The sequence below is a fragment of the Rosa chinensis genome, chromosome 4, assembly GCF_002994745.2.
Source record: "Rosa chinensis cultivar Old Blush chromosome 4, RchiOBHm-V2, whole genome shotgun sequence".
In the NCBI taxonomy this organism is placed as follows: domain Eukaryota; kingdom Viridiplantae; phylum Streptophyta; class Magnoliopsida; order Rosales; family Rosaceae; genus Rosa; species Rosa chinensis.
This window is the reverse complement of record NC_037091.1, coordinates 43,357,548-43,429,636: the sequence shown is the minus strand read 5'-3', so window position 1 is coordinate 43,429,636 and position 72,089 is coordinate 43,357,548. Positions and strand designations below refer to the sequence as shown.

The following is a 72,089-nucleotide window of genomic DNA, read 5'->3' as shown; positions in this document are numbered from 1 at the left end:
CGATGCATTTTTACTTTATTACACAGGCTTAGCGCCCAATAACGATACACCAATCTTTACCTTATACAAATGCGATATACACCATAAAAATGCTACATCTTAATACAAATACGATGCAGCACACGAGTGCGACGCATATGTAACTATCATCGCCTACACTCCCAAGCGCTATACAGGCCAAAGCTCCAACCAAGTCTGATTCTTTGGAATATGAGGAGCCCCAGAAGGAGATCGCTGAACTGGAGGATTGACGGGCTGGTCAAGCTCCGGTGGGAAAGACTGGGGGGCAGTACCAATTTCTACCACTCTCCGCCCTATCGCCACCCGATCTCCACCATTTTAGCCCCACCGCACCACCAGCAGTCGGTTTCCTTGGATTTCTCACTTAGACGGGGCCTCAGTACCTCAGGAGCACAAATTGCTCAATCCCCTAACGGGTGATGAAGCTGAGCACGTGTGAGATTAGGTTATAAAGCCTATAACCCAAGCATGAGATTAAGCTATGAAGCCTAGAATTCTAGAAAAACACACCACCAGATGGAAGACAGGATTTTAGGAGCAGAAGTACAATGAAAAACAGGGAGAACGCCAAGTTGAAAATATGATCAACTCACCTCCCACACTCTGCCTATTTATAGAAGAAGGTCACTGCCACTAACCATCCCCAGACGACTAATCGTCGCACTGCTTTAATGACATACAATAATGATAAGGCACCAAATCGACAAAGCAATAAATATATTCAACGCATGGGGGACTATCACCCAAAAAATGTTTGCTCCCCATAAATTTTCCATATTCCCACGTAAAACGGAAATTCCAAAAAGCAGACCAACCTGTCCATGTCTCGACAAAATCTAAAACATTTACAAGTCAAGCAAGCCTATGGCTCGCACAAAAAACAGCAAAAACAAAAACCATACTAAGTCTCGCCCTTTGCACTGCGCCCCTGCTCCCCTACTCGGTCTCGCCCCTCCATTCCATTTTTCTCCCCAAAATTTTCACCCTGCAGCTCGCCCTCAGTTTCCATAAGAGTCTCCCCTTGCTCGCCAGTAACACCCTCCGCCCTCTATCGCCAGCCTGGCTCGAGACATGCTTTGTTACAGTAGCTGGCTCACGAATCACAATCCCAGTGCTTCAACTACCTCTATCGGCACTAGCTTGCCATCAAGCTTCTTTCTTCGCCTGCATATCACAGACCATCCTCTCTCGATTAATCCAGCCAGCGGCGATACAGTCAAGGATCGAGTGCAAGGCTCCATCCGAGAAGGCCTTATTCATCTTCTCTTGAAAGGGCATTGACTGGAGATAGAGATCCACCACCTTGTCTGCACCTTCACGCTTGGCCTTCTTCAGCTTATCACAGTGGGTATCAGCTGCAGCATGCAGTCGAAAACACTCCTCAGCGAACTCACTAGCCTGAGTCTGCTGCTCACTTGACTCCTTGCTCAATTGCTCCACCTTAGCCTCCCTCTTGCCAGCTTGGAGTTCAACGACTCGCAAAGGATCAACTTCTCCTTGTAGCGTATCAACTTGTCCCTCCAATTCCACCACACGATCAGAGTATGGAGCCAAACTCTCCAGGGCAGCACCATGCAGCTCCAACTCTGCATCGCGCTCCCGAACCTGCCTCCCCAACTATCGCAAACTCTCCTCGGCAACTTCGACTTGAGCCCTGACCTCCTCCAAGGCCTTCAAACCAACCTCGACACGTTGCAACTTGCCGGTCAGGTCCAAATTTGACTCCCTCAAAGGGACAATAGTGTCCTCGGCCTCCCGACGACGAGCTACCTCCATTACGAGTGCTCACTCCAATTCCAGCCTTCTCGCGTGCTTTCTCTCTCTCTTAGCATTCAACTCGCATGCTCTATATCCTGATCAAAATGCGGCAGCAGCTCGGCAGAGGCTTGATAATTCATGTTCACAGCCTACATCGCACTCCACCCAATTAGAGCATTCACAACTAATAAAAGGCAATGAAAACATACAAATGGATCGCGGTACATACCTTCATCAACCTCTCCTGCACTTCTCGATACCCAAGACAAGGATCCTCAACATCCACACGACTGTGATCACGATGGCAATTTCACAAGTCGGCGACCATGTGTAGAATGGCACCATTTGTGATCCCAATCTCGCCAAGAGTGCGAGCGAGACCCCCAGCAACCACATCATGAGAGCCCCGAGAGCCCCCACTTGTGGATCTAGAACGCGCCACTCCACCAACATGAGACCTTTTGCCCTCGTAAGTGTCAATACTAACACTCACTGGGGGACTCCCAAGGTGAAGCTGCGATGTAGTCCTCTTCCTCGACCCAGCTTTGTCAATGCGGGGGCAGGTATCTAACACTCGGGTTCCATCCATCTCGCCAGCCTAGACGTGGGTCTCCATCTCGGCAACCTGGGTACCTCCAATCTCACCTTCTCTAGACTCAGGTTGCGCCCCTGGATCCTCAACAGCAGGAACTACAACACCAATAGCTTGGCTAGTCACTTCCGCTTCCCCGCTGTCAACAGTGTTAACCTATCGCGATACCGAATTGCCGATATCATCACCAAAGACAGCGTCTAGCTGCTCTGACACAGCATCCTGCACCAGGCGAGCCTTGGCACTAGTATCGCTTTGGCGCTACTCAACTTCCTCAAACAACTCCTCTTCGGAGATCTCCACTTCGCCCACCAACTCGGAGGCTGGTCCATGAAGTCTTGCTCCACCCCTCCCATCGAGACTTGGGGGGACTGCCTTATCCCTTCATGAACCTTTGGGGACTGGCGCTCCTCATCGAGTACTTGGGAATGTTGACCAGCCTCCCTTGCCTACCCTGAGACTGAATAAATTCCCCAACACCTGGCTCTGGGTGGCCCTGAACTACCTGCCCCTCAACACTCGCCTATTCCTTGGCTTATTGGTTGAGATACTCAAACACAGTATCGGGAAACCTCAGGTACATCTCATCGGGCAACAGCATGTTCACCTGATGGTCAGTCACACGTACCTTTTTATCAAGAAGTTCAACGTAAACTAGCCTTGCCGTCTCCGATTCTCGCAACAACTCCCTGATGATAACATCAATATCCACCTCCACGTATAGGGCATCAATCTTGCTAGCAGTCTTGCTAGGCATATCCACTACAATGCAAGAAAACAATGTCAGAAGGATCGTAAGTAGAAAAAACGGTTAGACGTAAAAAATAAATAGCCCCTCACCCGGATGCCTCCCCAGCTCAAACCTCTCATATATCGGGAGCCTACACATGAGATAGAACGCCTCATCCCCCTGGGAAACACGTCCAACACCCTCGCCACACGCTTACGCTATAGCATGGTCAGGACAGCCTGCTGCCTCACTACGATATAAAGACACGTTGTTAGCACACACCAATGACAAAATCCACCGAAAATGCAATCACGATACTCATAGATAGGCTAGAAACGAGTCGGAGTCCGATGCACCATGTCTGGATTCTGACAGCGGCCCCCAACCAGGCAAGGCCTGCCCCTCCAGCGAGCATAAATGTTTGACGGAAGATCCTCGATAATCGTGCAGCCATGTGCCCTAAAATTAACACACCTACTATCGCCAGCCTTCGTAGAGTATTGCATTTTGAACAAGGAGTTAAACTCGCCAATGCTGGGACATAGCAGTCTGCTGAGCTTCCACAACAGCAATACTCCCATCAGTTGCCTCAGTGCATTTGGTGATAGCTGCCCCAACGATACATTCACGCACGACAACAGATACTGCAGTTCCTCCGGTATCAGGAATGTCAACCCACAGTTAAACTGATACTCATAAAAGCACGCCCACCTCACCTCGGGGTGGCTAAAACATTCACCATCCCTAAAGGGGCATAACAATACATTGCCCAGAATGCCCCAAGTCACCCTCATTTCGGCAATCTGTTCCTCCGTCATACTCGGACCTGGCTGATCAATGGGCATCTAGCCAAGGAGCAACCACCCATGTGGCAAGTAAGGAATCTCCAACACCTCAACATTCTCCACCTCAGGAACTTTGGAACCCGCAATGTGCTCAACTCTACTCGGAGCTCCACGAGACGTACCCCCGCCACCTCCTCGGGACACACCCTAACCACCATCTCGGGAAGTGCCCATGGCACCCCTATGAGGAGCACTCTCACCACCTTCTCGGGAAACACCCTCACCACCACCATGGGAAGTGCCCATGGCACCCCACGAGGAGCAATCACCACGCTCGTGGAGACCACCCTTAACACTGCCACGGGAAACACTATCACCACATCCGCGAGACGGACCCTCTCGCCTACCGCAACTACGATGCTCCCGTGCCATACTGCGAGCGACACCCAAAGTTAGCCAATCGCTTCCTGACTATCGCCTTCCTAGACCCGCCCCACGAATTTCAAAATCTAATAACCCCTCCCGGAGCCACAATGACAAATCTAGCCAAACCTAAAATCCACCTTCCCTAAAGATCAACCGTCTCCACGACGACCCAACACCTACCAGAAAACCCCAGTTCAGGCAAACTATCCCCTTAACAAAACCACGCACACAAATGCTCTTAGACAAACCCAGGAAGGTTAAGAGACAGCGTACCTGTTCACTCCTCCAACCAGAAAACAGAGACAACGACACAAGCAACCTAAAATTCCGACCACCAAATGAAAGATTCAAGCTCCCGGAACGCTAAAGGTTCTACCTTTAATCAATTCTTATCCCAATCCCCATCCCCCTCCTCTGTCCATATATAGGGCCCTCGAGAATACAGGGACCATTGGACGTGCAAGGACGACGACACCAGATCTCACCACGTGTCTAACATCTCTGAACATTACAGAGGTCATGCGCGTCGCCTTGACTCCTCACCACTACGCCATTATTACATGTTACTGACTCTAGTACACCGGACTTCCAGCACACGAAAAACAAATTACAACAACACACGTGTTACCAGGGCATAGTGTATGCGCCAAAAGATGCGTGAAACCCTACCACAGATTCACTATAATGACACAAGAACGATCGCGAGAACGATCTCCTCACCCCATCCAAGACTCCTCTTAAGTAGGGACTTGGGGAACTAGGGGTAACTGGCTGTACAAAAGCCATGTGGCATGAACTCTCCTTGCACTTCTGATACTTTTACCAAAGATAAACTCTCCACCCAAGAGAACTCTTGACCCAGGACTTGGGGGACTTATTGGTATACATATACCCCCTAGGCATAAGTATCGGAAGCACAAGACTCATATAACCAATATAGAAGTAAGGAAAGCTCCCAGCTGAGGCTTCTGATACCCCTCTATGCGATATCGGGAACCACGATCGTCCCACACCGAAAGAAACGGAACCAAGCTTCCACAAATCTGCTACATTAAGGTCATCTCCAACAACCCATTATCATTATCTTATAATGATACTGACTTAGGCATCGGAGAGTCTAAAGCCGGCACACCCGGTCTTCCCTCTGACCTTTGTTTGTTATATAGATAAGCGAGACCGATAGTCTTCCCTCTGACATTTGTTTGTTTTATAGATAAGTGAGACCGATAGAGATAGTAGCAGACCAAAACATCTAGTGATTTATCTGGACCGAACCCCTTCAGAGACAGCTGAAACACCAGAGCAAGTCGATGGATGCAACCAATGACGTAGATCTCGGTCGTGATCCAAGTAGGGTTCTCAGCTTCAAAAAATTAAAGTATAAAATCACTATCAACGGCAGTCGGAGGTAGCGGTTCATCTCTGTTGCGGCACCAAATCCATGTTTGAAAGACGCAAAATTATTTGTAGTACTTTTATAAAGACCCAAACTTTGACTAGATGAGCTATTCTGAGAAGAACAAACATCCCGGTAATTTGAATTATTACTGGAAGAGGAATTTGGACGACATCATGAACGGAACTCGTTGTTTCAAATTTTTTTTTTGGTGGTGTCCATGTTATCTTTTGGGTTTGTGTTGAAGAGGGAACCCATTAGGTGTGTTCGATTAGCATTGGAATCTATATATTTTTTTCTTTTTCAAGTTAATGAAATTTCATTAGGAAGAAACCCTAATTGGGTGGATTACAATTATAGTTGTAGGCATCCAGTATACACTCTGGTACCTCATTAAACCAAAATAATCTAGAGCTAGTTTCATAGCCAATGCTTGCTAGTCTATGTGCCACCCTATTACATGATCTGGAGGTATGGTAGATGTTGACATTATGTAAGTTCTCCAAAATAAGTTTCATATCATCCACCAGGTTACCTTAAGCCAAAGCTGCATGTTGGGGATTGGCAATATCCTGCTTCACTTGCAAGCAATTAGTTTCGACAACCACGTTACCCACACTCAAAATCTGTAGCAACTGGACTCCCTGCTTAATGACCTCCAACTCTACTTGTTTGGGAGTCGCCACATTTAAAACTGGGACAGCAAAAGTAGCTTGAAATTGTCCCTGATCATTTCGCAGCATACCGCCTAACTCCCCTTTACAGTTGTTTGGCAAGAAACTACAGTCGACATTTAACTTCCAGCAACCATGCTCAGCCGGTTTTCATACTTCCCTAGTTTTTTACTTGGGACACCGCTCAATGTTTCTAACACTGTGAAACTCTTCGACCCATGCCATAGAACTAACTAGGATTTGTTCAGCAGTGTGCAACTTGTTCTGCACAAGTAGGTATTCATATTTTTCCATATTGCCCACAAGACCATTAACAGCTACTCAAAAACTTCACTTTTCATGTGTTCAATTAGCATTGGAATCTATATTTTCCTTATTAAATATTTTATTATTCTTATTTATAAGGACTAAATTCAGTTTGGCCCCTCAAACTTTAGGGCAAACATCAGTTTGGTCACTGACCCTTTTTTTTTAATCATGATGGTCCTTACACTTCTATTTTTCATCACGCACGTCCAAAATTCAAATTAGTCTCCAAACATGACATCAGATGCTGAGCTGGACCCAACAGCATGGCCCACTTTTCAAACTTCGAAGGGCATAAAGGACATTTAAACCCAATAATCTCAAAAAATAAAATTAATGAAAAATAAACCCATAATTCTTTTTTTTTTTTTTTTTTAAAACCATAATATATGGGGCTTGGCTCAGATTGATGTTTTCTGTCCTTGGATCAAATCCAGTTCCTCTATCCCCGCTTCTCTTCTCCCCGCTGACGACACCTCTTCTCTTCTCTCCTACACTTGAAAATTCCAGAAATCTTGTTCTCTTATCCGAAAGAAGGACTGTCCAATCTGGGTGGTTGGAGTCACTGTCGATAGGGACGACGCGGCGGAGCTAGGTTATGGCGAGTTAGGCCTAGGCCAAGCCCTGTTTAGTGAGTGGAATTTTGTTGTTCGGGGTGGTGGTGTAGGCGGCCATGGCTATAAAGAACAAGAAGACGAAGATGAAGAATATGAAGGTCTCCCACCTCCCATGCATCTTTCTAATCTAATCGGGTTCCTCACTTTCTTGAATTTCACCTATAAGTGTGCAAATGTGAAATGTGTAGTAGTGGTGCTCTGTTTGTTTTCGTCTCATATCCATCCTCATCTTCCTCCCGCCAATCTTGTCGACTTCTTCATCCTCAAAAAACCCAAATTCGAGCAACTCCAATTGACATTTTCTGGTTTTTTTTTTTTTTTTTTTTTGGTGCAGGTTAGCTAAGATAGGGAATCTGGGTTCTAAACCTTTGTGGATTTTGCCAGTGGCTGAGTTAACTTGCCAGCGTGTTTCTTCTTGGAGGTAGAGGAGAAATCTGGTTTTAATGGTCAAGGCGAATTGAATTTTGGGTTTGATGATTTGGGTAGTGCAGGTGAAGTGAAATTTGGTTTTGATGGTTTGGATGGTGGTGGGGATGTATCTAGAGAGTACAGAGAGAGTGGGTTTGGGGAGATGAGGAGATGAGGGAGAGAAGAGAGTGTGTAGTTGGAGACTAGTTTTGATGGTGAAGAGGATTGAGAGTGGGAAGTGAAGTACGAGGGAGGATTGGGTTGCACTCATGGTGGGTGTTGGGCGGAGCTGTTAAGGATTAGAGAGAGGGTTGTGGGATTTAGGAGAGGAGGAGAGATGAGAAGAGGTTAGTTTGGACATTTCATCTAAAATTAGGGGACAAGTCCGAAAAGTGGGCCATGTTGTCGGGTCCAGCTCAGCATTTGATGTCATATTTGGAGACTAATTTGAATTTTGGACGTACGTGATGAAAAATAGAAGTGTACGGAACATCATGATTGAAAAAAAAGGTCAGGGACCAAACTGATGTTTGCCCCAAAGTTTGAGGGGGCAAACTGAATTTAGTCTTATTTATAAATTATAATAAGTCTTTACATATATCCTTTAAGTCTATATATACTCTTATTTAAATATTTACATCAACACCCATCCGGTAGCAGACCACATAGTGTCAGCTAGATCAGAGGCTAGCCCAAACATCAGGGCACCGCTGGACGAGAGCGATCTCACTGAATCTGAAAATCGGCCTTACAGTCATGTAGCAATGTGTAGGGTTTAGGGTGCGAAGCTTTTGTATTTTGTTATTCTACCTGATTAATCTTGTAGGGCTGACTTTATGTTATTCACTTTGCGCTTAATCTAACCTTCTTTTCTTTTTTGGCAAGAAAAATTTATTAAACGAAAAAGAGAATAATCCCCAAAACCGCTCAAAGAAAAGAAAAAGAAAAATTCGTAAGTCAATCCAAAACATATGTAAGATCAGCACTAGCCCGATAAATCAAAGATTGAGACACAAGTAGGTGTTCGAGTTCAAGTAGGGTGCCGCGACCTCGTTTGGCCGTCTTGGGTAGTTTTCAATTTCTTATGATGAACTTTTGGGAGAGTACGAAGAAAATTCTCATCGTCCAAAGTTGCTGTCTTTTCATCAAGCCAAGAATTATCAAAATTGAATTCTGATCTAGTACAGCAGCCACCCAAGGGATTCTTCATTTTCCAAATTACCCCAAAAAAATTTGGTTTGAGCTTGAGGTACCGCCTAAGTAGATTCTATATAATTATTAGCAATCAAAATGTCAGTGGGCTCAAAATTATTATCTGCTACAACAACACTGTTTACATTTGAAACATTTTCCATAACCCCACATGCATTCTCTAAAGGAATCATTATTGGCTTCGTGAGCACATGATTATGGTCTCCTAAGACAAGCTCACCGGGCTCATCAGCTAATATAGCAAACCTGTTTTCTATTTCTAGAGAATGGGAAACAAAAGGGTTAACAGAAGGAGTGTTGAGTCCATGTTGTTTGGTGACTAGGACATTCTCCTCAAGTTGCTGCTCAATAGTAACATGTGCATTCTCCACTCTGCTAGGAACAAGATCCATGCCTACTTGAATAGTCATCTGATTAGTGGTGACTGGTGAATTTTGAACAAAGGAAGGGCCCTTACCATAATCCATTATAGGAGGAGGTGTAGGAGTAGCAATCGCAGCCTTGTCTTGAGGTTTCTTAGGTACATAAACCTGAGATATAACCCTCCTCTCATTGTTGTTATGTTGCTTACGTGATCAACCTCTATCACGTTTTGACTGCTCCATGATTGAATTGTGAGTTGCATATGATAACGAAGCTCTGTGAGGATTGCATCAGTGATTAACCGACATGTAATCTGGTGGACATTTCTTATGCTTGATTAACATAGTTAAATGAGAAACTTAATTATTGAAATGTTTAATAACTGGTCTGACAGATGTGCTTATGATGATGCTAATTAAGTCATTAACCAATTTTAACTTAAATGATGACCTTCACATATTACTATGAGAGCATCTCAATGTGGATCACAATATATATATATATATATTTATTATATACATACATCTAAAGCTCGTGGACTGTTTCTCAGCACTGTTTATTCAATTGTTCATGAATCAGTGAAGTGATGTTTTTGCCCCCGAGGTTTATGTAGAGAGAAAATAATCAAGTGTTTTTATGGCATGTTTACTTACTTGGAATGGGAGGGAATGATTATAGGGTAAAACTATTCCTATGTATACTAACACATGAAGGAATCGGAACGATTCCGGGTAAAACTATTCCTGCGTTTGGTAACACATGAAGGAATCGGAATGTGTGTATGTCTCACCTCCTTATAAGGAATCGATTCCTGAATACTCAGGAATTTGATTACGAAGGGGGGGGGGGGGGGGAGATGGGTTTAGGAATCAACTCCTCCGGAATCCATACCGATTCCTTTCTTCTCCCATTCCAGTTGTCTCTGATTCATGATTATTTTCCATTCCAAGTAAGTAAATGTGCCATTACTGTGTTTGGGAACCCTTCATCGAGTCCACTTTTAGTGTGTCTGGGAAACCTCCATTGAGCGCAGTCATCAAGGTCTCAAATTGTTTTCTTAACTCAGAGAGAAAGAGAGAGAGCGAAGAATCAAATTGAAGCTTTCAGACAAACTTTTCACTTTTAATTTCGTAACTCAGGCGAGCAGAAAAAAGAAGAACAAGAATGAATGAGCTTGAAAAAATGCTTCACTGATTGGTAAGGTTATTAATTCAATTCCATTTGTTTCCCATAATTGAAAGAGCTAGAGTGATCTGATTGGCAATATATGTAATTAATAGGGGGAGAAGATAGATAACTCGAAGAAAAGGAAGCCGGGACGGGAAGCTGTCACGGTGTCGTTTTGATTATGTGATGTCTTTCTTTCTTTACTCCGCTGAAAGAAAGAGAGACAGAGAGAAAGCTGTTTTCAGTCCTGGAACAACAAGTATTCCTTTTGCTCATGTACTGTACATATATATATATATATATATATATTATTTTTAGACAGTTTCTTCAGACTCATTCAAAATCTTTGCATGTCACTGATTTTGGATTTCGGTCATGCAGGGGAGGATGAGTGCAGTATCAAAACAAATTGATTGAGCTATGTAGAGCCAATAATTCTCCTTAATCTATTTCAATTTTGTTAAATTCTGGGTTAGAGAATCATTGACTGAGATTGTCAACTCCTTAATCTCTATTTGTTAATGTCTATGATTTAACGGTAGCGAAATCTTGGTTAACGCTGGTCTGATGGGCGGACCACTACTTAGGTGCTTCGAGGACCTCCATTATCTGTCAAATGAAATACAGAAGGCGTCAGAGGGAGACCGCGCTAGGCGGTATTCTCTTCTCCGATGCCTAAGTTAGTCAATGTATTATGTTGACAGCATAACAGTAGGTAAGTAGTAAAATGCGTAATTAATGAGGAGAGAGGAGTGGACTTTTTATAGTTGGGGAAGAGACTGATCTCTTCCTTATTTTCGATGTGGGACTGATATGCTTCAGTTCCCAGATTCTGATGTTTCAGTAAGGCTGTCTTGGCTCGGCGTGTGGCTGCGCGTCGGTAGTGATCTGGGGGTGAGCCAGAGCTCAGGCGGTGTTTCCATAGGTCACACAGTTGGTGGTCATTGGTACCGCTGGCCGTAGTATGAGCGTGGCTCATTATAGCTAATTATGCTTGGCAAATGCTCATGTAAGTACAAGTCCCCCAAGCCCCCAGTCAAGGAGGGCAATCTTCGTTGGGGAGTTGCCTAGCGGTTTTGAAGCGTTACTTTAGCTAGACTTGCAAAAGCATAATTATGAGCAAATGCTTTATACCCCTTCGGGTGGGCCCCTGCTAGGCCCCCCAGGGAGTCCCCCACTCCCCAGCTAAGATAGGCCTCTATTTGTCAGGCGTATTGTTTGATGATAGGGATCTGTGCTAAGCAGAGGGTGCTGGGTAGCGAGCCCAATCTTTGATACCTGAGTGGCGGGGGTCAACTTACCTGATCAGGGCCATCTAAGACTATGTTGACGTGTCCCCTTATCCTGGAGGATCGTAGCTTGACTGCAACGCCGTGTGGCGGTCGTCTTCAGAATGAGGCGTTGCCTCGGGAATCGCCTTTGGCTGAAGTCCCTCCACTAATAGAGAGCGGTAAGAAGCGTCGCGGGGACCTTCTTGCGTAAAGCTCTGCGAGCGGTGTTGCGCTTAGCCGAGACCGTCTCTCTTGCAAGATGGAAATGGACAAGTTCCGCTGGCGGTGTTGCGCTCAGCGGAGACCGTCTCGCTTGCAAGATAAAAGGGAGAAGTTCCGTTGGCGGTGTTGCGCAATTTTCGGAGTCAGTCTCGCTTGCAAGATGATAGGGAGAAGTTTCCCTCGTGGTGTTGCCCTCAGCGGAGACAGTCTCGTATGCAAGATGAAAGGGAGAAGTTCCGCTCGCTATGTTGCGCTCAGGGGAGACAGTCTCACTTGCAAAATGGAAAGGGAGAAGTTTCGCTTGCGGTGTTGCTTTTAGCGGAGACCATCTCGCTTGCAAGATGGAAAGGAGAAGTTCCGCTAGCGGTGTTGCACTCAGCGGAGACTGTCTCGCTCTCAAGATGAAAGGGAGAAGTTCCGCTGGCGGTGTTGCGCTCAGCGGAGACTGTCTCGACGATTGGTATACTTGCATTTTTTACGGTCGCTTAGATAGACGCTTCGTCTGACACCTCCCGAAGCTGGCCACCATGCATTGGGTTGGCCTGCGGGTGTATGCTGCCCCAACACTCCAGTCTCTTCGCCATTAATTTGAGTAATTATCGATTTTGTTGCCTTGTGTTAATGCTTTAGATTTGGGCAGTAGCCCAAGTCTTTGGTTAACGCTGAACTGATGGGCGGACTGCTACTTGCAATGTTCTCAGAGCTTCCGCTACCTGTCAAGTGAAATACAAAGCGGCGTCAGAGGGAGATAGCGTTGGGCGGTCTTCTCTTCTCTGATGCCTAAGTTAGTCAATGTATTTATATTGACAGGGTAACAATAGGTGAGTAGTAAATGCGTAATTAATGAGGAGAGAGGAGAGAACCTTTTATAGGTGGGGAAGCGACGCGTCAGCGGTGCTCTGGGGGTGAGCCGGGGCTCAGGTGGTAACCTGTTTGGCTGTGTTTCCGTAGGTCATACAGTTGGCGGTAGTTGGTACCGCTGGATGTATCATGAGCGTGGCTCATTATAGCTAATTATGCTTTGCAAATGCTCATGTAAGTACACCTTGGTTAATCCAGAAATTGACTACAATCGTGGGGCACGTGGATGGATCTTGTTTGATGTCATTTTTCAGTGGACGACCTGGATTTGTTTGATGTTGACATAAAAGAGAGGGAAACCAAAAGGGGTTTTGACATTTTCTGGACTTCAAAACCTAGCATATCGACTTCAATCCTTGTTCTTCGAGAGCGGAGGAGTGCCTTATGTGAATCGAGTGAGAGCGTTGTTTTGTGAAGGAAAGAGATTCTTGGAAGTGAAGACACATATCCCAAGCGCACCAGATCTCCCGTATTGTAGGTTGGTGATCCGAGTTTCTGTTTATTTGGTTGCTTCTTTTCTTCTGTCAGTTGGTCTTTGTGCTGTTTCGAGTATTCGTTGTTGTGTTACGATGTGTGAGGGTGTAGAATGGTTTTGGGGGTGTGTGGTAGAGGGTTTAGGGTTGTGGTTTTTCTAGATGATCGAATATGGGTTTTGGGTGTATACATGTGTTCTTGTTTTAGTTGTTTCTGGGTTTTCTGGGTATGCTTGTTCTTGATGTTCTTGGCAAAAAATCTAACATAGGTATAGTTTAGATCATTTTGGAACTGACTAACTTGGTTTTTAGGGTGTTTGGCATGACTAGCGTCATAGAGATCTCGAGCAGTAAGGATTCCGGGTTTGACATGTCGCTCAGCGGTTTAGATAGGATATTTATTGACTCGTTGCAGGAACCCCACTATCCGAACCGCTAAACATCGAGCCACTACATACCATACCCTGGGAAGTAGCGATGGGTCATATTGAGCATCCAGAGAGATCTAGGGCAAAGGGAGGAAACTGCTACCCTCAAGTGACGTGAGGAGAGGCTACCTAGTAATAGTGTCGCTAGTTGTTTTGCTGATGGGGAAGAGGCTGGCGGGGAAAAGATAGAGTTAGCCTGGGTCCTTCATGACGGTACTCTAGTTGACGAGGCGAGAGTGGCGATGACTGTGCCTGCCGTTAACCGTATGAAGCAGGTGTTTCACCTCCCTGGAGGGGTGAAGTTGCTCCTGCCGACAACTGATGAGAAGGCTTCCATTCTTCTAGCAGGGTATGTCGCTGTTCACGAGGCCATCTTCGGCCAAGGTGTCACCTTTCCGCTACTGCCCAACCTTCAGATCATGATATGCGAGTTTGACCTCGCCTTCAGGTAAATTTGCTCCAACATGTGGAGGTTGTTGATGACACTCAACTCGCTCTGGCGCTTGTCTGGTTGCGAAGGTCCGACTATGGGGGATGTGTTACACTTATAGGAACTGGTTTACGTGAGACGCCAGGGCTGAGCGGACAGGTGAACCTCAGTCGCTGCCAGGGGGCACCCAAGTTGATAGAAAATTTGAAAGATTCGATGTCTCCCTGGCGAACGACCTTATGTGTTGCGACCTCAGGGTACGTGGGAGTATAACGCGGGGGAGAACGAAGGGGCGCCGACATATAGGATTAAGTCGAAGTTCCAACCAATCTGAGGTTGTTGCTAGTCTCTGCAGACCAACTTTGGCGGTTTTGTTTGTATGCTGCCCCTGTTAGTTTTTTTTGTTTTTCTAACCATTGCTTTTGTTTGTGTAGTGGGCCTGCATTTCGATTTGACGCGCGAGGAATAGTGCTGCGTAAAGGGGATAAAAAGGTGTTCGCAGAACCGCAACCTGCTTGACCTTCGCCTGCTTACCGTTGGGAGTTGTTGGTCGATCTGCAGTTGACACGCGCTGTTGGTAAGTATCTCTCACCAACTTGTGCCTTTATTAATTTGTCCCGTGCTGACTAGCGGTGTGCCTGTTCAGATTCACCGCCAGGTAACAAAGCTAGTCGCGAGGCATTTGACAAGGCTATGGATTGTGCAGAAATACAGAATTTCCTAGAGGGCATGTATGTCGCTGGGCTGGCTGCTCAGCAGATTATCGTCGATCCACAGACCATGTCAGAGAATCAGTCAGAGACTCCGGTGGTGACGCCAATGCCTCATCACTCACACCTTGCTCCCTCTGGCTAGACGGTGACGTCTGTCGAGGGTTGCTCCGAGCAAGGGGCTACTGGCAGGAGCCATGTCACTGCTGCCCCTGCGAAGACCAAGGAAGGGGTTCCCGCCCAGTGGCGAGGGCCTCAGATGGAGAAAACGGTGCCGAGGGAAGAGCTCATTACCATTGCGGGGCTAGAGACCTGTCGTCGCGGGTGCCACTCATGGTGGTCTTCGGAAGAGGAGTCAAAATGACGTCGATGAAAGTGAAAAGGTCGCCGATGCCGTACCGATTGGGGCACGCCATCAGAGGGAGCAGAAGAAGGCCAAGCAGACTCTGCGACCAATGACTGTTGCTGCTTCCGGGGATGGGCCAAGTAGGGGTTGGACTCTTTCGCCGCCAATGCGGAGTTCTTGACTGATCCAGAGAGGGAGTTCCTCTTCCATCTCTGCGAGTGGCTCGGGTTTGGCGGGCTGGATGGGACCTTTCGCTCGACGGCCGTTTAGCCATCGCCGTTCAGTTCGGTGTTTGGGCACCTATCCGTTGGGCTGCACGAGCTGTTTCTGGGGGCGTCGAAGCAGCCTCATGTTGAGCGGCAGCTGAGGGAGGAGATTGAAGGTCTCCAAAAGGAGTTGGGGGAGACACAAGGCAAGCTGGTGGAGATCGAACGGCGCCTGAGCAAGGTAGAGTGTGACGCGGCGGATGCTCGCGGCGAGTTGAACGTCTCCATTAAGCGGGACCTGGAGCAGAATGACCACTTATCCAGGCTGGAGCAGGATATAGCTCTGTTGAAGGACCAGCTGGTGGCAAAGGGTAAGCAGGCTGAGATCCTCCAACGGGAGTCTTCCGCCAAGGCTGCGGAGCTAAAAAGGTTGGAGGGCGAGGTTGCCCGAATGGGAGCTGAGAGGAGTCGCATCAAGGCCACTGCCTTGGAATCATACAAGCAGTCCGCGGCGTACAAGCAAGCCCTGACAGAGGCGGCGAAGGCTGGAGCTGCCGCCAACTTAGACTTGCTGAACAGGAAGAGCGCCATTGACTGGGCTAAAGCGTCTCAGCTTGCCAGTAAGTCGAGCTAGCCACCAGTGCTGGCACGAGAGCCTGCCTCTGATCAAAGGGGTGGTGTGCGCTCTGGTAGTGGAGAGAGCGATCATGGTCCGACGGATGATTCTCAGCGGACTCTAGTGCCTACCCAGTCTGAAGTCTCCCGGGCCAACGTCCTAGCGGTCCATACTCGAGTGGATGGCACTATTTTGTTGATGAGCCCTACCACGCATGGCTCCGATCAGACTAGCCGCCAGTCGCCGGTGAAGATGTTGCTGGCTTGCTGCTGCTCCCGACCAACCTTGAAGACTGTGCTGGCCTTGTAGTTTTTTTTTTTTTTTGCTGCCGCTGAGGCGTATTGTAATTTGACAATATTTTTGGGCGGGGAATCCCGACCCTAAATATATGAAGTATTGTTCTCTGAAATTTCCAAGTGTGCGATTGTTTTTGATAACATGAATGTTCTTTTACCGCTAGAGTTTTGACTTGTGCCTTTTGTTAATCAATGAAACATTAAAGGAATTAAAATTGTTCCAAGTGCACAATGTAGCGGACGTGGTCCGCTGAATGTTGTTGGCGTTGCCAGTTAACTTTTGTGCTAGACTTGGTAATTTGATGCCTAAAATGCAACTTACGTGCAACAAGGACACGGTCGTCAAAGAATTGAGAAATATTTAAACCCGGAAAGATCATACCTTGGGGATCTTGAGCTAACTCAAATCCGATGGTTTATGGGTCACAAAAGTCACTTACTAAACTAAAAGAAAAAAATCGTAAAATGAATAAGTGAGACACCAAGTCTCACACATGCATGGCTTAGGTTTCCCGAAGCCAAAAGGTAGCCAAGAACTCACCAAAATAAATTGGTAGGCCCAAGGCCTTATGGTACTTGCAATGAAAAATGTGATAAAATATTTGGGGGAATTGATTTTTGGTTTTGTAAATTATAAACTAGGAAATTAAAATTTGCAAAAAAAAAAAGTGCTAGAAATTTAAAGGTTTGGAAAACAATGGACAAAATTTTGGGTACTAAGCCATCCACTCTAGCAATCATTTACCGTAACAACACAATTTTGGCACACAACAAAAGGGAAATGGCACAATCCCTAACTCTAAGCCGGACTAGGGCCTTAGAGTGATAATGTAAATCCGGACTAGGGCATTCACATTCTTATAGTCAAAAATAATGTAAATCCGGGTTAGGACATTCACATTCTCATATCACACACATTAAGACCAGACTACACTATGCCAAAAAAGCTATCAGACGACACATATCAGACGACAGAAGGGTGATTTCCTGTCCTCTGATTTTTTCAGACGATAGATATACTAAATGTGTTGTTTGAATACATAGAAAAACCATACTTGTTTCATTTTGAAGATATGGTTAGATTCAGACGATAGTAAAAGATTGAAATTTTCTATATTGAACCCTAGCATAAATTTTCGAATTCCCTCCAACAAGTTTTAGTCTTTTCCCTCTCAAATGCTCAAACCCTATAGCTGACTAGTCAATGGAATTTTATTCAAACAACACAATTTCTTTATTGTGTTGTCTGAACAAGGTGAGCTTGACTGATTTTTTTTCAAAGTCTCTTTTGGCATAACACTCGTTCACCATTTCCCATCTGTGCTCACTCGCTCTCCCTCTCTCCTTTTCACCTTCAGTGACATAATCCCATTTAATCCTTATGATCAATTTCTCTCAGTCCTTGTTCAAATCCGATCACAATCAATGGAGCCAACGTCGTCCTTCTACTTGCTTTCCATCTTCGAGAAGAAGACCACGCAAATCGATCTCTACCGCCATCTCCTGAATACTCTCTCTCTCTCTCTCAAACCCTATTTCTATCTTAACCTAAATTCCCCGATTCTCTCTCTCTCTCTCTGCCTTAGCTGTGCCTCAAACCCATATCTCATCTCTCAAAGGATTAATTGTAATTGGAAGGACCAAAGGATGTAGAAAGGGGATCTCGCTCTGTTCCTAGCATCTGTCAATCCCGACTGTCAGTTCGCTATCTCCGGCTCCAACGATGGTGAGCTCCGTCTCCGGAAGATGGAAGCCATCACCGAATCTTAGGTTTCTTCTTCAATCCAAGAGAAACCCAAAGGAGGAGAAATTATGCAATTCCGCAGCTCTCCTGGTACTGCCAAACCTAAAGATGACGAGGTTGCTTGAGATGGAGACGAGCCCAGTTGCTGGAAGCATGTGGACGTGGCCGAGGTACCGAATAATTGAATCAATGCTTGATTCGATTTGATTTGAGGTTGTAATTTTGTGAAATAGTTTATACATTTTTGTTAAATTGTACTTGGTTTGCTCTATGGTGTGTTTTCAGGTTTGGTGTTTGATGTTGTTTCTGTTATAGAATACGGAACAGGAACTAAGTGTGAGGTGCAAGGTAGAGAGGACGACACAAGCATGTATAGTGGTTCACCTTGCTCTTGAGGCAAGGCTACGTCCACTGAGATATTTTACTATGAGTGAGGTCAAGTGACCTTTGTAGTGATACAAGTTGGGGATCATGGATCCATCTCTAAGAAGGGGAGGACTTCCCTTTATAGCTAAAGGAAGCCCCACTCTATTCTATATTTCCAATGTGGGATACAACATATATATTGCTTCTCTTGAAGCCACTTGGAGAGAATGGGAGGGTGGCCTCCCTACGAAGCATCTGCCGACCTCCACCATAACGAGGTAGCTCAGGTGTCGGACTACCGAATGCATGTCGTACGAGGGACTAGCCATGTCGCGGGGTCCACCTAAGAGGTTGCTGCTTATGCTTGGCGGTATATGATATAGGTTGTATGTACAAGTCCCCCAAGTCCCTGAGTAAGAGGCGCTTCTTGGTTGGGGAGTTTAAATGTGATGCCGCCAAGTATGAGTGATGACCTCGTTGAACGCCATACCCATACTAGTCCCCCAACTCCATAAGTAAGAAGGGACTCTATGGGTATGTTGGTGGCCCGGGGCCTTCATCAAGCTAGTACCTGCAAAGAAGATGAGAGTGCACAAAAGCATATTGATTGCGCTAGGGCAATCGAAGTGACATTTGAGTTAAATGCATCAAGGTGTATGAACGTGTATGAGATGCATGATGCAAAGATGTGTGATGAACACGGTAAGACATAAAATATGTAAATGTTGTATGCACGTGATGCACATGTGTTAGGATCGGGAGTGTTATTACTCGCCAAGTCCCTCAAGTCACATAGTTAGTAAAACAGGAATTCGGACTTAGATATCGTTCGACGATGTTGGTGAGGCTAAGAATGGACCTCCGGTATTGAAGTTATGTGTCATACTAGCGAGATTATGGCAAGACCATGATAGTCCCCCGAGTATGAGCGTGTAAGAATTGCACTCGCTCGAATTGAGCGAGCAGTGGGTTGTGTGAGTTTTGTCGTAAGGTTTTATTAATGGGATGAAAAAGAAATTTAATTGTTGCGATCAACAATAGGTGAAAAATTTCAATATTTCCATTAATAGACCATAGCACGAAAAGTATGAGCGTGAAGCCCGATGATAGTCCCGGTCAGGTACTATCTCCACTTGTGATAAGTGGTATGAATAAGTCCCCCAAGTGTACAGAACGCTCGGGAGGTGAGATGACTCAAAAGCAAGGGACTGGACCTTGGCTTACCCCGCCTTCGGTACCAAGTGGGGTTTTATGAGGGCTTGAGCCTATGGTACCCAATGGGGTAGAATGAGGATTCGGGTCCCTGATACCCGGAAGGGTAAATGAGGACTTGAGCCTCTGATTCCTGGAAGGGTATATTGAGGACTTGGGGGTACCTCGCCCGGGGCAAGGATTTGGATGCAAGGGACTGGACCTTGGCTTTTGTAAGAAAGCTACCCTTTAGTGATCCCGTTGGGATACCTCGCTCGAGTAGAGTATTTATGAGGGCCTGTAGGCCTCATGTGCCCGGTGGGGTAGATAGGCTTGAGCCTTAGCACCCTGTGGAGTAGATAGGCTTCGAGCCTCGTGTACCCGGTGGAGTGAATGAGGGTTTGAACCTCGTGACCCGGTGGGGTCATGTGAGGGCATGAGCCTCCTTGACCCAATGGGGTTGAATGAAGGCTGGTAGGCCTCCTTTACCCGGTGGCGTGGCCCCGGGTAGTATGATGTAACCTCGTTGGGGTAACCGGTGGCTTTGGCGTCCGGTACCCGGTGGCTTGGCCCCAGGTAGAATGAGGACTTGTGCCTCTTAACCCCGTTGGGGTACCTCACCGATTGGAGAGGATTTATGTAAGGATATGACCTTAGCTTACCTCTTGGGAGTACCGTGCTCGAAGCGAGTATTTCAAGTGCCGCACATTGGTTAGTGTTACATGCACACATGTAGTAAGTTTAGTTGACGGGCAATTAAATAAAGCATGACATAAGTATGTAGGCATAACGAATATGCTAGTTAAATTATCCAATGTCGTAGGCATGCTTAGATTTATAGAAATCGTTTTTTTTTTTTTTTTTTTTTGAAGCATGTAAAGTAGGACATGAGCTATAATTGAAAAGAGTAAATGGAAACTTATCTAGAGCCGTTCGCAAGTGGCGAAGATATTGTTGAAAGATTGGAGTTGCCGATATATAAGACATGTTGCCTAGCGAGTACAGATTGTACGTTTGCTTGAGCTTTCTCATAGAAGAAGTTGTCCGATTGGGTGAGTATACCTCTCAAAAATACATAAGTGAGTAGTAGCTTTGTCAAAATAATTGACTATTTTAGATATGAGATGCTCATATGGCTTTTGCTACCGTGTTTGAATAATTATTGTGTGCACCAATCAAAAGCATGGAAGCATAAGTGGTATTATCAGCATATAATGTACGTTGGTGGCCATGACTTTGTGGTATGACGAGTTTATATGAGCAATTAATTATCAAAGAGCAATAGAGCAAACTCATAAATATCAATGTATGTGTAGGCATTAGAGCCCATATGGATGATTTTAGGGGATAGGCATTGTGACTACCCCATCATGAATTGTCCATTTTTGATGGAAAAGTTGGGCGTATATTTAATTGTCATCAGTACCGCATGCATGGTAAGATGCAGCCAAAGATTAATATAGTAGAAATAATTGCGAGTATGTATGACAAGGCTGTAGCATTAAATATGATGCAGAAATAAACTTTGGCCCGAAAAGAATATCATATGCTCATGCTTGTACGTGTGAGTAAGCAAGGTATGCATGTGTCAATTAAATATTAATCAATGGAGTCATGCTTGTGTGTCGAAATTGTATTGAGAGTACGTCAGAACACAATTTACTCTTCATCACATCAAGTACAGCTTAGCACGATGCAGTTTTTTGAGTTTCCCACTTTCCCATAGCAGGAGCAAATCAGTGGAGGTTCTGGACCTCATATATATATATATATGTGTAGATACCTCTACTAGCATGACTAGTTTGCTATCTCATCAAGCATAAGTAACACCCTCTTTGGGACACCCACAAGCCATGGTGAGGCCAAACTGCTACTTGCAGCTTGTAGCCCTATGTTCAAGCTACGCTACGGTATCCGGAAGTCACAAATCTGTCGACGGGAAGCCACCTTTCCGGCCTTGCCAAGTTGCCTCCACAATATGCTTTTCTAGACTAGAATAGTAACTTTGAGTCCCACATCTAAGAAAATGTAAATGAGGGAGCCTCCTTCCCCTATAAAAGGAGACTCCTTCCCACTTACTCAAGATCACATTACATCTCTTGTAATCTCCTTGGGCCGCAAGGCTCAACACACTAGTATAGCATTCAAGTGGACGTAGTTTCCCGCTAAGGCGGGAGACGAACCACTATACATCTTGTGTCACTCTCTCTCTCTCTCTAAGGCTAACTAGAGATCCCACGGATCACTAACGTTAACATTGGTGCCGTCTGTGGGAAGCCAACACATTGGCTTCGTCACCTTCCATGAGCTAAGTCTGCTTAGCAGAGCTTGAAGAAATTTCTTCCTTCTTTGAGTTTATGTTTGAATTAATGCTTCTTGGCGGCAACTTTTGCCAAAACATGATCAACATTACTTCAGCGATAAAACCAGAGTAGAAATTTGCATCTTAAAGGGCTAGTCAACACTGGTCAACTCAACGCTGGCAGGAGCTGATCAAAGCACCAACATATGGGACGGTCAAGGCTTGGTCAACGCCCATTGAGGCTGATCAATGGTAATCAACGTGCGGTCAACGCCAGACAAGCAAAAGTCAACGCAAAAAAAAAAAAAATTTGGTTCTGATTTACTCTAGACACCCAGAAAACTTCTCTGGGCACCCAGGCACCAAACTGCAATCATCAGCGGCTCCGCTCCGCCAGCCCAGCCTAGAGCCGGCATGCCAGCGCCCATTGCTAGCACGCCAGCGGTAAGTGCCAGCATTGGAGCCACCACAGCGTAAGCTCTGCACCGCCAGCAACCCCTACCGCTAGTGTTCAAATTGCAGGGTCAGACTTCAAACATTGGCGTTAATATAACAAGCAGGCCCAGCGGTTCGCTCGTCACCCAGCACCTGTCGCTCATCACCCAACGGTCCTTGACTCGCCTGTCGCCGACAAACGTCAAGCATCAGTTCCAGCACCGACAGCCCAGCCCTAGCAGCTAACGCTCTGCCAAGCTTGTCCAGAGGTCCAGGTCTGGCCAAGTGCTCCGCCAAGCACCATGCTCTGCTCCGCCGGACAACCCGCTAGCCAACTCCGCCGAGCACCATGCTCCGCTCCGCTGGACTGTTCACCGCCGGCATCTTCCGCCAAGCTCTGTCAGGTTGCAAGACCACGAGCAAGGATCCGCTCCGCCAACCAGCTACCATCGCTAGCTATCCTCCGCCAAACTCCGAGCCTCCGCCGAGCTCAAAGTCACGGCCACCTCAGCTGAGCTCTAGGCCTCCGCCGAGCCTCCGCTAATAGGACAAGCCTCCGCTGAGTACCGGGACAACCTCTATGCCAAGGTCCCTCCGTCGACCGTCATCCACTCCGCCGTCCAAGAGCTCCGCTGGCAGACATCCGATAACCACGCTCCGCTCCACCAGCCTCATCACCGCCGAGCAGCACCGCTGGAAGTTCACCGCCGAACTTCGAACTTCACCGCCGAGCGGCACCGCTGGAAGTTCACTACCGACCTTCGAACTTCACCGCCGAGCGGCACCGCTGGAAGTTCACCGCCGAACTTCGAACTTCACCGCTGAGATTCTCCTTCGCCGAGCTTCACCTCTGTCCGAACCAAACTCTGCCAATCTCACTACCGCTGGGTAGCCTACCACCACCGAGCAGCCACAAAGCTCAGTGCTCCAGGGAGCTGAGTGGCAAACGTCGAACATCAATAACCAAACCTCACCGCTCACACCTGTACACCGCCAACAACAAACCATCAGCGGCCACCTTTGTTGACACCCAGCAGCTCGCTGCCCGCTGCATCACGCCGTTTTCAATTTTCATCATGCCTTACGGCCCTGCGCATTGAGCTTCTGTCATCGGTCAAAATGATCAATAAGCTAAGTCTTTCTTATTTGATTCGTATATACAAGCACCACATGCTTCTGCTTTTTGGATAAGTTGGGAAACACATGCCTGCACGTACACTTCACAGTGCATATATTTGTATATCTTTATGTATGGGCCACTTGTGCAATTCCCTTCACTTGTGGACACGTACAAGTCCTGTTAAGATAGTTGTCAAAGGAACAATTATGTGTTTAATTTCTTTGTCAGTTACCTCCAAACACAAGTGTGGACCATTCATATATGCCACTAAGCATTCTCCACTTCAATTCAAACACACATGCATATAATCATATATGCAGACACTTTTCTTTCTTGATATATATGTGTCTATATATGCATGACCTACAGCATGGTCAAACGCAAAACACATAATTATTTATGCATGGTCAATTCATGTCCCTTCATAAATACTCTTTTGTATATATGGCCTCAGGTATCTACTATCTGATGGGCCAGAACGTGTACACACACATATATAGGCTGCTGCATGCATGTATCAAAGTGATTATCTCACTTGTGCCATCTGACTAGTGCATTTACATATAATTTGCACATCACGGCTATGCTCCATCATTGCACATAACGACTTTTGTTCCCCGCAAATTGGACATTCAAAATGGACGTATATACATGTTATTTGTCATCAACCACCACACTTGCTTATATACTTTGCTTACAATTTTCTCAAAGTCCATATGCAAATCATTGTTGTTGATTTTACAAATCTACATATTAATCATCTATTTTGTTTCAAGGAAATTCAACTATTTCTATCGAGCATTAAACCTCAACTACGAGTTGACGGACATTATCGGCGTACTTTATCCGCCACAAGCAATGGACCGCCATGCTCGGCCAACTCCGCCAGCCTCCAAATCGGCATAAGATAAGTCACTATCTTTCTTTTGCGCTCTCACAATTAGAGCCGTTACATGCTTTCACTACTTTTAAGCATGCTTGTAGAATATCACACTTGATATATCTTCACATGCTTCCATAACTTTTAAGCATGCCTACAACATTTCGTAGATTTGGCAACACTTTCTAGATCTCACATATGCCATGCTTCTTATATCGATCTCAAACGATCTCTAAGCATATCTACAAAATGTAAAAATGATATTAGCATCCACATTACAAGTACATGCTATACACATATGCCATGCTTCTATTTTAATTGCAACTCAATTAGATAAACATGGGACACTCAAACAAAATTTTATTACTTGCTCTATTTGTTTGTCATGTTTCATACAAGTACAAACTTTGCGAGTCTGTGGTCACCGCCAGGCGGTAAGGCAACGACTCATAATGACAATGACCGCTACGCGGCACTGCAGTCAAGTTTCTTCTCCGAGAAATAGTAAAGGGACTAGTTAACACAGCCCACGGCAGCCCTTGATCCGGCAGTTAACCCCGACGCTTGGGTACCAAAGATTGGGCTCGCTACCCAACACCCTCTGCTCCGTGCAGCTCCCCCTCAACAAACAATTTACCGACCATCCGGAGCTCCGTCGTGGCTGGGGAGTGGGGGACTCTCTAGCGGGCCTAGCAGGGGCCCACCCGAAAGGGCAAAAGCGTTCGCTCCAACCAATTCTAGATGGACGATGCACTCGCACTAATTATGCTTGACATACGGCACAAAGCTACGCTTTGGTATCAACCCGCAAGAACACCCTCCTTGACTGGGGACTTCGGGGACTTGTACATACAGCCCAGCATAATTAGCAACGGTCACGCTCACGCCTCAGGGCATCACCTTCGAGCTACCCGTTAAAGCCTCAGCGGCATCCTTGAGCTCTCACGCTCTCGCCGCAGCTGCACCGCCGAGCTGTCGTACTCTCGGCTCAGTGGCATCCACGAGCTCTCACGCTCTCGCCGCAGCAGTACCGCCGAGCTGTCGTACTCTCGCCCCGGCGGCATCCCCCGAGCTTCTGCTCACGAGCTTACCGCTCACGCCTTCGCGGCACCCACGAGCTTCCGCTCACGAGCTTACCACTCATGAGCTTACCGCTCACGCCTTCGCGGCATCCCCGAGCTTACCGCTCATGCCTTCCCGGCAACCCACGAGCTTCCGCTCATGCCTTCCCAGCACCCCCAAGCTTACCGCTCATGCCTTCCCGGCAACCCACAAGCTTCCGCTCATGCCTTCCCGGCACCCCCGAGCTTACCGCTCATGCCTTCCCGGCACCCCTGAGCTTCCGCTCATGCCTTCCCGGCACCCCCGAGGTTCCCGCTCATGCCTTCCCGGCAACCCACGAGCTTCAGCTCATGCCTTCCCGGCACCCCCGAGCTTACCCCTCATGCCTTCCCGGCAACCCACGAGCTTCCGCTCATGCCTTCCCGGCACCCCCGAGCTTACCTCTCATGCCTTCCCGGCAACCCACGAGCTTCCGTTCATGCCTTCCCAGCACCCCCGAGCTTACCGCTCATGCCTTCCAGGCAACCCCAAGCTTCCGCTCATGCCTTCCCGGCACCCCCGAGCTTACCGCTCATGCCTTCCCGGCAACCCTCGAGCTTCTGCTCATGAGCTCCCACTCATGCCTTCCCGGCAATCCTCGAGCTTTACACTTATGTCTACTCGACACACGACACGTTTATGGAACATTGAATTCTTCTACAATTTTTCGCTTGCGACAAATTGAATTCTTTTCGCATTCCATTAATACGAGTGACGACCAAACAAACACAAGCGTTCACGTATTCATCATTCACGAATTACAAACGCTTACCTTCGCAGCGCTCATACAACTTACATTTATCATATGCAATCCATATGCTCACACGACCATACGCGCTCTCGAATTTGTACGTCATAAGCGATCGTACTCGGCGCCATTCACGTGTATACATCATGTATCGCGCACCTCGTACGTTCATATATGCCAACACATATAGGTGCAACTCACATTTGTTGCCCAATGCAACGAGCATCCTACATATGCCTGTTTTTTGTCTTTATTTTGCAGGTTAACGAGTCCCTTCTTGCTTACGGAGTTCGAGGACTTGTAGGGGCTCCGTGCCGCCCGGTTACTTATGCTTGATGACTTCATGATTATAACTCCCCAACCAAGAAGCTCCTCTTACTTGGGGACTTCGGGGACTTGTAGATACCTTTACTAGCATGACTAGTTTGCTATCTCACCAAGCATAAGTAACACCCTCTTTGGGACACTCACAAGCCATGGTGAGGCCCAACCGCTACTTGCATCTTGTAGCCCTATGTTCAAGCTACGCTACGGTATCCGGAAGTCACAAATCCGTCTCCGGGAAGCCACCTTTCCGGCCTTGCCAAGTTGCCTCCACAATATGCTTTTCTAGACTAGAATAGTAACTTTGAGTCCCACATCTAAGAAAATGTAAATGAGGGAGCCTCCTTCCCCTATAAAAGGAGACTCCTTCCCACTTACTCAAGATCACATTACATCTCTTGTAATCCCCTTGGGCCGCAAGGCTCAACACACTAGTATAGCATTCAAGTGGACGTAGTTTCCCGCTAAGGCGGGAGACGAACCACTATACATCTTGTGTCACTCTCTCTCTCTCTCTCTCTAAGGCTAACTAGAGATCCCACGGATCACTATCGTTAACAATATGTATATATATAATTTGTAAATTAGAATTATAGACCACCTTGCTACCTAATATGATGTGTGTGAAGATGGAGTGGGTACAGATAAGATTTAAGAGAAGGCCGAAGCAGCCAAATTAGATGGGCCCGACAATGACTGGCAAGTCTCGGCAGATATATATATATATATATGTGTGTGTGTGTGTGTGTGTTGCTTATGTTCAACAAGGTAAGAGTAGGAAACACGTATCTTTTGAAGTGGCTATTTGCGGTATCGAGACATGCACAGATTGCTCAGTACTTCAGTAGGTCCATATGAGACATAGATGGAACAAGTGGGGTGTCTTGTTGAAGACACCTTGCATGCATGTGTTATAAAGTTGTAGGGCACCTCTGCAACCATGCAAGGAGCCGTAGTTTGAAGATCAGACTTGCTGTAAGGGATTTGCAGGTACCCAGAGAGGACGAGACCAGAGTAATTGGCAGCAACTGAGGCAACCATATACGCTGATTTCATGAAGAGTTGCAGGTGCCCGGAGAGGACGAGACCAGGGAAATCTAGCAGTTGCTGCGGTGGGGTGTACAGAGAAGATCGATGATATGGGTGTACATATTGAAGGAAAGAATCTCACTTAGATAGGAGTTTGATGTAATTGATATTCTACAATATCGTAGATTAGCTGTGTGAGTTGTATTACCATACCTAGTCCTGGAATCATGGATCCAGTTTGTAAACGGAATGCATATAAGCTGTATATCAAACCACAATTGTAATCAAGTGAAATATTTTTCTCCTCAAGTCGTTCCTCTTTATGGTATCAGAGCAACGACTCTGAGACATAACTTGAGAGAAAGAAACTTCAAACAAATCCTCCATGGCAGGAGATGAAGAAACCAAAAGCAAGGCCTCGCCTTCACAGAGAACCCCAGAACCTTGGGAAAACTCTAACCATCCACTTTTTCTCCATCATTTAGATCAACCCGACGCAGTCCTGGTGTCGCAACCATTGATGGAAGATAACTACACAACTTGGGTCCAATCTATGGGAATGGCCCTCACCATCAAGAACAAGAAGGGGTTCATTGATGGAACCATCAAGAGACCGACTGACAATCATGATGAGCAGCAACAATGGGATCGTTGTAATACACTCGTCAAGACTTGGCTATTGGGAGCCATGTCAAAGGAGATTTCCGGCAGCGTCATTCATTGCAAGGACGCAAGAAGTATGTGGCTCGAACTGCAAGAGAGATTTTCCCACACCAACACCGTTCAATTGTTCCACACAGAAAATACGATTCATGACTGTCAGACTGTGAACAGGGTGCAAACTCAGTCATATCATTCTTCACAAAACTGAAAAGCCTCTGGGATGAAAAAGATGCATTGTGTGCGTTTCCTCCTTGCAATTGTGAGACAGCCACTGAAGTCAAGGCCTATTTGGAGACACAAAAGACCATGAAGTTTCTGATGGGGCTTAGTGACAACTACGCAACGATCTGGAGTAACGTAATTGGCATGGATCCTCTTCCAAGCGTGAACAAGGCGTATGCCATGGCGCTGCGGCATGAGAAACAAGCAGAGGTCTCTAGTAGAAAGGCAATAGCTACACCTGAAGCATCTGCCTTCTCAGTGAAGAAGGTGAATCGTGGTTTCAATCCTATAGAAAGGGAAGTCAAGTGTGAAAAGTGCAATATGACCAATCACAATACAAAGAACTGCAGAGCACACCTCAAGTGCACCTATTGCAATGGAAAAGGGCACACTTATGAGTATTGCCGAAGAAGGAAGAATGCAATGGAGGGTGGACAAGCACCACCAAAGGCTAACCATGTGACCTCTCCAAGTGATAACAAGGAAGCCATGACTGATTTTTGGTTTTCACGAGAAGAATGTCACCAGCTCCTCGGCCAGCTTTTAACCAAAACCAAGCCCGCTGCAGCTAACTTGGCTAGTAATATTCCAAACTATGAGGAACTTTCAAGTAAAGCGTTTGCCCTTGCACAAAATAGCAATGAGACAGTATGGATATTGGATAGTGGGGCTAGTGATCACATAGTTTGTAATCCTACTTTGCTTACTTCATTAAAGCCTGCTCATAATCGTTTGGTTAAATTACCTGATGGAACCTCCGCACATGTTACTCATATTGGGACAGTAGTTTTCTCTTCACATTTCATGCTTCACAATGTTCTTTGCGTCCCATTGTTCTACCTAAACTTGATCTCTGTGAGCAAACTAGCATTTGATTCATTCTATATTACCATTTTTCTGAGACAAGTTTGTGTCATACAGGACCTACGATCGGGGAAGATGATTGGGACGGGAACTGAGAGCGAGGGACTCTACTGCCTCAATCATTCGAAGAAAGGAACATGCAATGTGGTGCGCACCAAACCACACAACCTGTGGCACCAAAGACTCGGACATCCTTCTAGCAAAGTATCTTCATTATTTCCCTTTCTCGCAAATAAAGCTTGTGATGTAAGCAATTGTTCCATCTGTCCTTTAGCCAAACACACTAGACAGCCTTTTCCATTAAGTACTACTTCTAGTGAATCTTGTTTCGATTTGATACACGTTGACATATGGGGTGGTTACCATGTTTCCTCTATTTCTGGTGTAAAATATTTCTTAACCATAGTTGATGATCATTCCAGAAGCACATGGGTTTATCTAATGCACCACAAGTCTGAAACACGAACTTTACTTGTTCATTTTATTCACTTAGTTGAGACTCAATTTGGCAAGAGAGTCAAAGTAATACAGAGTGATAATGGCCCGGAATTTAAAATCACACACTTTTATTCATCCAGAGGTATCCTTCACCAAACAAGTTGCGTCAACACACCACAACAAAATGGTGTCATTGAGCGTAAACATAGACATTTGCTTAATGTTGCTCGGGCTCTTCTTTTCCAAGCTAATTTGCCTAAACCTTTTTGGGGGGACGCCATACTCACTGCGGCCTATCTCATAAACAGAACGCCAATACCACTTCTCCATGGTAAAACACCTTTTGAGATACTCTTCCACAAAGAGCCAACTTATGCTCACTTAAGGGTTTTTGGTTGTCGTTGCTTTGTGTCTACACACCCAGTCCCCCTAGCAAGTTTGATCCTCGCTCTATTGAATGCATTTTCCTTGGTTATCCTCATGGGCAAAAGGGTACAGGGTATATGACTTGGCAGCCAAGAAAACCCTAGTGTCACGAGATGTGTTATTCTTTGAAGATATGTTTCCTTTCCAAGTCAACCCGGATGTTATTTCTTCATCAAACACGGATTTGTTTCCTAGTTTAACTCAATCAACATATTCTGACCTTGATTTGGTCCCCACAAATCACTCAAACCCTATTATCTCTCCACATGATTCCACACCTTCCGCTGATACCCGATCTCCACAATTTATCCAATCTCCACAAATCACTCCATCTCCTTCTACTCTATCTCCTCCAAACATACCCCCTGATCACGTCTCTTGATAGGAGCATTTTAATGTGGTATTTTAATAGTTAATTCCTCACATTTTGCTTAGTTAATTCCTTAACGAATCGATTTTTAACTCAATTTCTATTTTTTTAGGTACATTGGAGTAGATGATGATGAAATGAGCTGTTTGGCCCCAAAATGAGCATTTTGGCCTGACAAAGCATGTCTTGGAGAAATTGAGCCAATGAGAAAGCGAGCTAGACAAGAAATGAGGAGTGGCAGACTAACCATCCGAACTCCAAATGAGTTGAAACTTTCCAGATTAATTCTAGAAAGTCCAAGGATCATTTCTTATGAAGAGTGCCAGAGCAAACTATGAGTAGAAGGCCTTCAAATAATCAGCCCAATTTTCTACAGAAGCAAAACTGGAAAACTGGACCTGTAAGAGGTCCAGCAGTATTTTCGGCCCAACCGCATGGAATAAAAATCTGAAAATTTGTCAGGATGATCTACACTCATAGTGGAACATTTCATATGAAGAAGTCGAAGGCATATAATGAATTCTTGTTGGAGAAATAATTGAAGGAATAAAGGGGCAGAAACTGACCTAAAAACAGCTCAATATTCACATGTTCATGTTTCCTACCCACATGAAGAAAGCTAGATGCTTTTCTCTTTTTCCTTGGATATATTTTTCTTCTACAATCTCTTTAATAGATCATCATCACTTCCATGTTGCTGCACCTTCATGCTTTGCTTTCATTTCATCATTTCTCTATCTTTTCCATATTTTACAAGTGAACTTAGATCCACTTTCATTATTTTTCTTCCACTCATCATTTCACTCTTCTTTTTCTTCCCTATATAAACACCTTCTCCTCTCATTCTAAAACACATTCCTTCATCCATTCCATCTTCTTTGTCTCTCCATTTTCTTTCCATTTTCCTACACACATTCCTTCATCCATTCCATCTTCTTTGTCTCTCCATTTCCTTTCCATCCTCTAGTTTCAAGTTTCTGCATTTCCAAGCAAAGAGAAGAAGAGAAGAACAAGCCATGAAGCCTCCTAGCCGTCATCATCCACCTTGTGCCGTGATAGTGAAGTCTTGCTTTCAAGATTCAAGATCAACGTCTCAAGCTTTTCATCATCCACTCCCTTCATGGTGTAATTCTATCTTTTTCCTTGTAATTTCTTTTGGTTTTATTTTTTTTTGGATTTCCAAACTATGAGTGAGTAATTTTCTTGTTGAGAACTAGTATGAAATCCTAGTTATGTGATGGATATTTAGCTTTTGAATCTCTTTTTCGATTACAAGGTTTTGTGAATGCTTTGTTTGGTTTTGTTTTATAAAATCTTTTATATGTTTATGTCTTAGATTGATCACCTAAAATATGAGCATGTAATTGGAGCTAGTTTTCAGGTGCAGTGCGTTCACGGTCTTAAAACACTAAAGTAGTAATGCCTACATGTTAGGTAAAATCAAACAAATAGAATACATGCTAGGATGGCGTTCCTCACTAGTTTTGTACTCTAAAATCAATCTTTCCAAAGAGCTTAATGTGTTTATGTGTGCTTAATGAGTTAATTTGATAGGGTAGCGTTCTACACCTTGATTGCATATAAGCAAGCGTAGGATGCAGTGCGTTCACGGTTCTAAGTAATTTTGGGAAAAATAAGGCTTTAGCGGCGATCCTAAAGTTCTTGATTGGTTTCATTCACATGCCTTAGTAATTGAAGATTAGGTTAAATTGTCTTTCTCTTATCTTAGCTAGTGGTGGATTACGAAGTTCTCAACGTCCATACATCTGATTTGGAATCCCTAAAAATTGAAACATTTTCTTTCTTTTATTATTGTTTGCGTTTTGAAAACTGCAATCCCCCTTTTTACATTAACTTGTATATATTTCTATTCTTTGTTTTATTTTGTACATAATACTTTTTACTTTATTATTTTAATTCTTTATTTTTTATTTTTGTACATAATACTTTTTACTTTTATTAATTTATTTTTGCAATTACAGGTGTACCCTCAATCCCCGGACTGAACGATCCCTGCTTATCCTATACTAACAATTGTCTTTTGCAGGGTAATTTTGTGCGCTTAATTCAGGCGTACCATCTCTCACCAAATCCCATCTTCTCCCACCGATAACACACTTGCGTCATCCTCAGATAACGCACCTCCCACATCCAACAATCACACTTTCGTACCATCACCACCTTCACACTCCTCCCAACCTACACCACCACAACCACGCAGGTCTTCTCGGCTCACCAAGGTACCAACCACACTGCAGGACTTTCATATTGAAGCAGCTCTCCCCTCACGTTCAGGCCCTTCCTCTTCTTCGAGCGAGGTCGTCCCTTCAGGTACTGCCCACTGTCTTTCCAATGTTTTGTCATATGATAACCTTTCTTCTCCTCATAGAGTCTTCACTGCTAACATCACTATCCAGAGAGAACCTACCTCTTTTTCCCAAGCAGTTCAGGACTCGAAATGGCGAGAAGCAATGAAGCAAGAGGTTCAAGCACTTCAAGCAAATAAAACGTGGAATTTGGTTTCACTGCCGGCTCATAAGCGACCTATTGGTTGCAAATGGGTCTACAAAATTAAGTACAACCCTGATGGCACAGTTGAGCGGTACAAGGCCAGGTTAGTGGCCAAGGGGTATAGTCAAGTTGAAGGGATCGATTACAGGGAAACATTTGCCCCAGTGGCTAAGTTAACTACCGTTCGTGTTCTCCTCAGTCTTGCGGCTTTGCAGAACTGGCATATTCATCAATTGGACGTAAATAATGCCTTTCTCAATGATGATCTTCATGAGGATGTTTACATGCACTTGCCTCCTGGATTCAGACGAAAGGGGAGACTCGAGTTTGTAAATTACACAAATCTTTATATGGATTGAAGCAAGCCTCAAGGCAATGGTTCCTAAAGCTTACTGCAGCTCTCAAATCTGCAGGCTTCAAGCAGTCTTGGTCTGATTACTCTTTATTCATCCGAAATCAACAAGGTCGATTTACAGCTCTGTTGGTGTATGTAGATGACGTTATTTTAGCAGGGAACGGCCTGAAAGAGATCACCGAAACCAAGCAGTTCCTTGCACATCATTTCAAGCTCAAAGACATGGGATAATTAAGGTACTTTCTTGGCATAGAAGTAGCTACGTCCAAACATGGAATTGCTTTGTGTCAAAGAAAGTATGCATTAGAGATCCTTGAAGATACAGGGTTTCTTGGAGCCAAACCTTCACGGTTTCCAGTTGAGCAAAACATGACACTAACACAAGGAGATGGAAGTTTACTGAAAGATGCGTCTCAATACCGAAGATTAGTGGGACAACTTATATATTTGACCATCACAAGGCCGGACCTTGTCTACGCTGTGCACATAGTGAGTCAATTCATGGAAAAACCAAGGCAGCCATACCTTGAAGCAGCGCATAAAGTATTGAGGTACATCAAGCAAACACCTGGTCAGGGAATACTCTTGCCTTCCAAATGGCCATTGGAATTGAGAGCATATTGCGGCGCGGACTGGGCTCGTTGTAAAGACACTAGAAGATCAACAACTGGCTATTGCATCTTTCTTGGACATGCACCCATCTCATGGAAGACGAAGAAGCAAAGTACGGTGTCACGTTCGAGCGCAGAAGCTGAGTACCGTTCCATGGCCACCACATGTTGTGAGATAACATGGTTGCAGTATATACTGAGGGATTTGAATGTTGGACATGGACAACCACTCAGATTATACTGTGACAATCAAGCGGCTATACACATAGCCTCAAACCCTGTGTTCCATGAATGAACGAAGCACATAGAAATAGATTGTCATGTTGTACGAGAAAAGGTGCAAAGTGGGCTAATTAGAACTGAGCACATTCTGACCAAAGAACAACCAGTAGACCTGTTTACAAAGCCGCTAAGTTTGAATCAGTTCTCTACGTTACTAAACAAGTTGGGTGTAATTAACATACACTCCACTTTAGGGGGAGTATTGAAGGAAAGAATCTCACTTAGATAGGAGTTTGATGTAATTGATATTCTACAATATCGTAGATTAGTTGTGTGAGTTGTATTACCATACTTAGTCCTGGAATCATGGATCCAGTTTGTAAACGGAATGCATATAAGCTGTATCAAACCACAATTGTAATCAAGTGAAATATTTTTCTCCTCAAGTCGTTCCTCTTTAGTACAGGAATGATGTTCCTGGGACTTTAGCCAAAGAGGTCCCGGACGGTGATGATCCCGGTGGGGAAGAAGTCAAAGTACTCGAAGTATCGGAAAGGTGGCCAATATAGGTCGGGGTTGTATTCGAAACTGATCTGCAAACTGCTCATTCAGTGTAGGATTGGCCTGCGAACGGATCTCCTACCAGAGTAGGATGAGCATCGGGCCTCCGTGTTGCTGGATTGGCCCACCTACGAGATTTTAGATGGTGCTCGTGAGGCATGGGTGATGCGTCACCGGTAGGTGCTGCTGTGATGGGCCTCTGATAGTTGTCACGCTGAGTCACCGGGGTGGGTTAGGTGTCTAGAGCAGATCCATGCCCTTTTGTTTTTTTTTTTTTTTGAATCCTGGAGGAGTGTGATACATTCCCGGAGAGTAAGAGTTGGAGAGGGTCAGCAGGTTCTAGAAGCAAGTTCCGGGTTGGGTTACCGAGGGGTGAAGGCTACTGGGTTCTGGGTTTTGTCACCGAGATATGATGAAGAGATTACCGGTGAGGTCACCAAGATGAGCTTCCGGGGAGCCAAGTTGCTGCTGCGGGAGCTGTCGGTGAAGATGATCTGGGATTCCTGGGTGCCCAGAGAAGTTCGTTTCTTTTTTGTGAACGGTACTTGGCAGAATTGAATTTTGGCCTTGACCCGGGAAGGCCCAGTGGGTACCGAAGAGTGCTGAATTGTTAGGTTCTCAGAGATCATCCTGCTTTGTTTGTTTTGTTTTGTTTTTTTTTTTTTTTTGCACGGGAGCACTGAGATAGTTCTGGGTACCGAGATGGATTAGGGATCAGGGCTGATTGAGCATGATCCTGGCGAAGCCCAGAGATGTGTCACCTATACTTTAGTTGTCAGGTAGGTCACTGGGATGCTGGGAGCTGCCGGTGTTGTCAGATCATACGAGACCAAGTGATCGCTAGGCCACTACAAACGAGCTTGGGGCGGGGTTGCGTGGAAGCTTGCCTTGATCGCTTATGATGGGTGGTGCCGGATGAAGTCACTGGAAAGAGCTGAGATGATTAACTTGTTAATACAGCGAGACCAAACTCCTGGCGGTATCCAAAAGAGATCCTAGTAGCTTATCTCCTCCCTTCAAGCCCGGACGATTGTATATGTTCCCGGAGAGTAGAGTTGGTAGAGGACTAGCAGGCGCCGAAACTTGTGGATTCGCTAGCTGGTACTGATGATGGTTGTCATGGCAGAGTACCGATGGAGGCATGGGGTACAAGTAGGAAGCATGCTTCGGGTATGCGGAGCTAAGAACTTCTCAAGTGTTGGTGAGCCACCAAGATGTCGGGCTGAGATGAGTACCGGCCGAGATGAGCCTCCACTGGGCCGAAGCCGGACTTGGAGTGGTGACCTGAGGTCAGCGGTACTGAGCAGGTGTCGAAAGCAAATTTCCCCCTTTTCTTTTTTTGAACCCGGACGAGTTTCTCTGAGCCTCCCTGATGGCCTGATCTCCTAGTCGATACCCGGATAGAGATTGTTGGGTGGGCTGAGATGCAGAGATTGCCGGATAGTAGCTGCTCATGTGCCGGAGAGACAAAGTGACCTCGGTCTCAGTGAGATTACCTGGTGCCCAAATCGATTTGTTGCTGGTGAAGCTGCAGATTTTGAGGAAAGTTCACAGGGATATCACATCGATGCCGAGTTGTGAGCAAGTGATAGTGACTGGTGGTGATCACCGGGAGGTGAGGATACCATGGGAGAGGCTTAGTCCCTAGATCAATTTTTGAAGTACCGGGCGGGTTGTGCAATGGTACCCGTACGTGATTTTTGTTAAAAGATCCAAGGTAAATGCCACCGAGACTAGAGTTGCCGAGAAGCTGCTGACTCATGAGGGTCCCGGAGAGGAGTGGAGCTTGGGAGTGGGGTTGAGTGTACGGGGATGCGCGTACCCGCTGATTCATGTACCCGCTGGCTCATGAAAGTCCCGGATGACTCATAGTACCCGATGACTCATGAAAGTCCTGGATGAAAGTCCCGGATGACTCAAGTACCCGGAAGCTAAGCTGATGTACCCGGAAGCTTATAGCACCCGTTGGCTCAAAGGCTTGGGTGAGGTTGAGGGTGGGTGTCCTGGATGTACCCATGTACCCGGAAGCTTATGTACCCGTACATAACTCTTACTGAAGGTCGGAGGTTCACACCCAAACCTAGGGGCCCTCTTCTAGCGCCAATGTTTCTGTTATAGAATACGGAACGAGAACTATAAGTATGAGGTGCAAGGTAGAGAGGACGACACAAGCATGTATAGTGGTTCACCTTGCTCTTGAGGCAGGGCTACGTCCACTTAGATATTTTACTATGAGTAAGGTCAAGTGACCTTTGTAGTGATACAAGTTGGGGATCATGGATCCATCTCTAAGAAGGGGAGGACTTCCCTTTATAGCTAAAGGAAGCCCCACTCTATTCTATATTTCCAATGTGGGATACAATATACATATTGCTTCTCTTGAAGCCTCTTGGATAGAATGGGAGGGTGGCCTCCCTAAGAAGTATCGGCCGACCTCCACCATAACGAGGTAGCTCGGGTGTCGGACTTCCGAATGCATGTCATAGGTGGGACTAGCCATGTCGCGGGGCCCACCTAAGAGGTTGTTGCTTATGCTTGGCAGTATGTGATATAGGTTGTATGTACAGATGTTCTTCATTTAATTTTTTTCCATTGTTTCTTGCTTTCAAGTCAAACTAATTTTCTTTGTTCTAGGTGATTAAGGCTTTGTTATTTTCATTTATTTTGTGCTGCTATATCTTTGTCTGGTTTCGGATTCAATGTTCTACGAATTTTCGGTTGTGAACTTAGATGGTGATTTCTGATTATTTCTACATCTCTAGTTTCCCACATGTTTTTTTCAGACTAGTAAGGGTAAGTAATTGCTCGGTAAAGTTTGTTCTGTTTCCTTCTGACACTTTGGTGTTAGAAATTGGGTGTTTTTGGTTCTACGATGCCTATCAAATGTATTAATGTATTAATCCTCTATTTTCTTTTGTACTTGGAACTGATGTGAACTGTTTTGGTTTTAGTTTTGGATATTATACTTGTTAGAATTATATTAACAAGCTTATTGCAATTTTAGATGGCTTATGTTCAAAAAGGTGTTTGGCAGCAGCTATGTGGGATTTATGAAGGATGGAGCCAAGTGGTTGGTGAAGAACACTGAAATCCTTCTTTGTATGCAGCTATCTCAAGTAAGTTCAAATTTCCTATCTTTTCAAGTAAGTTCGTTCTGTTTCAATCTTTCCAAGAGTTTGGGTGTGATTTGTTGTAAATGTGGTATAGGTAGCTGGATTTGTAAAATACAATGTGGGTGTTAGGAATTGGTATTTTACTTTGTGTAGCAATTGATTGGCTGTATTAGCTGCTGAAAGCTAAGACTTGAGGTAGGGAAAGCAAACTTTTCTCTATAGCTTTGATTATGATTTGGTATGTAATTGGTGTGATTGTGTTGGAACATTTTCCTCTGCGATTTTTTAGTGCAATTTGACAAGCAGAGAGTCACACCCCATGTGATGACCTGGATTTCTGTTATTTAATTTTGGTAATTAATAATGGACCAGTTGTACGAAAAATTGTTATTATGCTTTATTCGTAGGTTGTATGCGAAGTGTTTTGGTTTTCGTACGTGTAATTATTCGAATTTCACAGTTTAGGGGGTCGTGTGATGTTTGACTTTTTATACGTTGGGATTCTCGTAAAACTTCCTTCACGAAAGTTGTGGAGTGCGTTGATACGAGTTCGTGGCCATGTCGAACACGGGAATTGGAGTTCGTAAAGTTATGGCTATCGGAAGAAGTTTCCATTTTAGTATAAATAGAGAAAAATCTGAAAAGGAATTCATTATTTTCATTTCCTTTTCCGGAAACCATCTTTCCTCTCTCTTCTCTCTTGGTCGACTCCTTCAGAGACGAAATCTTTCGTCTGACCCGACCCGAACCCGGCGATCTGAGTCGGCCGGAACTCGCAGCTCCTGTGGTCTCTGGCCGTGAAACTTGGTCAGCTGGTTCGTCTCCTCCTTCTAGTCATCTCTGTGGCATCCTCTAGCAACAATATCCATCGTGTAAGGCGCAGCAAGGCGACGCAGTTGGTGTTTTCAGACCCGGCCGGAAAACACAGCTCCGATGACTTCGTGGCTTCATGCTTCCTTGGTTGAGTTCAGAGAAGGCTCCCTGATCGATCGATGGTGTTTGTTTTGATCGATTTACGTGGAAATCGGTTCAACTCAGTTTGAGCAAAAATCCAAAGCTTGTGAGGTAGTTTTCGACCATTTATGCTTGTTTTCTGAGTTCGAGCTAGTTATGAAAATTCACAAGCATGCTTAGATGAATAGCTTTGATGTTAGAAGTTTTGTGAAATAGTGAGTTTTGGCCGACGGCGGTGCACCACCTTCTGTGGCAGCGTTCTGGTGGTTTTCCGGCCATGTAGGGAACTTTTTTGGTATTATATTTGTTCTACTTGTTGATACGAGTATTTCGATATATAATATGCAAATTTTGGAGTTCGTATGAAATTGTTATGATTTTTACAGTTTCATACCGATCGATTTATTCGATCCGTGAGGATTCGAGGTTCCGATCAACTTGTGGTTTGGACATATCGATCGTGGAAGTATTCTGGAGACTTTGGGAGGTCTCGGATATGGTTTTGCCTCGATTGGCGCCACTTCGGGGATTTTAGTTCAAAACAGGGGTTTCGAACTTAAATCAAATGTGAATCGTTACTAAGTTGGAACCGTATGTAATTAGGTACGTACTTGACGAAGTACTTTGGACGGTTATTTTGTGGATTGGCGGCTTTGTGCTTTATTGAAGACGCAGCGGGAGTTCGAGGTGAGTAATCTCACAAGGTTCATTATGAACGGAATTACCATTATTGTTTTGGCGTTAATCATTTAACTGCAAACTATAGTTGGTATTAGTAGTCATTCCTGACCAAATGACTACGTGTATATATATATATATATATATATTTACGTGAAATATATATATCCTTGTGAGTGTTTGTGATGAATAATAGGCATGATGGTATTCATATTATTGTTGAATGTGACTTTTTAGGAAACAATATTGTGGAAAAAGATGTTTTCTATTGTTTGAAAAGTATTGAGCTTGATGTTACATTTTTGAGTCAAGAGTGACTCATTTTAGATGTATTGGTCTTTGTACCAAGGGTCACAGATGGTGAGCAGGGATTAGGAAAGCCGAAACTAGTTGTTTGTAACGTTTTTAGGTCGGGTGCGACTTACTTAACGTTTGACTTTAAGACCAGACAGGGTCTAAAAAGATTATATGTCACAGATTGTGATAGGAGTGACCTTGATGTTTGATTTAATGACCAGACGGGATCTGAAGATCATGTGTCACAGATGGTGACAGGGCACAGATGGTGACAGGTCACAGATGGTGACAGGTCGCAGATGGTGACCTTAATGTTGATTATGAGACCAGACAGGGTCTGAAAACCACATGTCACAGATGGTGACAGGTCGCAGATGGTGACCAAGGTAGGAAATAGGTAATCACGTCCGTGGCCGGACAAGTGGTTATGATTTCAATAGAGCTATAGTCTATCTGCCATTATAGATTATGGGGGTAACGGTCGAGGTTGCTGGAGACTCATAAGTATGTAGTTAAGGAGAATTCCTAGAGTATTCTTCTTTTATTGTCTAGATGAGACTTGAATTGCTTCTTGATGGTTAAGTTAGCAAATAGAACATTGTCACAGCAGTGATTTATGTTGTCTTTCGATGGAAAGGTTATGGAGTGTTAGAAGGAATCATGGTTGCATGGTTTCCTTTAGCTGATGTGTGTGAGTTGTTGATTGATGTTCGTGAGTTACTCATACGAGCTTTCATAAGCTTACCGGGTTTTGTTGTGTGGAAACTCGGTGCACCATTCTTTTGGTGTAGGGGTTAATCCTCCAGGTCAGGGTAATCATGGCTGAAGCTGAGGTAGCTTGTTGGCAGCTGAACGTGTAGGAAGCAAATTTTGTTGGCTTTGCCATTGTTATGACTTCCCCTATGTAGTAAGCTCTGAGGAGCATTTACGTTTTATTTTGTGGTGACAATTTAATTCGTAAGTTTTGTAATACATGACTCTGTGGAGCGGGTCAATATTTGAAATTGTGGGTTCAGGGCATCAATATGTACTTGCTGTAAAGGGAATATGTCTCCATGTATTTTGTATCGATGGCTGAACGATTGCGCATGTATAATTATGGGATTATATATCAATTTTTATTTGTGTTAAAAATCAGAGGCGTGACAGATTGGTATCAGAGCATAAGGTACATATTTGGTGACAATCAATACTCCTTGAGTGATGGCCCGTCTGCAGCGGATCCCCATCAGATACTCTTCGGTATTGATATAGTCATTGGGTATGTAGTGAGCGGTAGGATGTGAGTCCTCAGGGTAGTGTCGGCTCAGGGGATGAAGTGTAGGAGCTAGATGTAACTTCTATGAGTTAAAGACTTTTGAGGAATGATGACCTTTAGTTTTAACTCAAGATTGACGTAGGGGATGGAGTTGTATCGTCTGACGTAGTGTTGTGGTTGATCGAGTCATAGCTTTGACTTATACTTGTGTTTGAGAGTTATACAGGTATTAAACACATGTTGTTATGCTCCTTAGGTGATGGATTCTCAAGGAGGCAGAGCTAGGGGTCGAGGTAGACCCAGAGGCAGGGGTAGAGCCCGAGGTAGGGGCAGGATTCCTCATCCTATTGAGGAGATGTTTGAGATGTGGAGGCATCAAATGTTGAGCTGCTTGTTCCACCTGTTGTGGAGGTTGCAAATGTTGTAGATCCCACTCGTTTGTCAAAGTTAGCAAAGGAGATTTCGAGATTGGGAGGAGTCCCATATCATGGAGGTACAGATCACATGTTGGCAGATCAGTGGATCGAGAACATGAAGACCTACTTCGAGATGGTCGTTTGCGACGACATTGAGAATCGGAAGATTGCCACATTTATGCTCCAAGGCGATGCACGGGTGTGGTGGAATGGCACACAGAGAGTGATGGATATGTCCACCATGACCTGGGACGGTTTTGTGGAACTGTTCAAGAAGAAGTACTTTCCGTCTTCTGTGAGGGAGCAATTGGAAAGGGAATTTGTCTCGTTAGTCCAAGGGACTAAGAGTGTGAAGGAGTATGAGGCTGAGTTCTCAAGGTTGTATCACTTTGTGAGGCAGATGGATGCTGAGAGCCTAACTATGAAGTTTCAGTGGGGACTAAATGCTTCGATTAGGAGCGATGTCGCTGTTCTGGAACTGAAGACAGTGGAGCTCATTTTCGTTAAGGCTATGGCCATTGAGCAGGAGAACTTGACTTTCCAGGAACTGGAATCGGCTGAGAGGGATTTCCAAAGAAAGCGAAAGGCAATTGCGGGGAGCAGTAAAGCATTTGGGAATCGAGGTGGATTCTGAAAGAGACAGAGGACTAATCAGTAGATGCCAGCTAGGGCTACAGCTGCACCTGCTAGGGTTGCACCTGATAGGCAGGTGGCAAACCCAAAGTGTTTCAATTGCAATGAGATGGGCCATGTTGCTCGAGCTTGCACGAAACCGAAGAACTTGGCATGCTTCACATGTGGCCAGACGGGGCACTTCTCAAGGGATTATACCCAGCAAGCTAGGGGATAAGGGAACCAACAGCCTCAGGGGCAGGCTAGGGTGTTTGCTATTGGTCAGCAGAATACCGGAGTGGAAGGTACCTTATCCTTATTTGATTTCTTTGCTATAGTGTTGTTTGATACTGGAGCGTCCCATTCTTTCATATCTAGTTCAGTGGTTGATATGTTAGGTTTGACTCCTAGGCCTCTTGCTAGACCCTTGTGTGTTATTTCCCCACTTGGTGTTTCCCTTGAGCTTGATATGTTTTGTGACGCATGTCCGATTGTGATCAGTGGTAGGGAGCTTTCTGCAACTTTGATTGTGTTAGCAGATCATACGTATGATGTTATTTTGGGTATTTATTGGCTGAGGCCAAATCATGCTATGATTGATTGCTTTGAAATGGTAGTGTCATTTCATATTCCTGGACAGCCGATGTTTCGTTATCGGTGTCTCAGGTCAGATACTGCTTTGAGGGCAGGATTCTTAGCTTAGGTGGAGTCAGTGAGTTGTGTTACGGTTATGGCAGAGATTGCTATGGTTTCGGAGTACAGTGATGTATTTCAGGAAATACCAGGGTTACCTCCAAGGAGGGTAGTGGATTTTGCTATCGATATGATACCAGGTACTGCACCTGTATCAATGGCACCATTTCTGATTGCACCAACTGAACTTAAAGAGTTGAAGGAGCAAATTGATGGTTTACTTGAACAGGGGTTCATTAGACCTAGTACTTCTCCTTGGGGTGCACCTGTGGTGTTTGCGAGGAAGAAGGATGGTTCACTACGGTTGTGTGTGGATTATCGGCAGTTGAACAAGGTGACGATCAAGAATAGGTACCCTTTACCTAGGATTGATGACTTGTTTGACCAGCTTAAGCAAGCTGCTGTATTCTCGAAGATTGATTTGAGATCTGGATATCACCAGTTGAGGGTGAAGGATGATGATGTTCCTAAAACTACTTTTAGGACTAGGTATGGACACTTTGAGTTTGTTGTCATGCCTTTTGGTCTAACCAATGCACCTGCTGCCTTTATGGACTTGATGAACCGTATGTTCAGTCCGTACTTGGATGAGTTCATAGTGGTGTTCATGGATGATATCTTGATTTATTCCAAGACGTTGGAGGATCATGATAAGCATCTACGGATTGTGCTATAGATTTTGAGAGAAAAGAAGTTGTCTGCGAAATTCGAGAAGTGCGAATTTTGGCAAAAGGAGGTCAAGTTCCTTGGTCATGTAGTTTCGAAGGATGGAGTCTCTGTGGATCCTTCCAAGGTTGAAGCAGTGATGAAATGGGGCCAACCCACTACGGTTACTGAGGTACGTAGTTTTCTGGGTTTGGCAGGTTATTATCGGAGATTCATTGAGGGATTTGCTAGCATTGCTTCAGCTCTGACCAAGTTGACCAGGAAGGATGTCCAGTTTGTGTGGACTGAGGAATGTGAGCGAGCATTCAATGAGTTGAAGGCTAGATTGACCACAGCCCCAGTGTTGACTATTCCCACAAGTGGTGGTGGTTTAGTCATCTATAGTGATCCGTCTGATCAGGGTTTGGGGTGTGTGTTGATGCAGCACGGCGGTGTTGTCGCTTATGGCTCAAGACAGTTGAAGGTGCATGAGCGTAATTACCCCACTCATGATTTGGAGTTGGCTGCGGTTGTGTTTGCCTTGAAAATTTGGAGGCATTACTTGTATGGGGAGAAGTTCGAACTCTTTTCGGATCATAAGAGTTTGAAGTATCTATCTCTCAGAAGGAGTTGAACATGAGACAGAGAAGGTGGATGGAGCTCATAAAGGACTATGATTTCCCCTTGGAGTATCATCCAGGAAAGGCCAATATCGGCATTTGGACCGATATGGAACAGTTGTCGATAGGTTGACTTAGCTGAAGGGCTTCTCCAGGTATCTTGATTACTTATCAATTTCCTTTTAGGCTACATTTGCTGCAATTGAGATCTCCTGCCACATCGGGAAAGCAAGAGAGATACAGCTATCGGGAAAGCAACTAAACCAATGGCCTCTATGATTTGAAATCGGATGTAGTTGACAGTACAATTGAAAGAACCTCAAAAGGTGAATGTAAAAAAAGGAATAGGATCACAGGGATTGGTAAGCTGCAAACATGTTTATCACCACATAGTAGCAACTGAACTGAAGAATTAAACCAAGAATAAGAAAGCCATAAGTACAAATCACATTCCATGAACTATCGAAATAGCAACAAACAAGGAATGAAAACTGATCTTACCTACAATTGGAAGCAATAGCAGCGACGCCATCAGTTGTAAAGCCTTCACAGGTAACAAGATCCAAAGACTTAAATTAAATTCAGAGTGTATATACAAATGAAAGAGTCACACAAAATGGAAGAAGTAGCAGAAAACAAACTTTGAAGACAGTTGAGAACAAGATTAGAGAAATCAGCTTCTACACTCTAATTCATGACAGAAGGGTCTTTGACCTCATTTTATCAGATAATGAAACCATTGTAGGATTTTAAACTTGGTTTCACATATGACCTTCCCTGGAAAAATCTCCTGGTATCCAGAACTAAGGCACTTCTCATACCAGAAAGAAAATCCTAGCAACTCTACCTATCAATTTGCTGATTTGAAAGATATTAAAGGTCAAACTCTGCAAACTACAAAATTTTCACACAATGAAACACATTGCTAAACATTGACAGCCACATAACACATTGCTAAAGATCTAAAAAGGTTGGGAAAAAAATCATGACAGCCATAGAAAAAATATTAATTGAACATTTGAATAACAATTGAAAGACAATATATTGTAGATATGGACACGGATGTGGGAAGATCCCACCATAGATTTATTTGGTGGGTTCTCAATGCTGCATCACCTTTATTAATCCTGAAATACAAGAACCATTACATAATGTGTCTATAATTAAATACCTCCAAAAGCCAACTACACAAGCCTGATGCAGCCAACAGAACTCATGATAACATTGAAGCGATAGAAAAAAAACAACAAAATACATAAAAGAGCAGCATCTCATAACAAAAAATCTGCACCACAAGACAATTTTGCTAACACCAGAAATACAACAAGACAATTTTGTTCTCTAAATTAACCCACACAGCTTTCATAGCCAAACCCGCATCATGCGTTTTAAGGGTTGTACTGTGTCAATTGGACAAACAACCCAAGTTTGAACAGAATCATAAATAATTAAATGAAATCACATAAGCTAATTCCAAGTCGCCATCCAATGAAAGAAACTTTTCTCTAAGGCCTCAATATTTCAAATTCATGAGAACCATTAAATTAGCCCGAGTCTAATTAACCATGCACATAAGAAACATGGATCGAGAAGAAGGAAAAAGAGCAAGATGATACCATTAAGACGTCAATTGCAACTGCATCCCTGAATTTTGTAGTGCTAATAACTTCTGGGTTATAACAATTTCCCCGAGCAAAATCTACATGGACAAAAATCAAGAAATTCAAATCAACGGGTTCAATTGGGGTCCCAAAGAAGAAAAAGACCAATGCTTTACAGAGAAACCCTAAAAAACAAAAGGGGGTTTTCACTAAATTACCTTTATTTGCATCAAAGCAAGAAGAATCGGAAACCGCCATGGTCAAGCTTTTCAATTTCGCGGACAGTACTGAGTCTACAAAAGTAAAAATCAACAAATCAGAGAATGAATTCAAAGACTTTGAATCAACAAACCACTAAATGGAGAATTGGAACCCAAAGTTGAAATCTAATCTCAGAGATTGAGGATCGGGATGATGGCTTTACCGAGAGGAGTACTACTTGTCACGATATGAATCGATGAGCCCGTGTTTGATTTTCAGAAGACCAATCGAAGTCGGACAAGAAGATCTGGATCGACTTAAGGTTGAGCTGTCGTCGGGTGAAGTTGGACGAGGAGCAGGCTCGCTGGGCCTCCCAAAGCTGCGATTGGGATGGCGAAGAGTGAGGAGGTTTTGGCTCTAGGTTTTTTTGAGAGAATAAGGAGCTGTCGAGGGTGAGGGTTTTGGTTTTAGGTCTGTGTCGAGAGAAAGAGAGAGAGAGAGAGAGAGAGAGAGAGAGAGCAAGGCACTGTCAAGACAGAGGGTTAATGTAATGCTTATGTTTTTTTTTTTTTTTTGTCAATTTTTTGGCTCAAGTGTTAGTGTTTCAAGCCCATTTGGATTAAGTCCTATCAATTTGAGAAGGACTCAGACGACAGGATTTTATAACAATGTGGTCTGAATGTAGTGATTTCGAATTTGGGTTTTGTTTCATATCAATTTGACTTCCCTCCAAGGGGGGTTAGAGAAAAATAGTGGTGGGAAATCTCCCTCCTTTTTCTCAAACTATTTGATCAGACCATGTTGTGAAATTTTAATTAAAACTCGCAAGTGCACGAATCGTCGTTAGTATAGTGTGCAAGTACGAGGTCATTCCAACTGAGGATTGATAATCAATTTAATTCTAACCTAATTAGTCCAAACACAAAATCACAGAAACAATCAAACTAAAGAAGATATGGTTTTAAGGTTTTTGACTAAACAAATAATGTGAAATTAAAGAAAGAAAGAAATAATGATAAAACCTAGGGTTTCAAAATCAACCACTAACAATCCTATTTATGTTTCGATGCAATTAACAAATTCTTTTATTTCTTTTAATGACAATTCCCGTATCTAAGTCCAGGTACGGCACTTAGACCATAGTTTTCCTTAAGTGTATGATTCACTCCAGGTACGGCAGAGATCGTATATTCTAACATGCAGTTTATCCAGGTACGGCATAAATTTAACACATAGGACTCATTACGTTATAGAAAACAAGAGAATCATGCAAATCATTACTTCATGTACGACAATAATGTAATTCACAACTCTTAATCACAAGAAGCTAATTTGAATTATATTGCAGGTACGCCTCAAATTCATCTTCTAATTACTAGATGCGAAGTCCTAAGGTGATCAATCAAAGAACTTAAACATAAAGCATCAATTCAAATAGTGACTAATAATTCATCATAAAGAAACTATAAATCCATCAATAAATCATCAAAGTACATAAACAATTATGGGCATCATCTTAACCCTAGAAAAAGGTTTAGCAAAATATAACTAGATAAAACATAGGAAAAACATAAAAAGAATGGAAAGAGAAAAGAAGGGAAGATGGATGAGTCGTCTCCGCTCCTTAGGCATCTACATTGTGCTCCCGAGACTCTTTCTCTCATGTAAAATTCGTGCTCCCTTATATAGGGAAGATTTCTGCTCATCTTTGGCTTCATGTTTCCTTATAAAACTTGGGTTTAGATTCCTTTCTTCATTTGGAATGGGAAAACCTTGAAATATCTCTTGTAGAAGTGGGAATAAGTTCATCATTGAATTTTTATGTGAATTAACTTCCTTGAAACATTAGGATTGACGATCTTGTGCCGCGAAACTTGAGTTCTCCACGAATGGTTGTAAATTCCCGAGCAGATTTCCTATCCGACCTATTTTCACTCAAATAATTATAACTTTCTCCAGAAGTATCAAAATTGAGATCCCTAAAATTCTACAGAAAGTAGACATCTGTAGCTTTCCAATGATATAAGGTTCATTATCTGATTTGATCTGGATAACTCCCAGTAATTCAGGGAAGTTGGATGTTCTGCACAGACAGATTCTGGGACCTGGGCGTCTTTCAATCCTAGTTAGCTCATTTTAGCTTCTTTTCTTCTCTCTATGAAACAAACCTACAAAAACACTAAAACATGTAAATGAATCATAAATAAGGAGAACTAAACAAAAATATCAAGATTAAGCGGCATATAAATATAGGAAAATATAAGCACATCAGACCACAATTATATTATTTCTCGTCGTATGATCAATACATGTTGGGGAAAATTTGGGGTTTCATATGGGGTTTGGCACCACTAATGCATTGGGAAACTTGGCACTCAATTTTTTTTAGCGTCACACAACAGTTTTTATCTTAAATGTCTTCTAAACTAATTCCTAAGTCCCTATCAGACGACTGCTCTTATAAAAACGACGTATGAAAAAAAAAATCAATCACACAACAGATAATTGGGTAGCGTCGTCTGCGAGGTGTCGTTTGATTCAATTTTATAGTAGTGTGGTGACCTAGTTTGATGATGCTAAATTTAGCTCCTAACTGTTCTATATTTGTATATATATGGAAAAATGATGGATGATATAGAATTGAATTATGCTGATCCTAGGTGATAGTTTAACCAATTGGTATGTTTATGAATGAAGTTGGTTCTATGTACCTATATACATATACATTATATATAGATGTATGAGTTCAGTGCTCTATGATCCTAGGTCATAGTTTAGTTCCTAATTGTTGTTTTTGTGTATGTATAAGATGGAAAAAGGATGGATGCATGTTGATAGGAGATCATTGAGGTTTCAAATAGGGTTTGAGGATTTTTTTTAAGTTTGCTTCGGCTAATGCTGCTGACAAATCAAATATCTGCTGTCCTTGTTTGAAGTGTTGTAACAGTAATGGATTTTCCATTGGAGTTATTAAGGACCATGTATTTTTTAATGGCCTTGTGACTAGTTATAAGAATTGGAAATGACATGGAGAACCTTCTGTCAAGAATACTGATAGAGTAGGTGAATCTGAAACAGTAGATATGAATTGTAACCTAGATATGGGGGAAAGTGAGGATGAGGAGATATCTAGTGACTCGAATGAGTTTCTAAGGTTTGTGGAAGATGGAGATAAACCTTTGTACCCGGTTGTACAAAGACAACAAAGTTGAACTGTCTTATTCAAACGTTCAACTTGAAAGCAATGCAATGCAATGCAAGTGTCTTTTGTCTTTTGTCTTATTCAAAAGTTGAACTGCCTTTTGTTTTTTTGGTTGCTGATGTAATGCAAGTTGCAAGTGCAAAGGATCAAAACCCAAGGGTTAATGATATGGACTTCTATGGTGTTATAAAAAAGTATATGGGAGGTGGACTACTATAAGTTTAGGATACTAGTGTTCAAATGTGATTGGGTAGAGAGTACTAGGGGAGTCAAAGTAGACGAACTGAGGTTTACTTTAGTGAAACTGAATAGGATAGGGCATGTGAATGACCCTTTCGTTTTAGCTACACACGTGAAGCAGATTTTCTATATTCAAGACCCCATCGATGCTGAATAGTCAGTCATTGTGAAGTGCCCAGATAGAGACTACCATGGGGTTGATCATGAAGTGGAGCTGCATGACATAGAAGTAGAAGAAAGTCCATTTGTTCCGACAATGCCATCAGTCGATACCTTTGATGATGTAGATGGTCATCAGCCTAGCATACATATGCGAGATGGCGATGAAGGAATATGGGTTGACAATGAAAGCTAGCCTCGTGACTGATGGTAATAGGTAGCTAATAGGGTTATCATGTTTTTGATATTTATGCTTATTAGGGTTTAGGGTTTATTTTTTAATTATTGCTTTTAGCTGTTAAACTTTTAGTTGTAAGGTGATGAAATATATTTGACATAATCATTTATCTATTACCTCAGTGTGTGCTTTTTCATAATATATCATGTTAATTATCATAATAAATGCGGCATATATCATCTTACATACTTAACACGTAGCTGACCACATTTGCTTATGCATTTCAGATCATGGCACTAAAGAATAGAGCAGCAGCTGCTAAAGCAATCGCTTTAAGAATGAAAGCTGTGCAAATGAAGAGGGCTAAACCTATAGATAGAGAGCCGGCAACTTTACCATTGAAGAAGTCTGTGTCTAAGAAGAAGAAGGCTGCATCTCCAAATAAGAAGGATGTGTCCCAAAAGAAGTTGACTTTGTCGCCAAAGAATAAGTCTGGATCCCCAAAGAATAGGACTTTGTCACCAACTAAGAAGGCTGCATCCCAAAAGAAGAAGGGCACATCTTGTTTTAGTGCTCAGTCTATGAAGGATGTGTTAAGCAGTAAATCTGGAAAGATTGTTAAGTCCACTAAGAGAGCACAGAGAGCAGCAGCTAGTAATGAGGAAGATATCAACATAACAGGTGGTTTGAGGCTGCTAAAGCGAGGAATGGTGACAATGAGTCACATTACAAGGCGACTGATTAGAGAGAAGCGGCTAACTGTGGAGATTAATGATAAAGGGGAACCAGTTGGTAAGGCTGTAAAACAAATGCAATCTTAAATTGGGGTCTTAGCACGTACAAAGATCCCCATTATCATTGGTGATTGGAGAGAAATAGACCCGGATGAAAAACAGAAAATATGGGAAATGATTAAGGTATTTATATTATCCCTTAAACTAACCTTATAGCTTTGAGTTTCACTAGTTTTAGATGTATGCTGATCCTTATTTCTTCTGTTTTTATGCAGGAGGCATTTGTGATTCCTAAAGAATGTAGGAAATTGGTGATATCCTCCGCTGCAAACAAATGGTGGGAATTCAAAAGCAAACTGACCAACAAGTATATTATACCATATATCGATACACCTGAGCTGTTAGAAAATCCTCCAGATGACTATCGATGCATTAACAAGGAACATTGGGAACAATTTCTTGCTGATAGGATTTCGGATACATTTCAGGTTTGTGAACTCTTACAATCTAAGTCCATCTGTTGGTTTCAGTTTAGCTATGTTGAATAAGTTGAATCCAATTTTTTTCCTAATCATTTGCTTTGTAGGAGCTGCATGAAGCCCAAATATAAAAAAGAAAGGAAAACAAGTATCCTTACCGTATGGCGCGTAAGGGATACGCTAATTTACAAGAAGAATTGGTTAGTTCTTGGTTCATAACATAAATTTTCTGGGTAAAGCGTGATGTTGTTCCACTCCTAATATGTTTCTCATGTATCATAGTCTGCGACAATCCCGATAGAGGAACTCGATCGTGCCACAATGTGGGTGAAAGCACGGCAAGACAAGAATAGTAACTTTAAAACAGTTGAGGTGCAGCAGACGACCAATAAAATTGTAAGTCATTTTATGGTACTTTGAAGATGCTTATTGGTATTGTACAAGTATTACATCCTGAATCATAAGTGTACGTGTTTATATATTTGTGTCAGCAAAAGTTAAAGGAGAAAGAGTCTGATGGATCGATTACCACACAAGGTTCTGATGATGTGCTCACTTTGATATTGGGAAACCCGAGCATCCTGGTAGGGTACGAGGAGTTGGAGGTTATATCAAACCAACTTCGTTCTTTGACCTGCCTAAACGGTGAAACAAAAGTGTTGAAGAGACAGTAAGGAAAAGTGTGAAGATGATAATGGAGGAAGAAAAGGAAACCATTCTTGCAAATGAAAGAGCTTTATGGCAGCAGGAGAAAGAAAGAGTGGTTGCTGAGGAGAGTGCATATTGGACAGCCAAGTTTGCAGAATTGGCTACAAAGATTGATGAAAAGAAGTTGCCAATAGCGTCACCAAAACCTGTCACACCACTTCAAGATCCTGGTTCAGGACAAGGGAGTTGTTCCCGACATGCTGAGAAAGTTATGCAAAATAATCCAAACGGTGAGCTCAACGTAGTGAAGAAGAGGTTGGTTTTAAATGATGATACAAGACTATTAGTTGAAGTGAACCATGAAGTTCCAGAAGGGAAGCACAAACTAACAGCAATAATCGAGGAGGTTAGAGACATCATGGCTCCCAAAACTTCAGCAAATGATGATCTGGTAACACCATTATTCCCTTTATTCATCTCTTTTCTCATTTCCCATAGTTTGCAACTTTAGTGGAACTACGAATGAAACTAAAATATATGAACTAATTGTTTATTTTCATTGTTTGTCTTAGGAGAAGACTGCTGTGGTGCATGAGTGTGAACTAGCAGTAGATAGGGTGGACAATATTTTTGCTATTGGAACAATTATTCAAGTGAATGTTGCGTTAAGCGATCAGCTGATACATAGTGTTCCATTGGGAAAGGACAATATGCGCATCTCAGTTGTTCGAGCCATTGTTGATGATGCCTTGTTACCTATTCCAGTGAAGGATGAGAATGTCACTGTCAACGAAGCCATTGGTACTTGTGTTGCCTGGCCAAGAAACCTGGTTGTTATCCCTGGAGAAAAGGCACCCCCTAAAGCCATTGAGCAGAAGGTAACCAATCAATCTTATGTACATTTCAGCTAGTTTGAAAATGGTTTTGTTCAATATGCAATTTTGTTTCATGTACTATTGCAATATGTTAATTTGGGAAAAGTTGATAACATGTAGTCTTGTTGGTTTACACAACTAGAAAAAAAAATCGTGCTAATACCAAGAAGAGAAAGAGAAATGTATTTGATGACAATGAAGACCTTCAAAACTTGCCACCGAATCTACCAACGACATTAAAGGATTTGTGCACGTGGGGGAACACTTTCCTTAGAGACGGGGTCACCATCCACACAACATTTGCTGCGGACCTTTTTGGCCATTCAAAGAAAGTCTTTCTGTTTAGAAGTAATCTCTATACCATGGCCAACAAGCTAGAAGTATCAAATCGTGTTCTTATGTTTTACATGAGGTAAAGAATTATTAAAGCAAGCTGGGAGCATATAGTCAATAATTCATTATACGATTGAATTTTGATTGGCATGTATCATTGTTTATTTTGAAGTACTTTTAACAATTTCATATTCCAAAATAATTTGTAGCTACCTTCATGAAGTCTTGAAGAAGTGTAAAATGGTGGATATGGTTGCTTTTGTCGATCTTGATCAGAATGGTACCCTTGGGTGTGGAAATCCCACTAAAAGGGCTCGGTCTTTGTCAGATCGGTATAGGCAAGGGAGGTTAGGGCAAATCTTTGTGGTTCCATATAACTCGGGGTACGTAAGAAGTAATTAAAGCATCTGGTCTGCCAAGTTATATTATTAATGGTAATATAACATATATATTTTTTTTATGTTATCCCCTAGTGCTCATTGGATGTTGACAGTTGTTAACCCAAATGAAGAAGTCGTGCACTTCATGGATCCACTGAAAAGGCGACTCGATACTGGGGAATGGAAATCTATTGTCAACAAGTGTCTGATATTATACTATAGTGATCGATTGATCAGTTGGTGTTACTTATTCATGTATTGGACTTGTTTACTAATTAGCATTTTCTGTTTGAAGCTCCATTAAAATCTATAATGCCCACAAGAATCGGAAAGGAAGGAAAGTAATTCAATGGAAGAATCTTGCTGTGAGTCGGTTGAAATTTTTGTAGTTGTTAGTTTTATGTACTTTATTGTATATTTCACCTTTGATTATCTTAATTCTTTATTTTCAGAGTATTCCGGAGTAAAAAAATGACAAGACTTGTGGATATTTCATTATGCGTTACATGAAAGAAATTGTGGAGGACAAGAACTTGGATTTTAGTATTAAGGTAAAATTGATCAACTGCTTACCAATGGACTTTATTGTTTAATGATATGTGCATGCTCTGTGCTTATAACTTTCATATTTAATTTGCTGCATTTCCTTATTGCAGTGGGGAACGAGGTCAAATTTGGTTTACACAGACAAGGATATTGATGAGATCTGAGCGGAATGGGCTAAGCATGTTTTGAAGTTCCCGGAAAATTAAGTATCAGCCTATATATCTGTTTTTGTTTCTGGTAGCTAAGTTATGAGCAGTAGTAGTGTCTAGGAACTGCTTTTGTGCATTTTGACAGAACTGATGGAGAGTGTTGAACAATATAATGCATGCAGTTGCTGTAACTACTATATGGATGCTACTAGGTTTTTGTCTTAGTTAGATTAGGATCCATGCAACAATGGCAGTAATTAAAATCGGTTAATGTAAAGGCTAGCATGCTAGCTAGTTTAGTATTATGCTACCGATGGGAATGTATTTTGGTGGGTTAATTGATGCAATGAGGAATTTGTTGATTTCAAATCTTATAGTATGCCTTTTTGATGACTAGCTAGTGTACAGAATGAGGTTTGCTATGGTTCAAATCTAACAAATGTAGGTTTCTTTTATGTTGTATCACAAATACAATAACAACATAAAAGAAAATCTCTCTGTTGTTCCTTCATACTTGTAACAACAGAAAACTGAAGTTTATTTCACTATCAAACAACAGAAAACTGAAGTTTAATTCATTATCAAACAACAGAATACTTTTACCAGACAACAGAAAACTGAAGTTCAAATCATTATCAAACAATAGAAGTACTTCAAACAAACAACAGAAACGCGTAGTTCATTTAATTATCACACAACAGAAGAGTGACTTTCTGACCTCAATCAAACTACACAACTACATGATTACATATAGTTATATTGTCTATCAGACAACATAAATACTTAAAATTGTGGTTGGAATACAAAACAAACGACATAAAAATAAAGTCTTAAAACTATTTAGACGACAGATGAGTCATAATTTACCCAGTTTTAAGTGAATTTCAAACAACAATCAAATGTCTTTACAAATTCATTCAAACAACAAATTGTTAAACAAGCCTTTATTTTGGTAACTTCAGACAACATATAAATGTGTTCTTATTAAATGTCAGACAACAGCAATTTTAGTAAAACTATAGTTTGTAGTTCATTTGAACAACATTAATCTGTCGTTGTATGTGCTTAATAACCACAGAAAGTCCGAAATCCTTCAATTTTGGGTTGTTCAGACGACAGAGTCTTGCGAAAAGTCTGTTGTCTGAGTGAGAAGAGACGACGAAGGATATCTGTCGTTTGATGTCGTAACAGACGGCAGCTGGATAGACAACATATAATTTACATATCAGACGACAGATATCATCTGTCGTCTGAAGGCTTTATTGGCATAGTGATTCTTATTACAAAACTATTAAACTTTGTATTAAACTTGCATAGATTAACAGGTATAAGCATAGAAAGCCAAACTCATCAAATGGTAGAACCATAGAACAAAGATCAGGCAAGTAAAGATCAGCATTATCGTTTCTTGGTTAATCTCTTTAAGAAAAAGGATGGAACTTTAATTTTATTTGTAATTCAAATCAGTTGTTAACATATTACATTGTACAATCTTAATCCACAGTTGGGTTATGGAATGGGAGGTGGAAGACGGTCAACATCAGATTGGAGGTATATATCTCATATTTCTCAATCTGTATTAGCTCTTTTGTAATAGAAATAAAGTGCCATGCTTTATTAATTGAATTGTATAAGATTAAAAGATCCTATCCTTGGGTTAATAATATTTTCTTCATCTTCTAAACTTCTTCATTTCAAGCAATTCCAATTGTTTTAAAGAGTGAGTAAATCCAATAGTTATTTATCTACATGAGCACATTACTCACCGCACCTCACAGTGTAAAAACAACATAGCTAGAGTACATGACTACAAATAGATTGATTGATAATTAAACCCGCAGCAACGCGCGAATGCTTTTTCTAGTATTATACTGTATATAAAAGATGAGCTAACTGTTCATCACTGTTCATTTTGGGTGTGAAAAGACGATTTTGCCCTCACTTAAATTGTTATTATGGCTCTACCATTGACCTAGGGCATATGTTTCCATTGGTTTTGTTTTTCTTCTATAGTCGTATGACCAAGATTGAGAGAGTGGGTTGTTTCTTCTGCACTTGTTTTCAATTCCTTGCGTTTGATATGCAAATTTGGATTTGGTTCCTTCCTTTCTCCTGACCATCTTCTCTAATTTCATATCAGAGGGTCGAATTCATTTTTGGGTTATGTGGTCTACGGTTTTTCAATATGTGATTTTGTGATTGGCTCCTGATGCAGCGTGCTGTAGATTCAGGATTGAAAGGTTTTTGCTTTATCGCAAAGACTGCGAGAAAGAAGATATCTTCTAGATGCAAAATATCAAGTTTGATTGAAAGGTCTTACTATGGATGAACACTTCTCATAAGAACAGTACCCAAGTTCATAAGAATTGTTGATCTATTTGGGTTCTCAAATTAATAGCTTTTTTATCATCACGTACATTTTTGATGCAAAGTTCATTTGTTCAGTGAGACGCTAGATAGGGAGGCCATGAGTTGGTTCTTTGAGTGCCCACCGGGATCCATTGACTCATTCCACGCACTGTCAAACGCTTTCCTCTCTCGGTTCATCCTGTCAGCCGCCGGGCATCACAATACTACTCAGTTGTTCAACGTCAAGTAGGGCTTAGAGGAAACTTTGAAGGCTTGTGTCACCAGGTGGCGAGCAACGGCATCTCAGTGCCGCGATCTTGATAAAATAATGGCATTGGCAGCCTTCAAGTAAGGACTCCTAAAGGGACCATTTCTTTATCACCTCAATTATAATCATCCAAATGCAGCATATGACCATGTCATGAGCAAAGCTGTCATCCATGCACAGGTGGAGTTCATCACATACGAAGAAGCCCCACCACCTCCACCAACACCAGCAAAATCCACTTAGCCCCCTCTTCCAACCAGCAGGAGACCGCTAACAAACCCTTTGCCACGCCACCAATGGATAAGAAGAGAGAGTGGCAACTAAAAACCAGAGCAAGCGGCAAAAGGACCAGCATTACCACAAAGGCAACCTCTCATCCCAGGGGGATAACCGTAACAAACAGAAGGAGTCCTCCCAGCGGTACGCTGCGTTTACAGTCCTCACAGCCTCGTATGAAAAGATATACAACCAGTGCAAAGACCAGATCCCACCGCCACCACCAAGAAAGTACCCCAGGGTGGGAAAGCCAAGAAACACAGTCAAGTGGTGCAAATACAACGAAGACAATGGTCACAATATCAACAACTACAACGCTCTTAAAACAGCGGTTGAGACTTTATATCGTGATGGTAAGTTGGAACAGTTCAAGGTACATCAACCACCACCTGTAGTCTCCAACATCGAGCCCATGCGCCGTATAAACACCATCGACGGCAGTGTTCCAATTACCAACATGTCTCACAGGGCAAGGAAGCGATATGCACGCGCCAACCACCCCAAAGAAGTTTGCAAAATCCGCTATGAGAGATCAGCTAAACTCCCAAAATCTGGTTGGAAATGCATTACCTTCTAGGAGGAAGAAGAGCGCGGAGTACATTTACCCCATGACGATCCATTCTTGATCGACGCCATGCACGATAAGTGGTCTGTAGGAAAGGTCCTCGTAGACAGCGGATCCGCTGTCTATGTCATCTTCAATGGTTACTACAATGAACTCCAGCGGAACAAGAAACTACTCCAGGATCACGAGCCCTTGCTCAGTTGCTCCAGCGACGTCACTCAACCTCTCGGTTCTAACTACATGCGCCTAGCCATTGGCGCTAGCCCATGCACAACGGAGATACATACAGAATTCATCGTCGTCGACTGCTTTAGTTCATATAATGCCATCATCGGTCGACTGGCGTTCAACAAGCTCAGGTGCATCATAGCCGGGTACATGCTTCTCATGAAATTCCCTACACCCAATGGGACAGGCTGCATCAAGGGAAGTCAGCAACTGGCACAAGAATGTTATTCCACAACCGTTGCATGATCAACGGGTCGCAGAGGTAGCGGCAGAACTCACACAATTCCTACTGGACAACGCTGCCGTCTTTGCTTGGTCCTACGTTGATATGCCATGCATCTCCGCTGAAATCATCACACACAAGTTAAGCATCAAACCATCCTTCTATCCGGTCAAACAACGGCGGAGGGTCTTTGATGAAGAGAGATATCGTGCAATAAGGGAAGAGGTCTCCAAGCTCCAGAGCATTGGGTTCATTCTCCAGGTCAATTATCCTTAGTGGATTTCCAACCTGGTCATGGTTAAGAAACCTAGCGGAAAGTGGCGGATGTGTGTAGACTTCAAGGCTCTCAACAAGGCATACCCCAAGGATAGCTTCCAGTTACCCCGCATCGACCAACTAGTTGACGCTATAGCGGGACATAAGTTGCTTAGTATGATGGTTAAGTTATCGGGATGAAATAATCTCTCATCATTCGGGTTTAATAGTTGGTTTGTGAACGAAAGCAACTCGTCTACAAAGTCCTCATGCTAGCCATGTTTCCCCTCCTAGTGTTAGCTTCATGCTCCTCAATTATCTTCTCCAAGAGTTGATCGATTCTTTTGCTATCTTTCTTTAAGCTCTTGGTCAATCCCTGAGAGAGAGAAATTCTTGCGTAAAATTTCATAGTACTATGTCATAGAATCATAATACGTATCATGTTTACTACTCCAAAATCTGATCACCGAAAGAAGGCTGCCCTGCTTACTGGTTTGTTCTAGTATCTATTATTACAGCTAAGGAATGGAACATATATGAATTCTAAATTGGGAAATTAATCATAACATATATCTGAAAATCAAATGGACTGAGGAATGGCACATAATCAGCTATGTTGAATGCTCTAAACAATGATATAGCCTCCTTAATAATCTCGTTCATATCAAACCAATCATTCTTTTTGCGACCCACTATCATCCTATACATTATATCCTCAATAAGCACACCAATTTTATCACTAATATCCATCACTTGGCCTTCCTCTCCAGCTCTCTTTAGTGACTGCACCAATACCCCTATCTCCTCCTTTCACAGCAGTGCAAAAGCTCGAACTTTTGAGGGACAAATAAGTTCGGTTGTGCAAAACTTCCAAACATGACGCCAATATGGACCATATTCGACAAAGGCCAAGTCCTTTGCACCGTAAGTCATGCACTGACTGACCTTAGTTTTGGGCCAGTTGGCAAAATTGTGGTCATGGGTTTTGAGGAACAACTCTGCAACTTTCGGAGATGAGACTACTATCACAGGTACATTGCCAAGATGAATAGACATTATTGATCCATATCTTTTGGCCAAATGTTGAAGGCTACGGTGTGGGAGGCTGCCTAGCATATGAAGGTTACCAATGAATCAATGATTGGTAGTGACCAAAGGCCAGGAGGTAGCTTTGATTTGTGCTTTGGTTTTGAGGCTGTAGTGATGAGATACCAGAAGAACACGAGGAAGACTATAAGGATGGCCATTGTTGAAGGACTCATTATGTCTATGAAACTAACCAGATTCTAATTAAATGGGGTATATATAGAAGCAGTAGCGCCTTGTTCCCATACAATTGTACGTGACTGATACCTGATTACTACTAGACATGTGAAAAAATTTAATGCAACAAGCTACATAGATATATGTCTATCAAGACAGGGGAAAAAAACACACACTATCTATACCAATGTTTTAAAATACCTTAGCAAGGCTCTCCCAAGGCGTTTTTGAGAGAGCCTCGCTAAGGCGTAAGCCTCATAATATAAACAATATAGATATATATATATAATATATATATGTATATAAATATATGACAGTAATACATGAAAAACCCACAATACAGTACTTGATTTTATTTATAAATATCAGATTCAGACTTCCAACTCAATTCAAACTCCAACTCTATCATATCATATCATTAGTTCAAACTCAAATTAAACTCTATTAGATTATAAGCAGAAACATAAAAAAAAAAGTTTCATATAAATTGATTGGAACACAACATCCATTCGAAATTCAAAATCTGTGTCTGATACACTTCAATTGAAACATGAACTAGTACAAAACATCATATCAATTTCAAGAGAGGAGAAACATATTCTTTTGCTACAACGAAGGCAAATGTCAGTAAACACAGAGATATCAATTAAGAATAGAGGAAATGATCATTTACCGAATTTCAGCTTAAAAATTACCCATTTGCTCCACTAACAGTTTTTTAACCCCATTTACCCAAAACACTCTAAGGGATTATTTCCCTAAAACCCAGGCCAATTAATTCTTTTTTTATTCTTTTTATTTATTTTTGGGACTTTTTTGCCCTCTCCTTCTTTCTCACTTAGCGAGAGAAGTCATCCTCCACCTTACTGTGCTCCGGTGACCAGTGGCCGGCCACGGTCTCCGGTGACCGGAGTTCGGCTTCCAGTGACCGGAATCTGATAACCAGTCACCGGAATCCAGAATCCGACTACCGGACTCAGGTGACCGGATTCCGGCGTCTGATTTTATTACCCTCCAATAATACTTAGTAATCATATTATTGCCTCCCAATAATCATATTATTGCTCTCCAATAAACTTGTTATTAGGAATCAATAATTAGTGAAAAATGAAGATGTTTTGAATTTTGAAAGCTTTCGGAGGTTTATCCAAATAAATAATTTTATTATTGTCCTAATCTTATTATTATCTTCCAATAATCTTATTATTGCCCTCTAATAATCATATTATTGCTCTCCAATAATCATATTATTGCCCTCAAGTGAATTGCATAGACTCCCAAAACCAAAATGAATACACTACGACTATGTTCAATTGTACACATTCACTTTTTTTTTCCCTTTTTTCCCTTCCCCATTCCGGAAGCTCACAGTATACCCAAAAATAAAAATAAAAAAGTGCTATGGGGCACCCACCGGAGTTTGAGGCCGGCTCAGCAACCAGCTCCCCGACACCTGTTGCTCAGATCTGGCGCGATCATGATGCGGCACTGGGCACCCGAGGTGGGGGTGCCACTGGGAGGGAAGCGAGAGGAGGAGGTCGGACTACCAACGCCGAGCCGGAGTGCTGACGCTCTGGTTATGAGAGAGAGATCGGAGAATAGGGATGAGAATGGGGATGAGAGAGAAAGAGCAGATCGGGCAGAGAGAGAGAGAGAGAGGTCGGAGCATGGGGGATGAGAGAGAAAGAGCTTTTGGAGATGAATGGGGAGAGAGAGAGATCGGAGAATGGGGATGAGAGAGAAAGAGCAGATCGGGGGGAGAGAGAGAGGACGGAGAATGGGGATGAGAGAGAAATAGCAGAACGGGGAGAGTGGAGAAAGACAAAGAGATGCACACGTAATTAATTAATTGAGTTAAGAGCAAAACTGTCATCAAATATTAGATTGGGTAAATGGGGTTAAAAAACTCTTAGTGGAGCAAGTGGACAATTGATAGACTAAAATTGGGTAAGTGATCACGGCCCCTTAAGAATATGAGCCAAAATATTCATTACTTTTATAAGATAAAAAAGAAATACACCCAAAAGTTATCATGTAAGATAAATAATACAACCCTTTTCTCTTCAAAATTACAGAAATTGCCACTAAAGGAAAATTTATTAACGTACGCTATTCTACCTGTTGCCAAGAAAATAACGTAATGTATTCCATGATTAAATTAGCTCTTTGCATTATTATTTTAATGTGATTGAGATTATGGAGAACAGTTTTATGGTTTTTTTTTTTAATTACGATTTTTTTTTCTTTTTTTTTTCTTTCTTTCTTTTTGTTGTTGTTGTTGCTGTTGTTTTTTTTTTAATTAATTTTTTTTTTTGCTGTGCACTCAATATATTCGATGAAATGTTACTAAGAATATAGCTCCTATAATAGTTTTTATTAGTTGCATACCTACCAAATGGGTTTGTTCGACTATGCCATTCTACTTATACATCTTTTCACACACCAAATTCAGTGAAAGTTTTCTATAGGGGTGGTGCTATTTGAACCCACCAAATTTCCTAATACACGCATTTTGATTCCTATTCATTTTTTATCATCTCTTATTATGAAATTAATTATGATACTGGGCACATATTTAAAGAAATAAAAATATTAACTAAACTAGATTAATAAAAGTCTATCTATAGTTATATACCCAGCATGAAGAGTAGAAGCAGAAAAAAAAAATGCAGAAACAGCCATATGTCGTTTATCATCTTTGCCTCTCCGTTAAACGCCTCTCCATATTTTTTGTTTTTTATGTTATCAGATGTGACCTCAATGATTTCTTGTCTTAACTTAAATCCAGATGGATATGATCATATATATTAATATAAACTGTTTGATCTATTCCGATAAGATGCTTTGATTAAAAACTTGTTAAAACAATGCAAATGTGGAGAACGGATGAGATGGATCTAATTGTGAAAGTCATATATGAAGACTGATTTAGTCTTTATTCAAAAGTAATAAACTTTTTGAAAAATTGAATATATGAATCGCTCAAATTCAATTTTAAATGTTTTCGGTACAGTTCGTTTGATATATGATATCTCATCTGGCCGATCATCAGGATTTTATACTTGCTTATTAATTAAAATGGATCTCAACCCTCTCAAAAGAAGAAATCAAACAGAACTATATTGTAAGAAGTATGAGAGACGATTGAATTTGCATAAACTTTTTCAAAGTTTTTGCTTTTGGTCTGGAGTTCTATACTGTGCTAGGTACAGTTTTATTTTAGTGGTCTTTTTTTATAATTATCATGTATTTTAATGTAATTTTATAATGAAAATAACAAGAAGAAAACATATAATTAAACTGTTGGGTAGATGCACTAAGAGATTGCTGGGTTCAAATAGCGACACCCTTTTTGTAGTTCTAGTTCAACAAACTGTACAGGGTTTGTTTGAGCCCAAAAGTATTTTTGGCAAGATCCTGATTACACACATTTATATACTTGTAATTATGTCTAAAACATTATAATTAAGCTAATCATCAAGTCAATTATTATGTAATTAATTTATTTTTATTTATTTTGTAGAAAATAAATGAAATTGCGGAAACCGAAGAAAAAGTGTGCGAAATTGAAGCAAATTCGAAAAGTCAACAGTCGGTCAATGGGTTGACCTAGGTCAACGTAGGTCACCAAGATTGAAGCCCATGTGTTGGTGGAAAAGAAGAAATAGAAAAGAAAAGGAAAAAAAATATGAAAATGAAAGAAGAAGTCAAGGAGACCTGCACTTGTTCATCTTTCAATTAATTAAGCAAGGAGTATGCTTAATTATACTTGCTGACTAATCAATTAGTCTCTTCTTTCTCTTCAACACGTGCTAAGCTACACCAGCAACCCATCACGTTCTTTTTCCTCTCATCACCACCACCCACGTGTCTACCACATCCTATTCTCTCCTCTCTTGCAATCACCGAGACCACATATATATATATATATATATATGGACCTAATTATTCATTCTCGGGAGCAGAATAGACACATGCGAGCGCCGCACAGTAGCCTTGGGAAGGCTGCTGCCCTTCCTTTCCATCCTTCCATTTCTCTTATTTTTTTTACTTTTCTTGTGGGTATTTGGAGGATTTCTCACTCAAGCTTCAAAGAATCATCATCAAGAGCACCACACCTCTATTTTGGGTAGTTGGGTGAAGAAATTACTTGGTTCATACTAGCCCATAGCTAGAAGTGACCAAACTAACTCTCCTCTCTCTTCCTTATTATCTCTTTCTTAATTTTTCTATGCTTTTGGTGATTTATTTGATAATGGGTTGTGAGTAGTTCAATTTTGGGAGTTAGGGTTGTGAAGCCCTAACTCATCTTGTGTAAATATTGATGTTTTTATTTTAATAAATGCAATTTTCATTGTGTATGCTTTAAATCCGAATTTATTGGTCCTTTGAAGCATGATTCTAGGCTTTGTCAACCTTTGAAATTATGTTGTGGGCAATTGTGATAAATTGACAACTTATTAGTCTTGTGGCATCTAGGATTTAAGTGTGGTGACCATTAGATAGCTTAATTGTAGCTAAGCTTGCTTGGGTCTCTATTATCTTGCTCTCTAGGCCTCTAATTTTGGATATTGCGGCCTTAACCGGCGTAATGCCCAAATTAGAGAGTTGATTGTGGCCTTAACCGGCATAGTTAATACACCGAAAGGATAATTAGTTTAGTAGCCTTAACCGGTACTAGATACGGGATTCGACACATATAGGAAATGCATGCATTTGTGAAATTGGCATCGATATTCGCAAGAGAGTTAGTGTGAATCACCCGACACTCCCATGTTTCCATTAATTTGAAAACCCAAATTTACTTTTCTAGTTCGTTAATTAGTTGTTTAGTTTACTTTTTGATTGTGTTTAATTTAGTTGATTCCCAATTCAAAACCCCCTACAAATTTCGACTCATTTGTGCATATCCAGCACTAGGCTCTTAGTTTTGATTAGGGTTTGGTGAAAACCAAAGTTGAGCATTGCTAAGGCTTGATGCCTTAGATTAGCCTTTTTATTCACTTTATTTTTATTTTGTTTGCTTAGTGACTTTAGTTCTGACCACCCAAGGATTGTGGGTTAGCCACTAATCCCCGTGGTACGATAAATTTTGGGCTCAATACTTTCCTATCTTGACAATGATACGTACGCTTGCGTAAATGTGTATCCAAGTCAGATCCCATGAGGGGGTTCAGCGTGGCGGGCCGATACCTGTGACCCAAAATTAAGTCTATTTGGTCTGGGTTATAGCTTCGCCCATTCCGAGATCCATAAGGAAGCCCTTATAGGAATCAAGTAGCAGAGATTATTAGAAATCTTCAATCAATAATCCTTCATGGGCAAGGAATAGTCAAAGCCCTAAGGTATAAATACTAGGGTTCAAGGACGGGAAAAGACACAACTCTCACTCAACTAATCTCTCAGATTACCAAAGTTTCTTCGGAGCAAACCTACCTTCAACCTAGTTGAAAACCAGCGAAGCAAAGGTAACGCCCTCGCAACCTAGTGAAGCTAAAGTCACGCTTTAGCAAACTCGTGCTTTTTCTTACTTCTCAGTGATTGCTCTGCTTAACCTACAACGTCAAGTATCGACTCAGCGATGCAAGAGATCACACCACAAGCCCTTATCTGTAAGGTAAAAAGTCCATTCTCGAAAGGCATAAAAAAGAACCTGGTGACGAGGTTGGTGTTTTTCTCGTCCACAACATTTGATTCAGAAGTCAAGTCAAGGGACGTCCCGACGACTGCACCCCACGATGTTGGCATGCCTGCGCACTCAAAAGAGACTGTTTACACGCCAGACTGGTTTTGGAGCCAAACAGGGTTACTGACTATTAACTTTTATAACAAACAAATGAGTTAATTTTTTGAGACATTTCATCTCTAACTCTGCAGGTAAAATCTAGCCCTTTTCCCCACTGCTGAAGTTGCAGGGACATAACGAGTTTGTATGGGAACCTAAACATGAAGAGGCTTTTGAAAAAATTAAGGCCTATTTGGCAAGCCCGCCAGTACTTGTTCCCCCTAGAGCTGGATTTCCATTGAAACTGTATATTTCAACAACTGAGGCTTCCATTGGCAGCCTACTCGCTCAAGATGACGAGGAAGGCGTCGAACATGCCATCTTTTACCTCAATAGGTCACTTACAGATTGCAAAACAAGGTACACTCCAATGGAGAAGCTGTGTCTTACACTATACTTCTCAGCATGCAAGTTACCGCACTACATGTTATCCTTTACTACTTGTATCATTACTCAAACCGACCTGTTTAAATATATGTTGTCGCGACCTATTCTGAGAGGTCGCATTGGCAAGTGGGTGCTGGCCTTATCTGAATTCTGGCTACAATACGTTCCACATAAAGTAGTAAAGGGACAGGCCATCGCAGACTTCCTAACACATCACCCTATGTTGGATGTCCCCACAGTGAAAGAGTTAGAGATAGCGACCACCACCACAACTCGACCAGATTTGGCGCGCATTCCAGAATATGCTGTAAGGTATTAAGCCACAATCTCCCTTCAACCCTGGGTATTGTTTTTTGATGGCTCACGAACAGAAACACTAGCAGGGGCAGGGGTAGTTCTGGAAAACCCAGCAGGCGATCGTTTTTCATATTCTTTCCAGTTGGAGTTAAGTGCACCAATAACCAAGCAGAGTATGAGGCCCTTATTATTGGCCTAGAGGTATTACTGGAGCTAAGAGTGAGAGACGTCCAGGTATGCAGTGACTCTTTGCTCGTGATCAATCAGCTTCAAGAGAAGTACAAGTGTGTAAGCTGCTTGCTCGTACCATATTTGAATCGCGCCGTTGAACTCCTGGACCAATTTGATGACATGGGTTTGGAGTACATTCCTCGCGAGCGCAACTTCGCGGCCAATGAACTCGCCCAACTTGCTACAGACATAACATTGAAGTATGGGGTTCGCGAGCGCATTCTGAAGGTTGAGCGACGCACGCTGCCTTTGTGGCTTGGGCGACCTGACTCGCCTGACTATCCTGTCGTCGGGGTCCTAGAGCCTATTGACGTAGATTGGCGCATCCCTTTGATAGATTACCTCAAGCAACCAGACCCCACTGCAGACAGGAAAATCCGTTTTCCTGCTTTAAATTACTTCCTTAGAGGTGATGAGCTGCGACGACATGGCGAAGATGGCGTTGACTTCAAGTGTATCTATGACCGTGAAGCTAGAAGATTAATGCGCGAAGCACATACAGGCATCTGTGGTGTGGAGCCCATTAAGTGGGTCCAAAGATGCACTGGCTCATCCGGAGACATGGGTATTATTGGCCCAACATTTTGAAGGACTGTATCGCTTTTGCGAAAGGCTGCCAAGATTGTCAGGCTCATGGACCAGTCCATCACATCCCCAATATTCCCATGCAACCTATTATTAAACCTTGGCCTGCGCGAGGCTGGGGTTTGGACTTGATTGGAATGATTCACCCTCATTCCTTACTCCAACACAAGTTCATCATCGTCGCTACTGACTTCTTCACCAAGTGGGTGGAAGCGGAGTCTTTGAAGGCGGCCTCTGGCGTGACCATTCACCAATTCATCTTTCAAAATATTATTTGCAGGTTTTGCATTCCTGAAGTGTTGGTATCAGACAGGGGGGCAGCATTTATGGGTGGCAACGTAGAGCAGCTTGTCAACGACTTTGGCATCCAATTTATCCATAGCACACCCTACTACACTCAATCCAACAGTCAAGCGGAGGCCAGCAAAAAGATTATTATCACCCTCCTGAAGAAGATGCTTGTTGAAAATCCTCGCCAATGGCACAAAACATTGTATGAAACATTATGGGCTTATCGCACTTCCAAGAGGAACTCTACCGCCACAACGCCCTATGCGCTCATGTTTGGTCACGATGCAATTTTGTCGTTGGAACTCAATGTTCAATCTCTGCGCGTCCAAGATCAACATCATCTGATTGGTAAAGATTATGTCCAGGCTATGTGGTAAGAGAATGAAGATCTTAGCGAGAAGCGCTTAGAGGCTTTGGACACCTTGGTAATGGAAAAGCAACGGATCACCCGGGCCTACGATAAGAGGATGCGTGGTCGCAGTTACAAGGAAGGTGAGCTTGTTTGGAAAGCAGTCCTTCCATTTGGCGAAAAGTTGACTGGCCACAGTAAATGGACTCCTCGCTGGGAATGACCTTTTGTTATTCACCTAATTCTAGAACGCGGGGATTTTCACCTCAAAGATTTAGACGGCGACCTCCACCGCAACCCCATTGACAGCTGGTTCTTGAAGAAGTATTACCCCAGTGTTTGAGAGTTTGAAGACCCACCGGATCCAGCTGTTCCTGGGACAGGGGGGCAAACACAGTCTTCTTTGGCTTGCTCCATCCTTTCCATTTAGGCCAATCTGTGGCCTCATCCTCATGTATTTGCTCCACCGAAGAACACTAGGGGGAAACACTCTATGCATCTAGGCCATTTGATTGTAGCCATTACATTGTGCAGTAACTTTCAGTTCTTTTCTTTTCAGACTTTTCTTTCAATTTTCTTGACAATATGTGTTAGGAATATATGTAAGGGCCTATACTAGAGGCCATATTATATCGTAATTTTTCAGAAAATGACAAAACTCAGAAAATTTCATACATAAAGTGGCTTTGCGGCCAAAAGCAGTACAATGTGTTCGAGAAAATTACATTTGCGGTTTACAAAGCCAAAAGTGGCTAAACATCATAAGGATTTTAGATCTTCTAAGAGCTTCTGGATCTTGTGGTAGGAAGAGGCATGCAGTGAGATGATCATTCTTACTCTTCCTCTCTTCACCCACATCTCTTGACTCCGGGCTGCAGCTGCTATCGTCTGTACTGGAAGAAGAGGGAAGAAAATAATCCATCGCAGCCCTTCCAGTTAGTTATCCTCCGGGATGGAGATGGAATCAGCGCGTTAGCGCAGCCTAATTGCCTCATCTACCTCCAAGGGAAAAACAGAGGTCGGTGCGTCAGACCCCGGAGGTAAACTGCGGAAGAAGAATAGTCGGCCTCAAGTGGCCTTTGGCCCTTCTTCGTTTTGCTCCGCACATGGAAATCTGAGGAGAGGGAATTCCCAGAATGTAGTATCCCGTGCTAGGAGCCCCTCGTGTTCTTCAGTCTAATTGGAACCGGTGAATCCCATCTGGAGTTCCAGAGACCAACGACATGAGGTTGGACCTGAGATTAGGCCATAAGGCCTACCCAGGTATTGAGATTAAGCCATAAAGCCTAAGATTTAGAGGCTAAGGGCGAGATCGTACGGAGAGGATTTCAGAAATAAAAGGAAAAGGAGCAGGGCTTGCATAGTTATTTTTGGGTTAGCCATGTTTGCGTATGTGTTCACTTCTCTAAAGTATAAGATATTTATAGGGCCAACCTCAGTGGCTTCAACCTTTCGATGGGTAGTTGAAGCAATTTCAACGTTATCAATGGGAATATCGATAGAATTGAATGCTATGATCTCGGAAAGGAAAGAAATTTGAAGACGCGTGGGAAGCGGAACAGTCTTCGAGGAGGTAACCGTTCCATTTCGAGGTTATCTTTTTAAACAGTTTTAATATGCAATAAAGGCAAAGTTGAGCGCTTAACTGCCTGTAATTCTAAAAAAATATTTGGGCCAGGTAATGTGGGCTGAATATTTCGCTAAACCATAAATAATATTAATATTAATATTGTTCATACAAAATAATCGGCCTAATATTAGAGGCCTAAAGCCCTCGGCCTGCATAAGTTAGGCGGAGGAAATGTTCATCCAGGCGAAAGCTAGCATCAGCAGTAACTTGAGCGGCTTGTTGGGCCTCCAGGCGAGCCTGGGCCAGTTCTTGAGACAGCATCTTGAAAGCGGCTAAGGGTTGCTCCAGTCGGGTTTCCTCATGGGCGAGCCTGGCCGTTAGATTAGTTAATTGGGCCTGAAGATCTTGAATCTGGGTCCTGAGATGGTTCCTCGTAAGTGTCAAATCAGTTATGAGAGTACCCCAGTCACCTAAGAAATAGTGGGCTTGGGTCTGCCTGGCCTGCGCGGTCGCAGCCGCCTTCTCATTGAGCCATTGGGGGAGATCCTGTAGCAATTGATCGATATCGAGGAACTGGGCTTCAGTGATGACTCCTAAGTGGAGAAGTACCCTCAGATACTCCAAAGCTCTCGCGGGCGCGCTGGGCATCAGAATATCGGGTCCCAGGAGACTACGTAGACCTTCTCTAGCGTCATCTATAACTCCAGGAGGAGTCACTTCAAGTACGCTAGCCAGCCTTTCCAGTCTGGAAGGAGGCGCAAGCTGCGGATTTGGGGCAGCAACAACAGGAGCCTCGAGAGGCTCTGCGATAGGAACCGCTTCCAGCACCAGCTCAAGGTTCACTTCATCTCCTACTTCAGGTACTTAGGGGGCATCAGGGACGGGTTCTTGGTTATCAGCGTCTGCGCCATCTGGTTCAGCAGGATTTTGGCCAAGCACCTCTACAGCAGCAGCAGCCACTTCCTCGATAGGGGCAGGGTTCTTCTTTTCAGTGAATGGTTAAAATGTCAAAAGATTAAGGCATGAATCAGAATATAGGACAAGTAAGAAGGTGTACCTCTAGAACAGGTGGCTCAGGAAGGATTTCTATTGTCATTTCTTCTTGATCGACCTCACCAGAAACTGGAATCGAATCAAGTACTACTTGTTCCATGATAAGTACTGCAGTTGGTTGCTCGCGAGGTGTGTCCGAGAGTGATATTCTTTCCACAACCTCAGGCGAGCTGTCGTCTATGACTTGAACTGGTACTAGAGCCAACTGCATATTGTTTGCATTAATGATGGGAGGTGGAGGATTGTTAGAACCAATCAGCGCCTGGGCGTGTGAAGCAGACGCGTCTTCGCCAACAGCGAAGGATCCTTCCCCAGCTTGTCTAGAGGACCTACGACGAACCTGTAAAGGAGGAGCGTTATACGGTCGTACATAATGAAATGAAGATTCCAGTTCTCGTTTTAAACGTGTATTACTAGTCGATCAGCAATTGGTTCATCTTCTGCCCATGGATCAGTTCGAGGATCAGAGCGACTGCGCTTTCGGGCCAAAGCGGCGGCAATCTGTCAGGATTTAAAAATTAGACTTGGAAAGAAAACGTCAAGACCTTACAAGGGGGAAATCCTTACTGTTTGTGGGTCATCATCATCAGAAGAGGAGTCTTCCATGGATATCACATGCATATACTTGAGCATTTCTCACATGTGCATCTTAATTGCCTTAGAAATTCATAAATCCTATGTTGCGCTTTGTCAACCTCATGGCCATATACATAATTAGTTCCCCGAGGGTTATGGTTGGGAAGGCTAATACCTCATTTTCTTTAGGTTAAGCATATGTGTTTTAGTTAATAGATTTCCGGATATTATTTTACATTTAATTTGCTTGAGGACAAGCAAAGTTCAAGTGTGGGGGTGTGATTTACACGCAATATATGTGTGTTTCTAGCCCTAATTACCTTGAAATTAATGAATACTCAAGCATTATTTCGTAGTATTACTTTGTTTTCTTCATTTGTAGGAAATTATGGTCAAGAGAGGGAAAAGATGAAACAAAGAGCGAATTTGAGCAAAAAATCAACTTCTGACTAAAGGACAAAAAGTCAATTAGTTGACCATCAGGTCAACCAAGTCAACTTGGCCCAATAGCAAGAAGTCCGAGGCCAAAGACCAAAGAAGTACACAAGTGAAGACCCAAGCCCATTTGTATTACATCTTTGTATTTAGATTTCAAATTCAAAATTGATGTAATGACAATAATAATTAGCGGACCACACACATCACACATGTGGATGGAGATATTTATTTGTGTTCACACTAGGCACACACTCACTTACACTTTTGCCCTTCTATTTTGTTTATATTTTCTAAAATATTTTCTAAACTTCTAATTCTCTACATTTTTATTAGGTTGTTTTAGTCATTTTATTTTACCTTTTTTCTACTTGTTTTTGAGCCCTTGGATTTAGGGTACAAGTCTAATCTTGACCCTTGAACCTAAGGGGGTATTTAAACACCTTTGCACACACATTGCAGAAGCTTAAGACCCATTTTTCTTCATCCTAGGCCTTTTGGCCGAATTTGGGATTTCTCTCCCTTCTCACCTCTTATTCTCTTCTTCATCCCCCATTCTTCACATGTAAGCTTGCACATGGAGGAGGCACACACATTTCCGGTATCTAGGCCACCATCTCTACACCATGGCTTCATAAGGGTAGCAAGAGAAGCCATGAAGTTATGGCAATAGCTAGTGTCAAGCTTTGCCTTAACTTTCATGGATTTCTCCTCTCTTTCCCTCTTCTTTCTCTCTCTTATTTCTTGCTTATGGTGTTGTTTGATGTGTATTGATATATACTTGTGTGTGACCTCTCATGGTTTTAGGGTTTTGAAACCCAAGTTTAGTTTTGTATGGTTTTGTTGAGCAATTAATAAAATTGATGTTTATTCATATGATTTGTGTACTCTTGCTTTAATTTCTTCACTCTAGATGTATGGTTTAGGTTTTCCCCTCCTTAATCTATGTTTGGTGTGTTGGAATTGGAATATTAAATTGGGAAATTTATATTTCAATTTAGATTATGGCATGAGTATGGTGGAATTTGCCCATCGCATATCTCTATTTCCATTTGGATTTCTTAGATTGTGGTTCTCCAGTCACCCAATTTTGAGTATTATTACCCTTGATTGTCGGAATAGTATTCGAAATTGTTGGGTAGGGTAAATGTTATCACAAGTACTCTTTTCGACCTTATTATTTGTGGTGATGATTGCTAAATGTGTTACAATCGATTATCGAAACCTAAAGCATTTAGTTTTGAGCACTTATGACCCTAACAAGGCATAAGGTTGAGACTGGTATAGGGTAGCCA

The 72,089-nt window shown here is 42.8% G+C and overlaps 2 protein-coding genes across 2 annotated transcripts; both read left to right on the top strand.

Annotated features, from left to right (window-relative positions):
* Nucleotides 1-27,939: 27,939 nt before the first annotated feature.
* On the top strand, nucleotides 27,940-28,425 carry LOC112199360. The gene has a single exon (XM_024340390.1). It carries the CDS (start codon nucleotides 27,940-27,942, stop codon nucleotides 28,423-28,425), a length of 486 nt encoding a protein of 161 aa, XP_024196158.1.
* Nucleotides 28,426-28,724: 299 nt separating this feature from the next.
* LOC112196722 lies at nucleotides 28,725-30,203 on the top strand. Its single transcript, XM_024337130.2, has 2 exons — nucleotides 28,725-29,049; nucleotides 29,361-30,203. Exons 1-2 carry the CDS (start codon nucleotides 28,761-28,763, stop codon nucleotides 29,396-29,398), a joined length of 327 nt encoding a protein of 108 aa, XP_024192898.2. The 5' UTR covers nucleotides 28,725-28,760; the 3' UTR covers nucleotides 29,399-30,203.
* The last annotated feature ends 41,886 nt before the right edge of the window (nucleotides 30,204-72,089 follow it).

What these genes read in the sequence shown, in the direction of transcription:
- LOC112196722 (XM_024337130.2), top strand. Translation starts at nt 28,761, where the DNA reads ATGACCAATCACAATACAAAGAACTGCAGAGCACACCTCAAGTGCACC. An exon ending in AAACTATGAGGAACTTTCAA is followed by an intron (nt 29,050 to 29,360) that starts GTAAAGCGTTTG and finishes TGTGTCATACAG; the next exon opens with GACCTACGATCGGGGAAGAT.
- LOC112199360 (XM_024340390.1), top strand. Translation starts at nt 27,940, where the DNA reads ATGGCAGGAGATGAAGAAACCAAAAGCAAGGCCTCGCCTTCACAGAGA.